General features: G+C 59.9%; 3 protein-coding genes, 1 long non-coding RNA gene and 2 other non-coding genes across 9 annotated transcripts; 3 read left to right on the top strand and 3 right to left on the bottom strand.

Moving 5' to 3' along the window:
- Positions 1-25,850: 25,850 nt before the first annotated feature.
- On the bottom strand, positions 25,851-27,656 carry LOC139705269 (uncharacterized). The gene is made up of 2 exons (XR_011707180.1): positions 27,077-27,656; positions 25,851-26,569 (listed from the first exon to the last, which is right to left on the bottom strand). It is a non-coding gene; the product is annotated as an uncharacterized lncRNA (long non-coding RNA).
- A 144-nt stretch (positions 27,657-27,800) lies between these two features.
- Positions 27,801-46,813, top strand: Pwwp3a (PWWP domain containing 3A, DNA repair factor). 3 transcript variants are annotated; one of them, XM_027952574.2, is made up of 14 exons: positions 27,801-27,847; positions 29,075-29,200; positions 29,748-29,833; positions 30,867-30,937; positions 32,861-33,625; positions 34,521-34,622; positions 37,361-37,431; positions 39,002-39,078; positions 39,651-39,711; positions 41,359-41,434; positions 41,770-41,820; positions 42,652-43,088; positions 44,048-44,136; positions 46,450-46,813. In XM_027952574.2, the coding sequence occupies exons 2-14, from the start codon at positions 29,144-29,146 to the stop codon at positions 46,502-46,504; spliced, it is 1,998 nt and encodes a 665-aa protein (XP_027808375.2). In that variant the 5' UTR covers positions 27,801-27,847; positions 29,075-29,143; the 3' UTR covers positions 46,505-46,813. The 3 variants fall into 3 exon arrangements, with proteins under 3 accessions (XP_027808375.2, XP_071460707.1, XP_071460717.1); XM_071604606.1 differs by lacking the exon at positions 27,801-27,847 and adding an exon at positions 27,863-27,938; XM_071604616.1 differs by lacking the exon at positions 27,801-27,847 and adding an exon at positions 28,123-28,143.
- A 2,618-nt stretch (positions 46,814-49,431) lies between these two features.
- Trnaf-gaa (transfer RNA phenylalanine (anticodon GAA)) lies at positions 49,432-49,504 on the bottom strand. Its single transcript has one exon. It is a non-coding gene; the product is annotated as a tRNA-Phe (tRNA).
- Positions 49,505-49,635: 131 nt separating this feature from the next.
- Positions 49,636-49,709, top strand: Trnan-guu (transfer RNA asparagine (anticodon GUU)). The gene has a single exon. It is a non-coding gene; the product is annotated as a tRNA-Asn (tRNA).
- Positions 49,649-57,875, top strand: Ndufs7 (NADH:ubiquinone oxidoreductase core subunit S7). 2 transcript variants are annotated; one of them, XM_027952499.2, is made up of 8 exons: positions 49,649-50,059; positions 52,967-53,003; positions 53,628-53,696; positions 54,078-54,211; positions 55,294-55,473; positions 55,543-55,589; positions 56,537-56,625; positions 57,712-57,875. In XM_027952499.2, exons 3-8 carry the CDS (start codon positions 53,633-53,635, stop codon positions 57,807-57,809), a joined length of 612 nt encoding a protein of 203 aa, XP_027808300.2. In that variant the 5' UTR covers positions 49,649-50,059; positions 52,967-53,003; positions 53,628-53,632; the 3' UTR covers positions 57,810-57,875. The 2 variants fall into 2 exon arrangements, with proteins under 2 accessions (XP_027808300.2, XP_027808299.2); XM_027952498.2 differs by having other exon boundaries at positions 49,654-50,059; positions 54,094-54,211.
- A 1,403-nt stretch (positions 57,876-59,278) lies between these two features.
- On the bottom strand, positions 59,279-62,339 carry Gamt (guanidinoacetate N-methyltransferase). The gene is made up of 6 exons (XM_027952497.2): positions 62,099-62,339; positions 60,942-61,087; positions 60,694-60,757; positions 60,351-60,418; positions 60,101-60,211; positions 59,279-59,606 (listed from the first exon to the last, which is right to left on the bottom strand). The coding sequence occupies exons 1-6, from the start codon at positions 62,277-62,279 to the stop codon at positions 59,466-59,468; spliced, it is 711 nt and encodes a 236-aa protein (XP_027808298.1). The 5' UTR covers positions 62,280-62,339; the 3' UTR covers positions 59,279-59,465.
- Between the last annotated feature and the right edge of the window lie 2,192 nt (positions 62,340-64,531).

The following is a 64,531-nucleotide window of genomic DNA, read 5'->3' as shown; positions in this document are numbered from 1 at the left end:
TCCTCCTGAGGAGGCCAGGGAGCCCGGGAGGAGTTTAGTCCAGAGTGGCCCTGGCATCTCCCACTGGCCCCAGAGACCTCCCAGAGGGGCCTCCTGCCCAGGCTCCACCTGACCCTAGCTCTAGGGTCTGCTCAGGGCCCCGCCCAGGGCCCTTTCTCCAGCTGTGACCGTCCTGGACGCCGTGCCACCTGCTGTGTGGGAGGGAGGAGAGGCCCCTCCCCCCACACCTGGGTGCTGGGGGCTGCTCCCGGGAGGTGGCAGCTGAAGGGGCAGGGGCCTGCAGACCTGGCAGTGCTGGTGAGGCCTTCCTGGACCCAGGTCAGCACCTGTCCTACCTGCCGCCCAGGGGCTAGGGACTGAGGGGCGGGGAGCAGTGGTTCCCTGACTCCAGGGCCCACAGGCAAGTCGGGCACTAGAGGGCCCTGCAGGTTCAGGGAAGGACAGCCTGGACCAGGCCTTGTGGCTGGCCACGGGACCTCGAGGCACAGCTGTGCTCCAGGTCCCTCTCAGTGACTCAGTTCCTCCTGGTCATCAGGAACAGACTGGTGTGTTCCCACGACGGAGGCAGGAGGCTGGGGGGTGTGGGGGGCCGAGCCTACCCTGCCCCCGCCCAGCTGCCAGCCAGGCCCACGGGCCCCTTCAAGTCGTCACGGCCCAGCAGTGGCCGCGGGAGGGATTATTCCGGCCTGTCCAGGGTGGACTCAAGTGGAACAGATGCGGAGGAGCGGAACGCGCCCCCGCAGGCCCAGCCTGCCGGCCTTTGTCCACTGCCAGCCCCCGCCCGCCTGCCGTCACGGCCACCGCCTCCTGTGCCTGGCCCTTCTCCTGGGGCCAGGCTGGGCTGTGGGACTCCCCAGGCAGGGCAGAGTGGCTTCCTGGCCCCGCCGCCCTTGGGCAGCCTGCCCTGGCCTCAGCGCCTCTGACTGCAGCCTGGGGGGCCACTGCAGTCCTCTCCCCGGGAGGGTGCCAGGTGGGCACAGGAAGCTGGCGGGGAGGGGGCAGGAGCTGGCCCCCAGCAGCCTCCGCCTTCCCGGCCCTTGGCCCAGCCTCTGCAGGGTTCCTCCACTGAGCCTTTGTCCCGGAAATCCGAGGTGGCAGGGAGAACGGCCCACCCCTCTCCTGAAGGGGGCCGTGGCCAATGCGCTTGACCCCTGACCCAGCCCCTAATCTCAGGGTCGAGGCTCTCACCAGAGAGGGGTCCCGAAAGACGAGCTGGGGCATGACCCCCACCCCAGGCACCGAGGGGGGCTTCCGGGTCAGGGTTGCAGGGCCTTCGGGGAGCAGGCGGCCTGGCCACATGCCTGGTTGCCCCCCGCCCCGCCCCCCAGGCTGCGCCGGAAGCAGCCCTGGAAGCCCACGTCCTGGGGCTCAACATGGCCTCCCACCTCCAGCACGGCCCAACGGCTGCCCCTTTCTGAGATACAACTTGTGGAAGTCCAGCTGGTCCTTCCGTCCACCTGGCAGGGCCTGCTGGGGGTGAATGAGGACAGTAATGTCCAGGCTGGCAGGCACTGCCCCATGACTCAGGGAGGAAAGGTGCAGTGACTGGACCCACAGTGGGGGCCATGTCCTCCTCAACAGTGGCGGCCAGCAGCTCTGGACCTCTGGTCCTAGAAGCCCCAGCTGGACGCTCCAGCTGCAGGTTAAGATTCTCCTCCGTGCGGAGCATTCGCATGCTTCGATGCCCCTGCGCTCCCCGGCGACCCCATGTCTGTTCCACCCTGCCGAGCTGTTCCCCACGATCAATTTTAATTTGGCCTGGTCTCTGCCTCTGCAGTCTGAACCTCCTGGGGGCTGCGGCTGGGCGGGTGTCTGTGGCTTCCTGAGCCTCGTGTCCAGTGATGGAAAACTCCTGCTGCTCTTTCCTGGGCCTGGGCTTCCGGGCATTGGATGGACCAGCCGGCGGGGCAGCCCGGGGCCAGCTCTTCCCACTTGAGGCCCAGTGGGGGTCCAGGCGTCAGTCAGGGCCAGCAGTGTAGGCAGGGGCGAGAGTGGGCCTGTGGGGTAATGGGGTGAAGAACAGGTAATGCAGGGGGTCACGGGGAGGCTGGAGGAGCCTGGTGACAACATTTCTCTGCTAGCAAAATGGTACAGTGGCCACACAGTCATGCCCGCAACTCAGGAGGCTGAGGCAGGAGGACGGCAAGGTCAAGTCCAGCCTGGGCAATTTAGGGAGACCCTGTCTCAAAATAAAAAATAAAAAGGACCGGGCGCCGTGGCACACGCCTGTAACCCCAGCAGCTGGGGGGGGCTGAGGCAGGGGGATCGCAAGTTCAAGGCCAGCCTCGGCAGTGGCCAGGCGCTAAGCGACTCAGTGACCCTGTCTCTAAATACAGAATAGGGCTGGGGTTGAGTGCCCCTGGGTTCAATCCCTGGTACCAAATAAATAATAAATAAAAGGGCTGGGGTGTGGCTGTGGGTGGGGCGCTCATCCGTCCCTAGTGCCTTCCCCCAGACGGACAGCCGTCATTGTGCTGGCTCTGTGCCAGCCCCTGTGGGCTCCACCAGTCCTGTGCCCTGGAGCCAAGGCTACCCCTCATCACACTTCACACAGGAGGTCACCACCGAGGTCACCAACTTGGCTATGGCCCTCGTGGGCTTGGTCCCAGAGCAGGCCTGCCATCGGACCCCCAGCAGGACAGTACCGCCCTGCTTGTCCCCTTCTCCCCATTTCTGGGGTCAGGAGGGGAGGTCCGTATGGACTCTCCTGCTCCTGCCTGTGACCTTGCCTGTGACCTTGACAGCATGCCTGACCCTTTGTGCCCTGCAGGAGCCTGCAGAGGCCATTGTCTCAGACCAGGAGGGCTGGGCAGGAGGAAGCCCCTGCCCTGGCCGGCACAGCGCCCTCAGCCCGCGGCTGGGGCCCAGGCGGCCACTAGGTGGAGCGAGGGGCCCGGTGGAGACCAGGCCTGGCCGCCCCGGAGCCGCGAAGGTTGGCGCGTGGGCCCTGCTGGCTCCTCCTCAGACTCAGCCCCTCCACAGCCTGCAAGGGGTGGCCCGGGACGCCCCACCTGGATTCCTGAGCCCTGTCCAGAAGTCCAGGTCAGCACCACCCACTCCAGGGCAGCTGGGCCAGGAGGCGGCTGGGGAAACAGGCTGGGCACCCACAGGGTGGGCGAGAGTCTGCCCTGCGAGGCAGCCGCTGCGGCTGGGTGGAGTGATGGGGTCCTCAGGAGCCCTCCCCACAGGCAGGGCCTTGCTCACCTCCGGAGCGGGGGGGTAGGACCAGGGGGAGGCCCTTGGGGAGGCCAGCCTCTGCACACCCTCTTTCCTTTCTTCTTGTGTGGATGGTTGAGCCCAGAGCCACATCCCCAGATCTTTTCATATGTTATTTACAGGCAGGGCCTCACTAAGTTGCTGAGGCTGAACTCGAATTTGTGATCCTCCCTCCTCAGCCTCTGAGCTGCTGGGGACATAGGTGTGCGTCGCTGTGCCCAGCCCTCTGGACATTTGTCCGTTCATTCAGGGAACACCTTGCCTGCTTGCCCATCTCAGAACCAGGGTGACAGAGCAGGCCTGTCCCCGCCGTGAGGATGGAGGCAAACAGGAAGGTCCTGTCAAAGCACATCCCATCCAGGACCCACAGGAAGTGACCTCTCCAGGCATCCGCACCCCTGGGCCCCTGTCTGTACTTGGACATCTGAGCTTTGTTTCTGTGTTCTGGCTGCAAAACGGCCATTCTCCCCCGACCTGGTCTTGTCCTCCTTGGCCTGCGAGGGCCTCAGTCCCTTCGCCTGCCCCCAGGCCTGCCTTGGAGCAGTGACCAGGTGGCCTTTGCGGGTGGGCAGCCTGTGGTCCTCGCCCTGCATCTCTGCGCACACAGCCTCCATGCCGAGCCTGGCGCCGGGTCTCCCCTGAGCTCTCACCCGGGCACTGAGAGGGTGTGCCGCGGCCATGTCTGGGCTTGGGCAGTTCTGGGGGCAGAACCTTCCATCCCTCACCATCCTCCAGAACGTGGGCCTCTGAGAGACACAGGAACAGAGCAGGCATGGGGCCTGGCCAGCGGTCAGACGCTCTGAGGTGCTGGGAGGCCAGGGCAGTGTGGCTCTGGGCCAGCGTCCCCGAGCCTTCTGGTCGTCCACGGCCCGTGTTCCCAGGTGGGCTCAAGGAACCAGGAGTCAAGGCCCAGCCCTCCCCCTGCTCCCGCTACCCTGATCACCGGGTTCCCACTCTTTGAAAGAGACCACAGTTGTCCCCACCCCAGGGCCCTGCCCGGGCGGCTCCCTGCCCGCGTCGCCCTGGAGCCGCCCGGCCACAGTGGCCCCCGGCTGCCCAGCTGTGCCAGGCACTGGCCTCGTCACTCATCTTCAGTCGGGGGTGTCTGTTACAGTTGTCGGGCATCACGTGGGGAAGGGAAGGGTGCAGCTGCCCACGTCCCCCGGAGAGCCCTGGCCAAGGGCAGAAGACAGGACATGGCCAGTGGGAGGGAGGGCTCAGTCCCTGTCATTGAGAGGCAGGCAACGTGCCAGGAAGCCCACCTGTTGGCCCTGGTTCCAGAACATGGTGTCCCCCAGGCAGCCCCCGGCCCCCCAGCCCCTGGCATGTTGTCTCTGGACCCTGCTGTCCCGGGGGCACACCTGTGGCCTGTGTGTCTGGCTCTCCCTGAGCGCCAGGTCCTCGGGTCCCTCACTGCAGCTGTCACTGAGCTCCTGCGCTGGCCGAGGACACTGCAGGGTGAGCCCGTCACTGGCCTGGTCCTTTTCTCTGGACGGGTCCTCCTGGGCTCACAGACGGACTCTCCTGGGGAGCCCCTGGATCTGTGGTTCCCCTCTCTGGGGGCCAGCAGCTCTGAGCTGGCCGTGACTGGACAGGAGCCTCGCCGTGACGGGTGTGTTCCTCCCCAGCGTCCCCACGAGCACGGTCACCTGCCCTGCCTGGCCTCCCCAGCCCCCACCCCAACAGCCCTATGTCACCTCCTTCCTGCTGCAACCAGAGCCAACCGTCTTCCTTTTTTAAGTTTTTGGGGTGCTGGGCATTGAACCTGGGGCGCTCCGCCGCTGAGCCAAACCCCAGCCCTTTGTCTTATTTTGAACCAGGGTCTCACTAAGTGGCCCAGGCTGGCCTGGACCTTGCCGTCCTCCTGACTCTGCCTCCTGAGCAGCTGGGATGACAGGCGTGAACCTCAAAACTGAAAATGAGACTGTGACCCTGTCCTGCCCAGTGTCCCCACGGCTCTCCACTGTCCTCAGGGTCGATTCACACTCTAGGGCGTGAGGGCCCATCTCTGCTGGCTGCGGGGTGAGACTGGAGGTTCCTAAGTGGAACCAGCAAGGAGGCTGAGCTCCTTGGCTCTTCCAGGAAAGCTGGCAGTGCCACTGGGGAGGAGGCCGCCGGGGAGGAGGCCACCGGAGCTCAGACATGGGAGGTGGGCCACCCCCATTTTCCCAGCAACGGAACCAAGGCTCAGGGAGATTCAGAGGTGGTTGGGCTCCAGGTCCTGCTGCCGTGGTCGCCAGGTCCTGCTGCCGTGGACGCCAGGTCCTGCTGCCGTGGACGCCAGTGGTCTGGCTCTCGGCGCCCTGATATGGCGTCTGCAGGGGAAGGGTCCTGGGCTGTCTCAGGGGCCCACGGCTGTCCCCACGCCCTGGTTGAGGTGGGAGCGCCATTATCAGAGACCAGCTGAGGCCCCCCAGTGCAGGTCCCCAGGCCCCTGGCCTGCCCGGCCTGGGAATAAAGGCCTTCTCTTCCATTCGGCTGTTTCTCCGCCCCCCGCCCTAATAGGATTGAGACTTTTGAAGTTAATAGGAGACAGGGAGAATCCCACGCGGAGAATGCAGAGGCAGAGCTTAGAGCGCCTTTGTGACGCTGGGTGCCTCCCGGCGGCGGCCAGCCGTGATGAAAGACCATGAAATGCACGGTGTCAGGCTGCCCTGCACTGACAGGCCTGCCTGGGGACGGGGGCCTGAACGCGGGCACAGGAGCACGTGAACCCGGGGGCCTGCAGCGCTCCGGCTGTCCGGGTGCCGCGGCGGCCAGCTCCTGGCCAAGGCCCTGCGTGCGGACCAAGACAGTGCGTGACCTGGCAGCCGGGGTGGGGGCTTGGGGCTTTGCTGTTGTGCTGCGGATGGAACCCAGGGTCCACGACTGAGCCCTTTTGTTCTGTTACAAGACAGGGTCTCACCCAATTGCCCAGGCGGCCTGGACCTTGCCGTCCTCCTGCCTCAGCCTCCCAAGTAGCCGGGATGGCAGGCGTGGCCACTGCACATGGCCTCAAAGTTGGAGACCAAGAGCAGGGGGCACTGCCCAAGCCCCGTCCCCAGCTCCCACGCCCCTCAGCGGGACTCTGGACCTTTCAATGTCATGGAGAAAGAGTGACAAGGGGCAGGAGGGGGCGATGTTTCCAGACCGCTCTGTCCAGATGACCACTTACCACGCAGCCCATTCATCTATCCAGTACATTCTCAAACTCCTGTGTCCTCAACCCAATTCCAGAACATTCCATCATCCCACAGGGAAGCCTGTCCCCTCGAGCAGTCCCCCTCCCTCCATCCCTGCACCTGTGGGTCCACATCCCGTCTCTGGACTCCCCTGTCTGGAGGGCACACCTGTGGCCTGTGTGTCTGGCTCTCCCTGAGCGCCAGGTCCTCAGGTCCCTCACTACAGCTGCCGCCTGGCCCCTGCGCGGGCCACGGACCCCCTTTGATTTCTCCTTTTCTGGTCGTCCAGTCGTCACGCGAGGCCATGATCCTGGAGGCCAAAATGAAAGGGCAGGTCCCCTGGGCAGCAGAGCTGCTGGGCGTTGGAGATGTGGACGTCCCTCTGCGGGCTGGCCTTCCCACCGCACTGCTGGAGTTGGGGGTCAGGTGCAGAGAGAGGCCGGCGCTGCGTCCACAGCTCCAGACCTGCTCCTGTGGTCCCCTTTGCCCTTCCCCACTGAGGGGGCTGCAGGATGGGTGGGCAGAGGGCAGGGGTGGACCTGATATCTGAAGCCCACCTGGCAGGGGAAGCCTCCCTGAGGCTGCCCGTGCTGCCCTGTCCCTCTGAGGCCAGTGGCCAGCATGCCCAGTTCCTCTGCTGCAGCAGGACGATACAGAGGGTGGCAGTTCTCCTCCTCACAGACCCCCAGGGAGACCCCTAGGACAGCCAGGCTCTGGCCCTTCAGAGACAGGACCGGTGAGAGCCACTGCAGGCTGACCTTGCTGGACTCAGATTTCAAGGAGAGCAGAGTCCGAGAGGTGCAGGACAGAGGCCAGGGAGGACCCAGGGTGCTGAGGTCACATGGCCAGTGCGGATAGAGAGACAGAAGGGGACAGAGGTGCCATGGGGTCCCCTACACAGGGGCAGGGGCGCCGCCCTCCCCTGGGCGCTCCTGGCCCCTGGACCTCTGTCCCTGAGCCTTACTCCTGAGCCCTGCTATGGCCCTGACCGTCTCTCCAACTGCTCTGGATCTGGGAGAGAGGCAGGCAGCTCTCAGCCGGGTTAGGGCCCAAGGCCCAGCGGCCACCCTGTCCCTTTCCCAGGGTCTCCGTACCTGTGAGCTCCTGCCATGCACCCTGCCTCCTTCATGGTCTGCTGCTCCAGGGTCCCAGGACCCCAGCAAAGAGCTGCCCCACCTGACCATGAGCTCGGTGCTCAGAGAGGGGACCCTCTTCATGTCAGGTCCCAGCGTGGCTGAGGCCCTGAGCCCAGACTGGGGGACCCCTGCGCAGCCCTCAGGGTGCTGATGGCGCTTCTGCGGGGGAAGGTCCTGATCCCGTGCTGTGCCGCCGGGGAGAGATGGTCCTTGTCCCCACCTCAGGACCCGTGACGGTGGCCTTGCCTGGAATCTCTGCAGAGGTGGTCAGGCTGAGAGGAGCTCACTCAGGTGAGCCCTTATGCAGCACCACTGCCTGCCTGGCCCTGCACCTTCACCGAGTGCCGGCTGTGTGCTCGGGTGCTGCAGCAGAGAGAGCCTGTCCCTTTCCCTGGAAGGTTCCAGGGCACAGGCGGGGGCTGCGTGGAGGAGGTGCTGTCTGGGTGCAATCAGAGGGAAAGCAGGAGCCACACCTGGGGGGGGGTCCGACAGCAGGACCCAGGCACGAAGGCGGGGGCAGGCCCAGGCACCAGGGTCGGGGCCGCACAGGCCTCGGGGGCCACAGCGGAGAGCTCCGTGTTCATCCCCAGGGGGAGGCCAGCCAGTGGGCCATGTGTCCACCCAGGATCAGGCAGGCAGGGCTCGGGGGACTGCTGCTCTGCAGCAATTCTGCCGAAGCTAAGCTTCGGGGGGAAATCTCTCTCTTTCTCTCTGGTCTGGGGAGTGAGCGCGGGGGCCTTACCCCCTGGACACTTCCCCAGACCTTTCTTATATTTTACCTGGAGACAGGGTCTCGCTGAGGGCTTAGGGCCTCGCTGAGGTGCCCAGACTGGCCTCAAAGTGGCAATCCTCCTGCCTCAGCCTCTGAGCCGCAGGGATCACGGCCCTGGGCCTCCACGCCCCACTGACACCCTCCTTCTCCTCCCTCCTCCTCTCCGTCCCTGAGCCCTGGAGAGTGGGTGTGCAATGCCAATCCCTGTGTGTGGATGTCCAGGGCCATGGGACAGGACACCGCTCGCTGGGGACCAGCCTGGCTGAGCCACCTCCTCGCACACAGAGCCCTCATGTGACCCAGGGGGGACCTCAGGCCAGGAGCACCAGCCCAGGGTGGAGGCCCCCAGGTGGCCCTTGCTGCCCTGTCTGCAGCTGGGGGACAGTGGCCAGACCCAGAAAGGGGCTCCAACTGGCCCTTCCACAAGGCAGGGGAAGCTCTGGGCACTGCCCTTTCCCGCCCGCCCAGCCCGGCCCGCTCTCGGCCCACTAACAGGCGGCAGAGCTGGGCCTGGTCTCCGGCTTTCCTGGGTCTGAGTGGAGGGTGGGGGTCGAGGTTCCCGCTGAACCCCAGGCCCCAAGCCCTGGAAACGTGTGTGCGATGTCCACTCCCTGGAGCTGCCAGGACGGAGAGCCCTGCCCCTGGTGGCCCAGGGAGAGAGGGTGAGGGGGTGGGGAGGCAGCAGTGGAACTGCTTTGGAAGGTCACCCTTTTTTCCTACACAAAGGTCAGTCACAGACTGTTGCCAAGACAACGGTCAGCTTAAACCTGGCGGCTTAAAGAGAACAGTCAGGGCCCTCGGGAAGATGCTGGGTGGGGGGTGGGGGTGGGGGGGCAGGGACAGGACTGGGGCAGAGCGAGGCAGGTACGTGGCCCCTGGATTGCCTGGGGGGCCTGCAAGGGAGCGTGCAGCCCAGAGGCTGTGAAATGGAAGGCCGCCCGCTCCACGGTGGGACCCAGGCAGGACCCAGGCTGGCGCGGGAACCACAGGTGTCGCAGGGAGACCTCTGGGCCCTCTGGGCCTACCACCGTGGACAAGCAGGGCCTGGGCTCGGCTTCTCCAGCCCCTCCCCGTAGGCTCCAGACTAGAACTCAGACTTGGAGACTGAGGATGGAGAAGACCCCTGGGCCGGAAGGGAGGGACTGGGGCCCCAGGTCAGTAGTGACCACTCATCCTAGCAGAAATCGGGACTCTCGTGGCTGGCTGAGGCTGGACCCAGGCTCTCTGTGGATCTGGGGACCCGAGGCTCTTGCTGTGGGGACTGGCCATCTGTCACCACCTGGGGCAGCATGTCAACGTGAGGAAGGCAGCTGCGGACGGGAGAGAACTCGCAGGCCGGGACCTCAGTGTGCAGTGCGACGGGGGCACTAGCCCAGTCGGGCAGGCAGCTGTGCACGTCCGCCTGCAGAACATTCCGTCACCCAGGCCTGCTCCCACCAGTCCACTTCCTGTCCTGGAGTCACACGGGGTGGCCTGGTGTGTCTGGCTCTCACTGAACATGAGGTCCTCGGGTCCGTCACCCCGCTCCCGCCCACAGCTCCAGGTGGACGTAGGAAGGCGTGTTGATGAGAACCTGTGCTGGACAGGCCTCCTCATCACACTGGCCCCTGGGTGAATGGGGGCTCCCGGGGGCGGGAGGCCCCGGCTGCTGTCCTGGCCCTGCGTGTCTGGGTCCCACCCGGGGGTCAGGAGCCTCTCCGGCAGGCAGGCCCTGCCAGGGCCGGGGCTGTGGTGGGTGAATCCGAACCACGGCTGTTCCCAAGGTGGCTGAGCATCTCCAGGAGCTGGTCTTCAGCCGGGCCCGGAAGGCCAGGGCAGGAGGGCTGTCCCCTCCAAGGCTCCAGGGCCCTGCCCCTGTGCCAGCCCGGGGCTTGTGGCCCCTTGGCCTCGGCCTCTGCCCTGCTCCACAGTTCTTCCTGCTGTGTGCCTGACCTCCCTCCGGAGAGGATGCAGAGCACTGGACTTAGGCCCCCACTCCAGCATGACCTCGTCTGGACACGTCGCCCGGCAGCACCTGTCCCCAAGCAGGCTTGAGCTCTGGCTCAGGGATTCGGGACATGGACAGGTCTTTCGGGGGACCATCAACCCAGGATAAGAAAACCCACACTCCCGAGAAGAGAACCAAGTGTCAGTGTAGTGGGGGGTTCTAGACCCGGACAGGAAGCTCTGGCTGTCCGACCCGGGGAGGGCGCCCCGTGCCTCCTGGGCTGATGGCTTTCCTACGGCTACGTCCGGCACGCGTCACCGGGGAGGTGCCAGTGGCCAGCACTCAGGGAGCTGCGTGTTGGGGAACCTCCCGCTGTGTCGGCAACTCCCTGTGACTTCAGAACACGTCCAGAATGAAGCACTCATCAAGAGATTCTTGGGTGTTAACAGAATCACGAAATCCACAGAGGGATTTCAGCCGTGTGTTTAGAGACATGGTCTCACTGAGCTGCTTAGGGTCTCACAAACTTGTGGAGGCTGTTTTTTTTTTTTTTTTTTTAAATCTTTTTTTAGTTGTTGAAGGACCTTTTTATTTATTTGTTGATTTGAGATGCTGAGAATTGAACCCGGTGTGTCACACACACTAGGCAAGCGCTCCACCACTGAGCCACACCCCAGCCCCTGGAGGCTGGTTTTGAACTCAGGATCCTCCCGCCTCACCCTCCCGGGTGGCTGGGACCCAGGCGTGTGCCACCGCACCAGCTGCCCAGGCCTTTGTAACAGGCCCCAGGGGCAGCTCAGAGACTGGACCACTGGAGTTTGCGGCCAGTGAAGCGTGTGTGATTCTTGGGATGCACAATTAATATTCTCAAAAGCGACCCTCACGCATTGAGGACAAGCAGCTGCCCAGGGCAGGACGGGTGCGGGGCCTGCAGACACTCCCACCTCAACGTGGGGTGTCCAGGACCCCGAGGGAGCTCCATGCCCACTCCTGCCCACTGCCCTCTCTGCTGTGAGGCTGACATCTCTGAGTGCTTTTGCAGTCAGTGCCAGGCTGGAGCCCAGGGCCTCTCCCAGGCCAGGCAGGTCCAGCCCTGGGCCTCAGCAGCCCTGATGGATGCGGGCCCCCACTGCCTGAGTGGACCTTCTGTACCAACTGCGTGTCGCGCCAAGGCCCCTGTGGTGTGCTGGAGTGTGGGGCGCCGGAGGTGCGTGGTCCCCCACAGCCACGTGGCTGTGTGGGTGGCCCAGCTGGCGAGTCCCCCCCAGGTTCGCAGACAGGCCTGCACCAGAACCCCCACTGTGGGGGTCTGGCAGAGCGCTCCATGGGCAGGCGTCCAGCAGCCCCCGTCACAGTCCTGAGGGTCCACTTCTGGTGACAGGGCACACGCCCCTGGACAAGTCCAGGGGAACAGCTGGCCACACAGCCTCAACACTCCTGGGGCACAGCCCAGACACTGCCTTTCTCCCCAGGAAGTGACATGGGTGCGTCCAGGTGAGGCCTGCGCAGATCCGATCATGGCAGACACGCACTGGACACTACCGGAGTGTCTCTCAGTCCATCAGGGGTGAGGCAACCCGAAGGAGCTGGATGTGGCCTCGGGCACCAGTGGGACGTCCATATGAACGTTGCTGGGAGCTCAGAGCGGCCCTGCAGGGCAGCCATGGTAGGCGCAGCTAAGGGGTGCCATGGACGCTCCGCAGAGGCCTATGCTGTGTCCAGCACCTGGATTTGAGGCTGTGCCCAGCTATGGCCAAGGCAGCCCCAGGGAAATTCAGCGATGGCCTGTGTCTGCATGTCCTGCGGATCCTGGTTGGGACGGGTGAGTTTTCTAAATGAAACCAGCACAGGGGCTGGGGCTGGGGCCGGGGCTCAGGGGCAGACACTTGCCTGGCTCATGCGAGGCCCTGGGTTCGATCCTCAGCACGGCATATAAGTAAGAAGATCCGAGGCCGTTCCCAGGACCCAGACGTGGGAAGAGCTCACTACGGGCTGGGCAGGGCCAGTGCGGCTCTCCCAAGTCAGATGACGCGGCGCAGCAGCGGGGCCTCTCCCGTGGCAAGGCGTGGGCGCACAATGCGGCTGTCGGCCCGCGTTTTCTGCTGTTCCTGCCTCTGCCGCCCACCGCCCCGGGCAGCTGCAGAGGCTGGGGGTGAGGCTCTCGAGGGCAGCCTGCCTTTGTGGGCAACAGCAGGGGACGCTTTCTTTGCACCCTCTGAACAAGGCCAGGGTGACAGCGCGTATCTGAGGGCTGTCACATCAGACCCGCCCGCATCCAGAGGCCGAGGAAGCTGGGCAGGAGGGCCCTGTGCCTGGTCCTGGGTCCCCCGAAGCTCCCACTGCAGGCCGCGGCACAGCCGTTCTCCTGCCCAGGAGACAGGTCAGCTGGCTGCGTCCTGAGCTGTGACCTGGCGTTCATTTCCCCCAAGCAAACGGAGCATGGTGTGCCCAGTGCCCGGGGGGCTGTGTGGTGCTGGCAGCCCCAGGTGGGGGCAGATCACTGCTCGACAGCACGAGGCTCTGCTTGGACCCAGGTGCAGCACGACGCGGCCGGACGGTGAGTACGGGAAGGCTGTGTCCAGCCCCCCGAGTGGTGCTGAGAGGAGCTGGCAGGACCTCCAGCCTCCTGCCCAGCAGCGGCGACTTCCGAGGATGCTGTCGGAGGTGCTTGTGGCCTTCCCAGTGGGCCTGTGGGGGTGACAGCGCCCTGGACCTCAGGCCACAGGAGGCATCTCCTCCCCAGGTGACCGCTGGCCGCATCCACCTGGCGTTGGCCTGGCCTCCCTGCTAATACCTGCTGGTGGCCGGAGCGGAGGCCTGGGAGTGAAGCCCGAGGCCTGGGGTCAGCCCTCCTGCCCTGCTGCGAGCGCATAGTCAGGCCACACTGCAGGGACGGACGAGGCGCCACCGGGGCACAGGCCGCGCCCAGCACTGATCAATGATTCGTACCGATCTGCTAAGTGCCCTGATGCGTCTGAGAGTCTGAGGTGGGCGTTAGGTGCCCTCTGCTCTGCACCACCAGAGGCTGAGGCTGCTGCCCTCCTTCGGGGTGACCCTCGCTCGCTCCTTCCAGCGGGGGCCAGGGCAGGGTGCTGGATGCAAGCTGCACACAGGGTCGACTCTGGGCCTCGAGGCGGCAGGCAGGCGGGGGCTTCTTCCCACCACAGGGGTCCCCGTTGGCCGCCTCTGCTGGCTGTACATCGGGGGTAGGTGGCACAGCACACACCTGTTCCTGTTGGCTGCGAGGCCACCACGGTTTCCCTGACGCCACGTGGAGACGAGGCAGGCCGGGGGAGGTGGCTGTGGCCCTGACGGGCTGCACATCCCCAGGCCCCCGTCCTGGTGGGGCTCCCAGCTCCTCCCTCCAGTGTCTCCTCCAAAGTAGACTCCCAGGTGTCCTGGGGACCGAGGTGACAGTCACACTCATGAGACTCACCATTTTAAAGTGAGCATTTCAGTGGCACTTGAGACACTCAGAGACATGCAGCCACCACCTCGTCTAGGTCCAGAACACGGGTCATCCCGTAGGGAAGTCTCATCCCAAGAGCCGTCCCTGTCTTTCCCAGCCCTGCACCCACAGGTCCATGTCCGTCTCTGGTCTCTCCTGTCCTGGACTCTCCTGTCACTGGGTCACACGCTGTGGCCTTGGGAGTCTTGCTCTCACTGAGCACCAGGTCCCCAGGTCCATTCCCACTGCAGCGGTGGCCTCCATGTTGCCTGGCTGCGGGCGCCCTGGGTGGGTGGGTGAGCACATCCCGTGCAGATGAAGACCTGTGCTTCCTTTGGCCTCTGCTGATGGGTGGGAGCGCCCGGCCGTGTGCTGATTCCTGTCTCCCCGCGCCCAGCTCTAGGGACTGAACCCAGCCCTTTTGATTGTGTTTTGGGACAGAGCCGCGTGGGGTGGCCCAGGATGGCCTGGGACGGGCGGCCCTCTAGCCTCCGCCCTCGGAGGGGCTGGGCTCACAGGCCTGGCCTCGTCCCTCCTGAGGAGCTGTCCCCACTGTCCCCCATTTTCTCCATTTCTCTGTGATCTGCTCCTTGCTTCTCTGCAGAACTGGGGTCCTGGAGGAATCTCTGGTGGGTTGGGCCAAAGTTGCCCCCACCTCTGTCCCCTGTTGCTGCGATCGTGTCCCGAGACGCCTCCACCAGGGAGCTGCGCCTGCAGGAGCCTGCAGCCGCCTGCTCTGTGTGGCATCCTGGTGGCTCCGTCTGCCTCCGGGAGGAGCCTCGCTGTCCTCTGCCTGCAGAACACTCTCTGTCTCCTCCCTGCAAAGTCCCCTCTGGCCCCTGTTGGGTGGGGAGGGTGGTCACCTCTGTTCCATCTATACCTCAGCCCTCCCAGGGCTCCCAGTGCCACCTTATCCCCGACGCCTGATTTCTACCTCTGGCATAGTTCTGCAGTCAGAGGAGAGAAACTGCAAACCCCAGAGCCCCAGGGCCACCGGGCCTGCAGCAGCCCCTCGCCTCCAGCCTCAGTTTCCTCCCTGGTGACAGCAGGATGTTGGTAGAGCTTGCTAACTAGGGAGTCTGTGGGGAGAAGTTGACCCGGGGTCCACCATGCGGCCTGCGCAATGGTTTCATTAATGAGGTTCTTGGCATAAAGTTAGTTAGAAGAGATCGAAATAAAACACACAGACTCAGTTACCTTATTTCTATTGCCAGGTCCGAGACGGCTCCCCTCTCTGGCTCTGACCTCTAACCGCCCAGCAGGGCAGCAAGGATTACTCAGGGCTAGCAGGAGAGAGAGAGAGTGAACACGCCAGGGAGTAGCCTTTTATTGGGGAACAAGAAATTCAGGGGGGGCTGGGGATGTGGCTCAAGCGGTAGCGCGCTTGCCTGGCATGCGTGCGGCCCGGGTTCGATCCTCAGCACCACGTACAAACAAAGATGTTGTGTCCACCGATAATTAAAAAAAAAATAAATATTTAAAAAAAAAAAAAAAAAAAAAGAAATTCAGGGGATAATTCCATCCAATGAAGGTTGAGGGGGGACTGCACTCCAAGGTCAGGGTCAGTGATTGGGCCCCCAGGGTCAGTGGTCAGTTACACCCCCACACGGACGGGTTCTCTCATCAGGAAAGGGCCAGGAAAATTCCGACACAGCCAGAAGCCTCAGACCCTTAACGGGAGCCGCCCAGTCACGTGTCAGCATGGCTTCCCACACCGGGGCCTCGAAGGCCCTGCAGAGCATCGCCGTTCCTGCCCGTGGTCTGCAACGGCGGACTGGCACACCAGCCAGGGCCAGGGTCCCCTGCCTGCTCCTGTGCAGCCCTGGATTGAGGAAGAGCTTTTAGGTTAAGTGACCGGGGGTGTGGCACCAGGGTGGAGCACTAGTGTGTGCCAGGGCATGAAGAAGGAGGAGGGGGAGGAGGAGGAAGGGCGGGAGACCCACTTGTGACAGGGAGATCACATGATATGAAATGCAAGTTCCTGGGTCCTTCAATGAAGATTTTATGGGACTGCAGCCATGCCCACGGGCTCATGTGGTGACAGAGGCCATCTGGAGTGGCTGAAATATGGATTATCTGGCCCTTTGCAGAGACGGTGTCAGCAGCCACTGCTGCCTGGAGGCCACAGATGCCCACTGACTCTGAACTCCAGGCAGGAGGCTCCTGGTTCCCTCTTCCCTCCCCGTCCCAAGTGGCTGCCTTGACTCGTGTCGGAGCAGCACCCCCCTCACCCCGTAAGCCTCCGACTCACGGCTTGCAGGGCATTCATGGATCTGCGCAGCCACTCATTCCAGAATGTTCTGCCTGCTGTGAGCACGGCACCCGTCTGCACCCACAGATGCTCACCCTGCCTGTGGGGGCCGGTCGGGCCCGGGCTCCCTGTCTGGGGGTGAGGCGGGTCCGAGGGCCACCCGCTTGGTGCAGACACCATTTCTGTGTGTTCTTTTTTTATTCCAAACATCTCCCATCCGTAGGTTGACTGCTCAGCTGGGGACCCGGTGGCCCGGCCGCTGTGGCCGAGTCCTGCAGCATGGGGCTCTGGAGTGGTTTCTCAGGAGAGGCAGTTTCCGCAGGGACAAGCGCCCATGGCGTGTGGTATCAGCTGATGTGAAATTCAGTGTCCTGCTCGCGCGGCGCTCCCCTCGGCCCTGCTGGTGGCCTGTCCGCGCCTGGGGTGCAGGCCTCTCTGTGCTGGTTTGGGGCTTGTCCTGGCAAGTCGCCCTGGGTGAGCGAGTGGGGCCACCCGTGTCTGCGGCACCATGCTGGGCTGCTGGGGATGTCCTCTGTGCACTGACCACAAGGGGCTGGTGGCACCTGACGTCCCTGCCGTGGGGAGCCGACCGCCCGGTGTCAGGGCCCCTCGAGGAGCTGCAGACTCGTGAGCCTTGGGATTCATACAGTGTGACATTGGCAATGCCTGTGCGCTGGCCCAGAGGGGAAAATGGGGCTCCCCCCCACCAGGAGCTCCGCAGGTTCTCAGATAGCTCCGGAGAAACCTGCTTCCCAAAACCAATGCTGAGCAGAACCCATCATTTGCTTGGAGGTGAAAATGTAAATAGTTTCAAAATAGATGTGGGGTCAGCCTCGGGACAGACACACACGGCAGCGGCTGCAGGCTGGGGTGCAACACTGTTGCCATGGTTACAGAGGGTCCTGGACTCAGGCCTGCCGGTCACTGCAGGGGAAGGGAAGGGAAGCCCAGAGCAGGGCTTTCAGAGGCCTCCCCTGCCGGGTCACCTCTCTGGGCTGGCAGGCCGGGACCTTGCCTGGGTAAGGCTTCCCTTGGAGAGGCTCCTCCCTTTGTGTTTGGTACCAGGGGACTGGACCCAGGGCCCTTAACTGCTGAGCCACGTCCCCAGACTTTTTTAAATTTCTATTTCAGAGACAGGGCCTCACTAAGTTGCTGAGGTGGGCTTCCATCTGTGATCCTCCTACCCCGGCCTCCCAAGTGGCTGGGAGGACAGGCGTGGTGGCCGCACCCAGCACCTTTTCTTTTTGTTGTCAAGTGACTGATTGTTAAAAAGGGTTTCAGGTCACAGGAGAGCTGCTGCCATGGTCCGTCCGAGTGCTCGCTGCACCCTGTGCCTGTCACACTAGTGACCCCCACAGATGCACTGTGTGGTTGATGACTAGAGCCACTCCTAACTCAGGCTCCTCTGCTTCCCCTGAGCCTTTACGTGCCCTGGACCCATCAGGACCCCGAGTGATGGTGGTCATCACACCCCCCAGGGCTCCCCGGACGGTGTGAGAGGCCTGGACGGGCTCCCAGGACGGAGGCCACTCTCCCTTCCCTAGGCGTGGAGGGTCCATAAGGCTTCTAATTGTGACAATGGTTCGCTGCCGGGCCTGGGCCTGGGGCACTCCTCGCGCCTCTGTGGGCTGAGGGGCTGGGGTCCCGCGTGCTCCGATGTGATAATCAACTTGGAGACATAAAGCATGTATCTAGAAATCACATAAAACAAAATGTGCATCTCAACCAGTCCTGGGCACTCAAGGCCACCCTGGTATCAGCCCTGCAGAATCCCACCTGAACCTGCTTCTCACTTGCTTCCGTGGCCTCCTCCTGGCCTCTGCCGCACGTCCTTTCTGGAAAGACTCAGTCCTCCGGACCCAGTCACCAGGCCCCTCCTGGCAAGGGCTGCGGATGCCCCACAGAGGACCTGACCCTCTGCCACTCTCCCTCAGAGCGGCTGGGGCTTGACCCAAGGCTTCCAGGGACACTTGCAGCCCAGGGACGGGTCAGTACCTTAGACCAGCAGCCTTGCTCGCTGCATGAGGCCTCAGGATAGAGGGGACAGCTCAGCCGCTGCTCTGACCCCACCTGTGCTGCTGGGGAGCCTGGGGGCCTTGAGGGGCCGCAGTCCCCGTGACGGCTCCCTCTAGGAGCGGGGCTGCCTGCGTGCCTCGCTGCAGGTCCCCAGCTGGGTCGCGGGGCTGGTTTCCTGCAGCTGCAGTGAAAAAATTACCACCAGCTCGTGGCTTGAGCGCCACAGATTTATCATCCTTATTTTTTTTTAAACTCTTTTTTTTTTTTTTTGAGAGAGAGAGAACAGAGAGAGATTTTTTTAATATTTATTTTTCAGTTTTCGGTGGACACAACATCTTTATTTCGTGTGGTGCTGAGGATCTAACCCAGCGCCCCGCGTACGCCAGGCGAGCGCAGTACCGCTTGAGCCACCTCCCCAGCCCTGCCATCCTTATGATTTAGTTCTGGAGTCCAGAGTCCTAAAGTCCAGGTGCGGCAGGGTCAGGGGGGTCCGCGGCCCCTTCCTCCAGCTCAGGGCCCGCAGCGCAGCGTCTTCCCGGCTCTCTGACTCTGGCCCTCCCATCTCCTCTCAGGAGGACCCGGTGGTGACCCTGGGCCCCCATGACCAAAGTGACCCACGCAGGGTCCTTTACTGATCCCACCAGCAGAGTCCCTCCTGCCACAGCAGGTACCATGTCCACAGGCCCAGGGTTAGGACAGGGCCATCTCTGGGGACCACCTGTCACAGGGTGCCTGCTAAGTGTGATGGGGAACATGTTCTTCTCCCTTTCTCTTTCGTGGTGCCTGTCTCGCTGGGGTAGGGGACAGGAACACATGGCCCAGGACAGACCATGTAACCAGGCGTTTACAGGCCGCATGGCCAGGGGGCCTGGTGGATGCTGGCTCTGGGCACAAAGCAAACACAGGGCTGCAATTGGTTCCTCACCCTCCTTCAGGGACGCCCCCAGCCTGGACAGGGCCCTGGGCCCCTCAAAGAGGAGATCCTGTTTCCTGTGGGTGCTGTTGGACAGGCCCACAGTGAGGGTAGACGGGCATAGGAAGCCACTCCTGGGCCTCCGTCCACACCACCACCTGCGCTAGAAACCCGTTTATAAGGAAGCAGTTTCCACTGCGCAGAGGAGAACTGAGGAGAGGCCGGGCCTCCTCAGGAGAAGGAGGCCCTGGGCTGCTGGGCTCCGGGTGGCCATCAGGGCTGAGCGGGGGCTTGGATCCTTATCAGTCTGCACAGAAACAGGTGGGGACACCAGGAGGAAGGAGTAGAACCCCACAGCAGCCTGGAATCCTGTAGTGGAAGACAGTCCTGTGCACAAACCCGCAGGTCAGGGAGCAGCGAGCAGCAGACGCGGCCAGGCCAAGGGCGGGAGGTCCGAGAGGGATGCTGAGGAGTACCCTGAGAAGCCACGTGGCCACGTGGAGCTGGGTGGCCGTGGGAGCTGGGCTGGAGAAGGGAGGAGCCCAGGCGCTGTGGCAGCTGCACCGGTCCCAGCGTGTGTGCAGATGTGACCTCAGAGCCTGTGTTTCTAGGTGGGGGCAGCACTTCCAGATGGCCCCTGAGGGTGGACCTTTCCTCGAGGACCTTTTCTTTTTTTGGTGGTGGTACTGGAGACTGGGCCAGGGGGCTTCATCACTGAGCTGCACCCCTAGTCCTTTTTTATTTTGAGACAGGGTCTCACTGAATTGCCAGGCTGGCCTTGAACTTGTGACTCTCCTGCCTCAGCCTCCCAAGTCACTGGGATGACAGGCGTGCCCCCGCCACCCGCGTTGGCTGAGACCACTTTTAGAGATTCTGCATGTGCTGTAGTTTTGCAGGCTGGGCGGAAGCGGAGGCCTTACCCATGCTGGGCATGCTCTACCACACTCGTCCCCAAACACACTTTGAACAGAAGGGAAGAGGTGAAATGTGGCACGGTTGGGCTGGGGATGTGGCTCAAGCAGTAGCGCGCTCGCCTGGCAGGCGTGTGGCCCGGGTTCGATCCTCAGCACCACATACGAACAAAGATGTTGTGTCCGCCGAAAACTAAAAACTAAAAAAAAAAAAAAAGAAATGTGGCATGGTCACCCAAACAAGGCCCCCACCCAGCCGCTCATTTTCGTTATTTACGGTTCCCGCAGTCCCCCCTGTTCTGTGCACGGTGCTACTGAAAGCAAGCATCAGTTTAGGATTTTCATACAACAGAGGAAGAGAACAGCGCGTCCACTGCGACGCTGGAGCCCTGCGTATCAGCAGAAGCCCAGCCACCCAGGAGGGACTTGCGCTGAAGAGCACGCTGCTTGCGGCTGGGGCAGGCGCTGTGGCCAGGGCCAGCTCCAGGATGGGGCAGCTCCCAGATGGGGCCAGCTCAGGGACAGGGCAGCTCAGGGACAGGCCAGCTTAGGGACAGGGCAGCTCCCGAGGGGCAGCTGTGCGCCGAGATGCCTGCTGCCCGCGGCTTCCCGTGCCCGAGCCCAGCCTGCTTCTCTGGCGCTTGGGCTTTGACGCGGAAGCACCTTCTCCATCTGTTCAGACTCACAGCATAAAATTCTGGATAGCCGGAGAAGGCGCCTCCTTAGGTGATGTCCGTGGCTCCTGCAGGACAGCCCCGCGGACTCACTGGGCCTGAGGAGCAGGCTGGGGAGCAGGACCCTGCGGTCCCAGGCATGGCCGTGCCCTCCTGGTGGCTGCAGGTCTCACCCTCAGCAGGTCTGCAGGGAGCTGACCGGGCAGCCCAGAGGACAGGACAGGTGCCGCCGGGTCCTAGGAGCTGTGAGGCCCAGGTTTGAAACTGCCCCAAGTCGGAGGGCGTGGAGGCTGAGACAGCAGGAGGCAGAGCCCGGAAGGGAGCTGCACAGGGGTGAGTCCTGTATCTGAGTCTCTATTCAGTCGTGTGCGGAAGGTGGCCAAAGGGGACATCTGTGGTGGGGACTTGACCACATTTTTAGAAAGTCTGATATCCAGACCTGATCTCCTTCAGCAGTAAGATGAACTGTGTCGTCAGGCCAAGGAAAGACAGTGGAAGAGGGAGTGCGGGAGTACGAATGCAAGGTGGACCGGCCGTCTCAGAGCCTGTGTGCTGGACGGCCACCAGCAGCCACCATCCTGGAGGAGGCCAGACCCAGGAGCCAGGGAGGATCTGTCACTGGGGTTTGGGTAGGGCCCCATGGCCAGGCAAAGCACAGGCCATTCCAGGGTGTCTGACCCACAGGAGGAGGCCTGAGGCCGGTGTGGCCTGGAGGTGTTGGGGGCTGTGGGGGTGGGGATAAAGGGCACGGGGATCACCATCCCTTCCTCTCCACTGGGCTTGGCCCACTGAGGCCCGGCTTCCTCACCGAAGTCCTCATTTGCGCTCTTTGTCTTGCGTTGGAAATGGAGTGGGCTTAGGGTGACCCTGAGAATTTTGGGTTCTGCAGTGATCCTTGGGCCGTTGGGGGAGACGCAGGAGTGGGCAGCCCTTCTGGCAGGGAGTTCCAGACCAACCAGAAAGTTATTCCTGAAACAATGAGAGAGGACCTTGAAGAAAACCAACAGTGTCTGGGGAAGAAGAGGATCAGGGAAACAGAGAGAGGAAGAAAACAAATCCAGGCCCAGAGCTGTTTTGAAATGCAGATGCACCGAGAAGCAGCCCTGAAATGCCTGATAGTTAAAATGAAAGGCTTTTAAAAAATCAAAGGCAAACAGGCTGGAAACTCAACGGGGCCTAATCCTTGACTCTTTGTTGCAGAGAGACAGTGGAGCACCGCTGCCCAGGGGCCTGGGGACAGAGACTGGCTCTCCAGGACTGAGGCCATGGTGGGGACACTCAAAGGGGGACACACCAGCCGGGTCACTTTCTGAGCCAGAGCCTCATCCCAAACCCCGTGCCCTCTGCTCTCCCAGTGAGCTGGCAGCGGTGAGGACTCCTGGCTGACGGCCATGTGGTTTGACTGTGTTCGTACAGAACTGCTCAGTGTTTTCTGTATTTAATAAACAAGGATCAGAGATGCACACAACAGGGACCATTAGAAAGCTGGGTATTTGTCTTCTGATTCCGTCGTCCACATGGATAATTACTTCATTTATTTTTGCGCTGCTGGGGATGGAACCCAAGGCCTGCCAGTACGAGGAGGCCAGTGCTCTGCCACTGGGCTGCACCCACGGCCTCGTGTGATCATTTTTTAGTGGTTTCAGACCACAGGCCTTGGGGATCTGACATGGCCTCCTGGGCTCGTCCAGGCAGAGTCTGCCCATTGCTTTTCACGTTCCCCAGATCCCTGCTGCGGATCCCCGAGTCTGCAGGGTCAGTGCTGATGGGCCTGGACACAGTTTTGTTTCTGTTTTCTCCTTTGAGATGGGATCTTGCTGTCGGTCAGGTTGGTCTCAAGCTCTTGCTGAGGCCATCCTCCTGCCTCAGCCTCCGGCTGGCTGGGACGGCAGGCTGTCGGCACCACTGTGCCCATCCCGCAGTACAGCCCTGCGGACAGCTGTGCTGACTGGGTGGACTCCTGTCACGTCACAGCCATGGTGCTCACGCCCTCCCAGGATGCCCTGGGGGTGCGCAGCCCCCTGACCCGCCACCCCGCATCTGTTCCTGCTCTGGAGCCTCCTCCCCTCTGCTGCAGTCACCTGGCCATGCAGCCGCCTGTGGACCAGTTTGCTCTTTCCCTCCTGCCCCTGGTGGCCTCTGACCTCTCACAGGGCAGGAACAGGCAGGATCCAGTGGAGGGTGGAGGGGTTCAGGGCCAAGTGACAGAGGCAGGTCACACTGTCCCTGCTCCTCCGGTCCTCCCCGACACGGGCAGAAATGACCTTGAAGGGGGCCTGCAAGCACCTGCAAGGACACAGCAGGGCTTTCAGGTGGCCCCCTGGACTGGAGGGTGGTCCCAGAAAACAGGGCTGCATCCTTGGGAGGATTTGGGCTGGGCAACTTGGCAGGGGAAGGAGGTCCACTGGCTGCTATTTGCCTGCTAGGGCCACCATCCCAAGGCAGCACACTGGGGGTCCATGCCACAGAGATGTACTGCCCCACAGCCCTGGGGGCCAACACCCCGAGTCCAGGAGTCCCAGGCTGCCTCGCCCGAGGCCTCTCCTTGGCGTGCAGAGTGCATCTTCTCCCTAGGTCCGCACGTGGCCACCCTCTGGTCTGTGTCCTGATCGTCCTCCAGATGGGAGCCCACCCATGACCTTGTTGTACCTGAATCGCCACCGGCCACCGTCTCCAAGCACAGCCACACGCTCAGGCATCAGGGCTGGGACTCAGCGTGGGAGCTTCAGGGGACCCTGATTCACCCCATAATAGTGGCCGCAGCCAGGTGCCACAAACGGGGTGGCTGAAGCAACAGAAGGTCATTCTTTCACAGTTCTGAAGCCACATCCCCAGCCCTTTCATTTGATTTCGAGACCAGGCCTCACTAAGTCGCGGAGGCTGCCTTTGAACTTGTGACCCGCGGCCTCGGCCTCGGGAGCAGCCCCTGGCTCCTTTCTCACAGCACCAGCCACATGGGCCCAGGCCGTCAGGGGAAGGCGGGTGCTGTCCCCCGGGCCGGCCGCGCGCTCTAGGTGCTGTGTCAGGATCTGGTCGTTTCAGTTGTGAGCTGGGTGCTCCTGGAGCCTCTGGTGAACGCCCGGGGCCTTCCCTAGTCACATCAGTGTCTTCTTGGGGACAGGCGTGTGGTGCACACCCACGGTGCTGCCTGGGGTTTGCCTGGTGTCACAGGCTTTGGTGGCTGGGCTGTGGGGTCGGCAAGCTCCCTGCCCCTGTCCATGCTCCTTCGGCTGAGTGGTACAGCTCAGGTCCTGCTGTCCCTGCAGAGCAGGTGATGTGGAGGTCGCAAGGCCACCGAGCTCTCTGCCTGTCCCCAGGGTGCCTTGGTCTTAACCTCCACAGGTCGCCACTCCTCAGCGCTGGCTGGCTCTTCCCTGGGCAGAAGAGGCTGCTGTCTCTGCCAGCCCTTTTAACCCCAGGTCCTGGGGCACCCCTCGCCACCCCCAGGATTGATCAAGGTGTTCTCCTGAACAGGCCCAGTGCACCTCTAAGGCGAGTCCTGACGCAGCTGGTAAAGTCAACACATCCCCAGGACTGCTCCGCGGGAGTCCTGGGGAGGATGCGTCTGGGCCCCTGGCTGCCTCACAGTGCGGTTCTGTGGGTGACAGCAGTGACGCAGATCAGGGGTCACCTCTTACTCACAACATGTCCCCCTTCATGTCACTTAGCACCTCAGAATGCCACCTTATTTGGCAACAAAGTCTTTGCAGACAGGTAGATGAGGTGGCCTAAGTGAGGGGTGGGCCTAACCCAGTGACCGTGTCCTTCTAAAAGGCCTCCAGAAGGCAGCCCCCAGCAGCTCCACCCCAGACGTCAGGCTCTAAGGCTGCAGGAGAGCGTGTGTGCCTCAAGCCCCCAGGTTGAGACCCAGGAAAGGCCTCTGCCCACCACACCTGCTAGGAGCAAGTGGCCACTTGCTGGCTCTGGAACCCAGGCAATGGGGCCGCCACCCGCAGAAGCAGAATTGGGTCCCTTGCAGGAGGGCTGGGGGGGAGCCGTGGGTGGCCATGGACTTTGCTCACACCTTGCTGGCCAGAGCAAGTGCTCAGCCATGCTAAGCACAGTGGGACAGGGACTGCCCCCACGTGCCCGAGAAGAGACGACACAGAGGGGAATGGCCCAAGGGTCACCAACCATAGGTGTGAGCCAGGTGGGGGTTCAGAGGGATACCACAGCACCCAGAGCTGCACTCTCAGGGAAGGTCCCCTGAGTTGTGACTTGTGCTGGGCCACCAGAGGGGTGAGGTGTCCTAGAGAGAGAATGTGAAGGACAGAAGCTCTTCTTGGCAGGTCCAATCTGATTGGGTCAGGCCCACCCAAATTAGTCTCCCTAATTAAAGGTCAACTGAAAGGAACCAAAGTCACATCTGGAAAGTTCCTTTGCAACCAGGGCAGGGATGTTCACAGGGTCACCCCATATTGCAGGGCAGAGGGAACACAAGGCTGTGGGCACTGTGGACCTCGGTAGAGTTCTGCCTGCCACAGCCTCCAGAGGCACTGAGGAGGAAGGAGACGGCAGCAGGGGCGGCTGGTGCTTGCTGACAGCGCAGCCTTGCAGGCCTTGGCCGAGCAACTCAGGAACAGGGGCCTTCCTCCCCAGGCCTGTCCCTGCCTCCTGCGTCAGGGCACCAGACTTCCCCATTTCACAGGACCATCGACGCACCCAGGAATGGCAGCCTGGCTCTGGCTCTCCGGCAGGATCCTCAGAGCAGCCAGGCAGGGAGGCACCAGTGCCCAGTGGCCTACTGACTCCTGTGCACAGGGCCCTGGTGGGGAGGGCTACTATCCGCCATGGCCACAGCACCAGCCTGCCCACTGTCCCTGACATCAAGAGTGGCTCTGGGAGCAGATTCAGCGACTGCCACAGCTTGATGTCCTGGGCTGTCATCCCCAACTGATGGGTAACAAGAGATTCAGGCGAGAAGTCCAAGGAGTGGGCAGTCACTGGCTGGGACCACTGGAGGCCCGAGATGTGACATACTTGCAGGGCAAGGTACAGACGGGTCTGGCTGTGACACGGTTGCTACTGTCCTCTGATATTCCTTCTCCTCTTCTCCGGAGCAAGACAGTCCTATTCACATGTGGCCCTACAGATAGACAACCCTCTCAACCACCTGTCTCCAGGAAAAGCTGTGTGGATGTTTGACCCCCAGGTGTGGGGCAGGAGGGACCTTCCCAGATTTCTTTGAAGCCCCAGGCAGTAGGCAGAATGAGTCCAATCCCTGGAGACTGCATACATCCCATTACATGGCAAAAGGGCCTCTGCAGAGGCAGTTAAGGTCAGGGACCTTAAGATGGGAAGGTTGTCCCGGTGTACCCAAACCATGGGAGACTACTCAGTAATGAAAAGGAACCAACAGGCTAGGACTGCGAGGGATGTTATCTCAATCTGCTTGTGTTACTGAAACAAAACACCTAAGACTGGGTAATTTACAGAAGAAAAAATTATTTTCTCACAGTTCTGGAGGCTGGGAAGTCCAAACAATGGGATAATTATATGCCAACATTTCAGGGGTTAACACTGCATTAAACAAGTTAATACTCATGTTGAGCCAGCATGAAGCACTTAAATGTCAGTATTTTATGAGATGTCTTCTCCACCAGGCTGTGAACTCCCCAAGTACTGTCTTCCTCACTACTGCATGTCTAGCCCCCGTCACCAGGCACCACCGTTCGGAATGCTGTTTAAAGACTTGCGGCTGCACTGAAGGGTCTTGTAAAGCATCACCGGTGACGGGCAGCACTGCTGAGAATACACTTTCATGGGCTCCGTCCTGCCTGCCAGTCAGACACAGCCTAAATTAAAACTCTACTCTTCCCTGGAAACAGCCAAGACACACTGCTCCCGTTGCTTCCGTTGTCCTGCAAAGAGCTCTACAGCACATTCAGGTAGCTGATCCTCTGTTGTTGGAAATCTTTTCCGGGATGTAAGCAATGCTGCAGGAAGTGTCCCTGCAGGAACATCTCGGGGTGCAACTGACCGTGTGCTCAAGGTAAACCCCTGGAGTGGGGACTTCAGGGTCCCAGGGTCTGCATTTAGTGAAGGCATTTGACAGATGTCCAGGTGCAGAGACTCCCATGCCCAGCTGCCCGCACTCCACAGCCCGTCTCACTGCACAAGGCCACTCCTCTCATCTTTGTTAACCTGATGAGGGGTGAAAAATGTATTAAGTGTGTACTGAACCATGAACGAAATCAAAGATTAAAACCTACGTGCAAACCCACTCCTAGCAAGATGGTCTGAGCCAGAAGTGCAAGTGTATTTTCAAAAACGATTGAGGTGGAACATCAAAATGACCTCTGAGCTGAGACTCGACCCCTGCTCTGATTCACCCAAGCCCCTAATTAGGCCGGAAAGGGTTGGCTGTCCCGCCACCTTGTTAACACTGATCTACATCGCCAGCTTTCACGGCCTGTGTGTCCCCACTTGAGCCTTACAGTTAGATGTCCAATTACAGGTCCTCCTTTGTCGCCAGCCCTGTGAGAAACTCAGAAAACGGGAGGGAGGATGGCCATTTGGTGTCACTTTGCATTTCTGGAACCCAGAGAGACCCAAACCGAAATAGTGCCAGGGACCTGGCCAGCAAGAAGCTGCGGTGAACTAGCTCTCACCACTTCAGTGTGTGCCAAGTACCGGGTGATGGTTACTCACCCTCACCAGCACACGGGGGCTGTGAGTTGCCTGGGGCCCCAGCTGGGTCAGACCGCCTGGAAAGGAGATCCAGGGAGACCTGCAGCAACGCCTTGACCTCTCCATCCCTCGTCTCTCTTTAGACCCTAGTGACCTGGGCACAACCTGGGAGCCAGGCACACCTGGAGCACTGGGCCACACTAGCAGACCAAAGGCCGGGGGCAGGACCTGGCCAGGGCTCCCCAGAGGGTCAGCGCCTGGACCCTGGTCCCTGTGGCACAGGCCCAGGTGGAGCGCCTGGGCCTGCAGGACCCTCTGCGTGGCCAGATGGCCCTGTCGCCAGCAGTGGACGTCACTCAACTTCCCCCACGGCTGGCTGGGGGCCCAGTCGTGGGCACAGGCGGGTGTGCTGGCTTTGGGGTGTGGACCGGATTGGCTGGGCAGCACTCCGAACTGGAAGGTTCTGTCGGGATCATCGCGAGCGCGGCGGTGACCCGTCCGTCTTCTCGCAGGGCCCTGGGGTCGGCGACCGCGGCCTGACCGAACACAAAGGCACGCGACGCGGGAAGGCGGGCGCCGGGCGCAGCGACCCGAGGGGCGCCCGAAGACGACCTACGCATGCGCGACGGCGTGGGCGTGGCCTGCGCCGGGCCGCGGGGGCTGGTGCGGGGGCGGGTTGGGGAGGCGGTGTCGGCGTCCCATTGGACAGCGGCGGACCTGGGGCGGGGCTTGGCTCAGCCGCGAGGCAGGCTCCGCCTCCAGCCCGCGGGGAGCTGCGCGGCGGCGGAGGCGGTGAGCGCGGGGGCGCGGGCGGCGGAGGTTGGCGGGCGGGCCTTCCGCCGTTGGGGCCGCCGTGGCCTCCTCGCCTGGGCTGGGGCGCCCGGTGAGCGCGGCCCGCTGCGCCTCTCGGGTCGGCCGGGCGGGGCTGAGGCGGCGCGGCCCAGGCGGGCCTGGGGTAGGGGCGGCCGGGCCCGGAGGCTCGTCCGCGGCGTGCGCCCGGCGCTTGCGGCCCGAGGCCCCTCCGGTGCCGGGGCCGGGTCTCTGCTGCCTGCACCCCACCTTTCCCTGAGCCTTGGCCTCTCCTGCCGGTACCGCCTCCTCTCTGCCTGCGCCCCACCCTCCCTCTCCTTCCCGAGCCGGTCACTGCTGCCTACGCCCCCGCCGGCCTGCAGGCCGTGCGCGCAGCGAGCCCCCTTCCTGCTGCCCCTAGACCCTGCTGCCCGAACCGCCATCCCTCCCCCTGAGCCCTGCTCCTGCTGCTTCCTGAGTCTCCCCTCTGCCACGAAACCCCTTCCTCTGAGTCTGTGACCCCCTGCTGCCTGAGCCTTCTTCTCTGCTGGGTCCCCTCCTTTCCTCACTGATACGAACCCCCTCTTCTGCTTCCTGAAACCCCTTTCTGTCCTGCTTGAACATCTGCTGTGAACTCCCTTCCTGCTTGGACCCCCTCCCCTAGTGACCCCTTTTTTCTGCCAGAGGCCCCCCCCTGTAAAATAGCACCCCCAAAAAAAACCAAAACAAAACAACTTTGCATTTCTTGTCAACAGCCAAGGCATCTCATCTCTTCCATGGGTGGAGGGAACGGTCTGCAGCTGTCCCCGTCCTTTTGGGGATACAGCAGCTGAAAGAACATTCATTCTCTCTGGATTTTGTGTGCTGTGGTCAACTGTTAGCTCCCATACCCAGGCAGGGCCTTACGCATTTATTGCCTAAACCGTCCCTTGTGTGGAGGTCACAGGCTGGCCTTCAGTGTAGAGATGATTTATTGAGAAGTTTTTTCAAAATGTATGGGAAGAACTGCTGGGAGGGAATCTGCTGTATTTTATTTATGAAAAAAAAAAACAAAAATACAGGCACCTGCCTGTTGACTGAGGCCAGTTTGTCGGTTTGCTCGTTGCCTGGTTAGGGAACCGAGTGGTCTAGTGGAAGATAAGCTGAGCTAACCTGTGCCCTTGAGGATGGTGTCTGCATGAAAATTGCCAGCAAATGCCTTTATAAACCACCCTGCAAATTCTGTTGCAGGGCACGTGGGCATCAGACCTTGAAGCACTTTGTGCCAAATCGTTACCACTAACCACATGAGCCTAAATCATGACGGATGCCAAGTACGTCCTCTGCAGATGGGAAAGGCGATTGTGGCCTGCAAAGGTGACAGCAGTTACTCTATAATTGCAGGAATTGGAAATGACTTTCAGGTGACAAGTAAAATCTTCATCAGGCACCAATACCTAGGAGTGCTTCCGTGAAATAATTGAACCTGAACAGTTGGCGCCTGGGTCTGTTGGCACGGATTCTCGTTCCCCATATAATGGGGTTTTGGTCTAATGCTTACAAGGTTCTACTTCCAGAAGTGTCATTTATTCACACACACACAAAGGAAAGAAAAAGGAAAATAACAGCTTTAAAAATGCATATAGGGCTCCGACTCGGAATTCCTGGCAAGAGGCTCGTGGTGGTAATGTGCGGGGTGGTGTTTGGGGTGCCTTCCTGCCGCAGCATGAAAGGCACTGTGGATGGGAGCCTGAATCTTGGGCTGGGAAGCCCACTGGTCTCCTTGTCTGAATTAGAGGAAATTGGACTGGCATTTGAAATCTTTGGTTGCATATGTGAGAAGTACTTGGTTTCTTTGTAACCCTGTTACCTCTGTGTCTCATTTTGTCTTAATAACCAGGATTGTTATTTTTTTCAAACATAGGTTTTGGCCAGAACTGAGACTTCAACAAAAAATAAGAGAAAAAAGGAATTCTTTCTAGATGTTCAAATACTCTCTCTAGAGGAAAAGTTAAGTGTTGTATGTTTTAAGTCTTTTCTGTGTGGGCTTTCTGATCCCCTACCTGACAGTGAAGTCCGCTCTTGAGAGCTCATGAACTCCTCCCTCAGTCAGTATTAACCTCGTGAAGGAGTGTTCCTAATAACCTTGGAGGACAACTGGTTTTATTATATGCCTGTTTGGAAGCTTAAGTCTAAATGAGACCATGTGTGCCATTTAGAAAGAGATGGCACAAAACTTGCGAGAACGTGAGCAATGTGCAGGGTCAGCTCTCCTGGGGGGGTCCACACGGGTATTTCTTTCCCACAGATCAGTGGGTCTTGTTGCAGACTCCAGAATTTTGAAATGTTTGGGTTTTGAACTTGTCACACCAATAGGAAACTTATTTTTCTGCATTGGAAAAAGCAAATAAACGGTTGTGGGGCAGTGTGTTGCTTGTTCTGCTCTTGGTTACCTGCGGGTAAAGCAGTGTGGACCACCTTCAGGGCGATGGCAGAGTCCGAGAGTCCTCTTCCTCTTCTCTGGGGAGGCCTCCCTGCCCTCTCCTTCCTGTGTCTGCAGAGCTGCCTCCTGAGCCTGCCTGGCCCCCAGCTCGCTCTCCCTTCTGCTGGGCAGTAATTGAATACTCTGACTTACAAGGAAAGCACATCCTTTTAAACTGAAGCGCGCCTGCTGGGCTGTAAACAGCTGTCAGTGACATAACCTACTCTGAAAACCTAACAAAGGAGTTATTTGTGCAGTTGAAAGTAGGATTTGCCTCATAAAAGTCACAATTTGAATTCATTTTTACTCTTAACTCCAGCCAACCTTTCTATCTTAAAAGAGGGGGGGGGGGAGCAAAAAAAAAAAAAACCCATCCACCAGGGTCCTCGCTGCCTCTAACCTCAGGCAGAGGAATTCCTAGTTGGCTGTTACTATTGGTGTAAGTGGGAGGTTGAGGAGGAAAATGAATTTAATTCTTTTTGTCATCTGAAGAGAAGCATGTTTGAAAATGTCTTTGTGGCCTTGGCTGGTAGCGTGTAGCCGTCCCTTCTGTCTCTGCAGAATTCAGGTGAAGAGCACGGAAGTGGAAGCCCTAGAGAAGTCTCAGATTGAGAACATTGCCTCTTTCTTAGGTAAGCGCACATTTCAAGGGATGGTCAGCCTTAGTAAATGAGAGCATTTGGAGGACGCGGAGACCACTTGGAGTAAAAGCTCACCCGGGCCCTGTTCTCACAAGGCGGAGTGTGAATGAAGGAGGGGAAACGTGGATCTGCTTTCTTAAACCTTTTCAGAATTTAACCCTAGGATCAGTTCTGTTCTTTCTTGTGTGTGATTTTTTTTTTTTTTTTTTTTTAAACAAGTTGTGGTGCTGGGTTGGAACCAGAGCTTGGCACAAGCCAGGTGAATGCACTGCTTCTGAGCCTCACCTGGCCTGGAGTCCTGTTCTTGACCCAGCTCAAGGCCCTCTCCATACAATGAGGTCTCCAGAGCTCAAGGACATAGTGGGCTTACTCCCACGAGGGGAGGGTCTTTTTCTTTGCCCATCTCATGACTGTGAGATGACTAAGTTACCACCTTGTCTGGTTTCAGCCTGGGTCTTGAAAAGTGGTCATTTGTGTGCTTAGAAATCTAGGACAGAGTCCAGGGGAGGAAGCATGGGCTGGCCTTCTCTACAGAGCCTCTGCAGCGTGGTGAGGCAGGCCGAGGCAGGAGTGGACGGGGGCTCTGCCCCTGCTCTTTCAGCATGAGCCTTTCGTGGCTGGGAAAGACTGCCTGAGCCTGGTGGAGCTGGGACCTGTCGGCACATAGCTCGGGAGCATTGGCCTCTGTGCTCACCGAGTCACAGATCCACAAAAAATTTTTTCTCTACCTAGAAATGCCAGTGTTTAACCCAGTGGCAAAAGGTTGTTTTGTGAAAAGATTGACCAGAATCCTTCCCATGGTGTTTGTGAAATAAGGCCTGGTTTCCTGGACAGCTGCTGTCACTGGAGCAGGGTGTGTGCCTGCCTGCCCCAAAATGCTGACCATGTCCTTGGGTGGCATCCCGATGGCTGGTTCAAGCTGTGTTGCAGGGCAGGTTACTTGGGGGTGCTTTTAATATTAAACAGGGAGGGCTGGGGATGTGGCTCAAGCGGTAGCGCGCTCGCCTGGCGTGCGTGCTCCCCAGGTTTGATCCTCAGCACCACATACAAACAATGATGTTGTGTCTGCCGAGAACTAAAAAATAAATATTCTCTCTCTCTCTCTAAAAAAAAAATAAAATAAACGGGCAAAATGTGGTTTTGATTGAGGCATTACACCTGCTGAGCTGCGGCATTGCCTCCCTCATCCTGTTCAAATAGCAGCGCTGGGTCTGTATGTTGGAATGAATAAGTAAAACCGTTGCCCGGGAGGATGGGCTAGAGTCGAAGGGCCCTCGGATAGCTTTCCTGGCTTTGAAATGCCCTTGTGAAGAAGTGAGGGAAATTTGGGGCTGGGTTTGGGGCTCAGTGGTAGAGCACTCACTAGCACGGGGAAGGCACTGGGTTAGACCCTCAGCACCACACAAAGGTAAATAAGGTATTGTGTCTATCTACAGCTAAAAAATTTAAAAAAAAAAAAAAAAGTGAGGGACATTTACCAGCCCACAATGAGCTTTCAGAGGGCTTTCTCACTGCCCCTCGCCCCACCCAAGAGTAGCTGCCAGCGATTTCTTTCTTTAGTTGGCATTGGTTTTTTATTGACCCTGATTGAATTTGAAATTGTATGGTTGAGAGGATTTGCAAAACATTTGAATACATTTTGCTCACAGTATTGTTGTGTAACTTGGAAGAATTTATCTTGGTAGCGAATCAGGTTGAGGTCAGTGAATTTTTCTTTTCTTTTTTTTCTTTTTCCTTTTTTAAAGATTGCAGCCCTGAATGAATAGCTGTCTTATAGCTTTGTCCCCTTTTCAGGGAATCGCCTGCTCTTGCCTCATTTAGGGCGAGTGCTAGCGACCACGGTGACTGTGGATGTGTGGCCGTGGCAGCCCCTGGGCACCTGAGCGTGACAGGTGCTCTCTCTTGCCCCTGCAGCCTCACAGGAGGAGGTTCCTGCTGCACCCCTGGAGGAGCTGACCTACAGACGGTCGCTGCGGGTGGCTCTGGATGTTCTGAATGAGAGAGACCGCATCTGTCAAGAAGGCCCTTCCCGGAGAGAGCAGCTGCCCACGGGCGTGGCTTCCCTGCCCCGTGATATTCTCTCTCCATCTTTTCTGCCTGAGAGGAGGTGGGAATATGCACAACATGACTTGTCAGGTTTGTTCACTTGTGAAAAGGCCCCCAACTGCAAAATGGACCACAAGAAGGAGCTCAGGAAAAGTGAAAACCCAAGAGCCCAGTGGGTCAGTCCAGCCCGCGATGGTTGTCAGGATGGTGGTAGGTCAAGGAACCACCGAAGCAGTCGAACGCGGGCAAGTAAAAGAAGAAGGAATTCAGCCCCGAAGTCCACCTGGTGCCGGGGGGTGCCTGCACTTCCAGGAGCAGGGCTGGAAGAGGAAAGCCAGGGAGAGCCTGGCCGCTGGATGGCCCTGTCCTCACCTTCTCGAGCCAGGGAGGAGGATGTGTGTGCCAGGGCTGAAGGACGTGATCCAGGCTTGCCATCAGGCAGCCTCACAGTGCGCCCAGCCCAGGAGGGGGCAGGAGGACGCCTGATGAAGAGGCTGTGCCTAGAGGGAGGCCGGAGGCTGCAGACTGCACAGCTGGAGCCAGCGGCCTCAGGGGCAGCGCTGCCTCCGTCCAGCACTCCTGCAAAGGAAGTGAGACACCCTGGTCTGCAGGCCCACGGCCAGCTGGAGCAAGGTAACCCCCGCTGCTGGCCCTGGGAGGCAGCACTCGGGCTCTGCCAGGACGGAGCCGTTGGCAGGCACTTGGTGTTTCTAACCAGATCTTACTGAGACTGTTACCAAAACAGATTCAGAGCAGTTTCTCTTCCTTTGTGTTTGTCTTCCCACTGAGTTATAATTGCTTTAGGTTCTCCCAGATACCATGTCTGTACTATTGTTGGGGATGGGAGTAAGTGGGACCTGTGGCCCTGGTGGAGTGTGGCTGAGCAGCTGCGCCACGTGTCAGACACACAGGCCGGGAAGCGTGGTGCCCAAGGCTCTTGGCACCTCTTTATTCTTAACCTTGCAGAGCCAGTTGCCCTCCCATTCGGTGAGACAGGACTCGTCTGGGGAATCGCTGTGTAGACAGCTACATGTAGTTCAGGCCCGTGCTGGGATCCCCATCCCAGCCTCCAGTACCTCACTTGCTTTTGAAATGTCGATTCAGGAACCCTCACTACCACAGGGTCCAGTGTCAGGAGTGAGCTCCCTGCAGACGGCTGCATGGCTCTGGGTCTCCATTCTTACAGCCCACCTCTCACCCTGTAAAGGCTCAGGAGCCAGTTTGTGCCTCGGCACCATTTCCTGAAGTGACCATGCCTGCACCCTGCCTTGTCTCAAGTCAGTTCTCAGGCTGGCAGGGGATAGTGCAGCAGGACAAAAGAAGCAAGTCCCTCTGAGTCCGCTCGGTGCCTGGCAACTTAGCCTGCTGCTGCCTGGAAAGGCATCTCCCTCCCCCTCGTGTTTACTTTTCTTTGAAATGAACCTGAGCTGGGTGTTGTTGGGCGAGGAGCTGCCTAGCTCACAGGGGCCCTGCGCTGACCCCTGTGCCGAGAGGACTCGTCATGACAGTTTAACCTCACTATTGGCAGACCCTCCATCTTCTGAAGAGTCCATGGAGTGTGGTTCCATCAATTCCATCCTGGATGCAGATGAGGAGGACGAGGAGCCACCGAGGATCCTTCTGTATCACGGTAAGAAACAAGCACAGAGCTTGCTTTTGGGTGTAACAGGACACTCGGAAGAAACTGGGCCATGTTCCGAGACCGCTTCTGACATCTCCCCGAAAGGTCTCTTGCCATTGGATTTTTCTTCTACTAAACCAAGACCTGAGAGGGACCCTGAGAATTGCCTTTTTCTATGTTCTTAAGAGTAACCAAATGGAGGGGGGGGTCTGACAAAGAGACCTTCGGCCCTCCCTGTCAGCATGGCTTCTGTCTGCTTGAAGCTCTTGTCCTGTTCCTTGTGGGAACCAGTGGCTGAGTGAGTGGATGGGTCATATTGCCCTCCTTTGGGTGTAGCCGCATACTGCCTCCTGGGGGCACACCTCTGGCTGTGGTGTGGGGATGTTGGTCCTGGCGGGCAGTGTGTCCAACCCGAGGGAGCAGTGTGCACCCCAACCTGTTTGCACTGAGGCGATGTATGTTCTGGTGCCTCTGCACGTGGGGACAGAGGAGATTAGCAAGAAAAGGGTTTGATTTGAACCAGCAACAGGTGCTTTGCTTCCGGAACCAGCTGGAGCCTGCTGCATCTTAGATTCCCTGCTGCCCTGCACCTTTGCTCAGGCTTGTCCGTTATTGCTGGTCTGCAGACATGCTCAGGATGGTTCAGACACGGTGCAGGAGGTCTGTGGGGCCTGCCACGGGACCCTGCAGGCCAGGGCCCGGAGGTCCTGCAGGCGCCCGCTTACTGATTGTGCAAGCATGTGTGCACTCATGTGTTCAGGCACTCTTGGTGTGTCACTCTTTTGATATTTATTTATTTATTTTTTTAGTTATTGGCAGACACGACATCTTTCTTTGTATGTGGTGCTGAGGATCGAACCTGTGCCGCATGCATGCCAGGCGAGCGCGCTATCGCTTGAGCCACATCCCCAGCCCCTGTCACTCTTTTTTGGAAGGGGTCCAAGAGTAGAGTCCAGGGTGCTTTAGCACTGGGGCACACCCCAGCCCTTTTATTTTTTGAAACAGGGTCTTACTAAGTGGCTCAGGCTAGCCTTGAACTTGTAGTCCTTCTGCCTTGGCCTTCTGGGTTGCTGGGCTCACTGGTGTGCACCACCATGTCCAGCTGTGCAGCTCTTTTTTTGCCCAAACTGCTTAGAGCTTTTTGTCATTAAGTAAGCATAATTGCAACCTTGAATTTTCTGCTTTCCCCCACATGATGCCAACTCAGACTTTCACATCTCCATGTGATCTTCTGAGTGTTGGTGGCAACTAGCTATCATTTCCTAGGGGTGATGAGAGGTGGATATGGTGCCAAGGCAGAGTGCTTGCCTGACATGCGTAAGGCCCTGGGTTCCAGACCCATTTCTGCAAAATGAAGGAAGGAAGGCAGCCCATGTGTGGAGTGGTGACTCATGTCACCTGAACTGCCAGAGTGCCTGGTGGCCTCCAGCTCCCACAAGCAGGTTTGCTGGCTGGGAGGAGAGAGCTGTGCCTTCCTGGAGGGCCCGTCCCTGCACCTCCGCCAGCCAGAGCCGGGCTGGCCCTGGCCACACAACTCCTGGGGTGCTCCTTTCTCTCAGGAGCTAGCACAGGTCTGTTTTGTTTTGCCTTTTTAAACCTTGTTACTTATTTGTTTATTGGCGGTGCTGAGGATGGATCCCGTTCCTCAGCTGTGTGAGGCCAGCCCATCACAGCCCAACCACTGGGTCTCACCCAGCCCTTGAGTGGGCTTTTGTCCCCCGTTGGTTTGGGTTTTCATGCGTCAGACTCTTGGCAGGGCGTGGTGTGCGTCCCTGACCCCAAAGTCTCTGGGAAGCTGATGAGTGCCTCGTTTGGGTGGGGAGCTGTCGCCTCCTGACCTCTTACCCCCAGCCTGGTTTCTGCCAAGCGGGCCCTGGTGTGTGCCGTGAGCTGCGGCAGCAGCCTTCTGGCCGTTGCCAGTCTGTGTGCCACGGTGGTGCTCCTGGCCCTGGTACTCTCACGTTTCTAATTGTTCACTCATTTTGGGAATTTCTTGGGATGGGGTAGCCAATGTAGTTGGGTTTTGTTCATAAACAGCGTTTTAGTTATCTCATGATTTAAAGATCTTCTCCCCATTTTAAGACCTTGGTTTCTCAGGTAGGCGCCTTGAAAATAACGTTCTCCCGTGTACCTCCCTGTGGGCCGTTGGCCCCATTCCTGCTTTGTGCCACGGGCTGTATTTTGTGGTCCTGGGGCTGGGATGGAGCTGCACCCAGCCTGAACCACTGCTTTAGGGAAAAGTTCTCTTTTTGTTGTTGTTACCGGGGATTGAACTCGGGGACACTCAACCGCCGAGCCACATCCCCAGCCCGTTTTTGTTTTTTATTTAGAGACAGAGTCTCACTGAGTTGCTTAGGGCCTTGCTAAGTTGCTGAGGCTGGCTTTGACCTCACAATCTCCTGCCTTAGCCTCCTGAAGCACTGGGATTACAGGCATGTGCCACCATGCCTGGAGGGAAAAAGGTCTCAGTGTAGGAGACCTTAGGTTTACAGAAATTGCAAACACAGGACAGAACCCCCACTTGCCCCTGCTGCTGGTGCCTTCCCTGACCACAGTGTCTCTCCACTCTGAAGCATGGGCGTGTGTTGCATGGTTCGTGGTGGTTCCTTGTGCCTGCGTTCACCTTGCCGGGCCCCTGGCACAGTTGGGTGGCATTGAGATGGCGGGTGCACGCTGGCGGCTGGGTCTCTGGAGTTGCTGCTCTGGCCGCTCCATCTGCCTGACTCTCTGTTTTTTCTTTTTTCTAGAACCAAGTTCATTTGAAGTAGGAATGCTTGTCTGGCTTAAATACCAAAAATACCCCTTCTGGCCAGCGGTGGTAAGCACGACCCTGCCCCTTGTTGGCAGCCAGGCCTGCGTCCTGGGCGTGCAGCCCTTGACCTGGTTCTGCTGCTGGGGAACACCAGTGGGTTTTGAGAAGCTGGAGGTGCCTTTGCCTAATGGAAGGGACTAGTTATTTTGGCACAATTTAGTGTGGTTCATGGGTCAAAGTTGTATCAAGCAGAATTAGAAAAACCTTCTCAAAGAAAGCGCTAGTAGAGCTGGGGTGGTGGCTCCGTGGTAGAGTGCCCGCCTAGCATGTGTGAGATACTGCATTCGATCCTCAGCACCACAAACGTAAGATATTGTGTTCACCTACGACTAAAAAACAGATGTTAAAAAAAAAAATGGAGCGCTAGTGCTGGCCCTAGTGTGTCACTTTGAGCCTGTCCCCATTAAAGTGCGGGGGTCAGGTTTCAGCTGGGGCCTTCGCAGTGTGGGGGGTGTTTGCAGTAATGTGACTCCAAGTGGCCTGGGCGCCGCCCCTGCCTTCTCCCGCCTCGGGCTTGGTGCTCATGGGCCCTATGAGTTCTGACTATGTAGCTGTAGTTGTTCAATTTTGTTTTTTTTTTTTTTTTGTTTTCAAATACTTGTGTGGTCCTGGGGATGAAAACCAGGGCCTTGGGTGCGCTAGGCAAGCACTCTGCCACCCAGCCACACCCCAGCCCTGGCTGTTTCTTATCAAGAGACAGCAGTGTTTGAACTCACAAGGTGTTTGCTCTGCTGTTTTTTTTTTTTTTTTTTCTTTTATTTATTTATTTATTTAGTTAGTTCTCAGCGGACACAACATCTTTGTTGGTATGTGGTGCTGAGGATCGAACCCGGGCCGCACGCATGCCAGGCGAGCACGCTACCGCTTGAGCCGTATCCCCAGCCCTGCTCTGCTGTTTTAATGGCTCTGAGCTCACCCTTGCCAGCAAGACCGCCCTGCGCACGGCTGACTGTGGTCACAGGAAAACAGTCGCAGTCTGAGCAGTGTTTGCTAGGTGAAATAGGGCCTGAGTGAAGGCAGAGACTCGGGGGTGGGGGGCCTCAACCCCTTGCCCTGCTGTGCAGGGCATGTGGGGGTCCTCCTCCCTCCAGGCCCTGCCCCCACACCTCCTGGCACCTCCTGGGCCCTACTGGGTTGACTGGTCGCTGGCAGGAGAGCTTCTGGGCACAAGGGCAGGCAGCCATGGCCTTGTTTTCGGGTCTCCTGGAGATCCTAGGGTGGTTTGGGTCAGGTCCACATGGCGGTTCCTCTGCTGTCCTGGGCTGGCTCCTAGCCTCTCTGAGCTGCCTTTGCTTGTCCCGAGAGTGAGGACGGGAACCCGTGAGCTAGTGGGAGAGCCACCCAATGCTCCTCTGGGGGGCTGCAGTGGTGGGTGCAGGTGCTCTCAGAATCCCAAGCGGAAGACCACCCAGCCTGCCTCAGAGGGGACACGGTGGAGAGCAGTGGTGTGGCTGCCTTCTTGGCCTCTGTCTGGGCCTGTGCTGGCTCTCCCCACCTGGTGGCACCGCTCACAGGCAGTGTTGGAGCCACCACTTCTTGTCTGTTCCTGACGCTGTCTCCTTGGCTTTGCCCACAGGTCAAAAGCATCAGGCGGAGAGATAAGAAGGCGAGCGTGCTCTTCATCGAAGGGGACATGAACCCGAAAGGCAGAGGGTAAGGCTGCTGTTCTTGGCTGTCTGAGTGGTCAGGAGGTGTGCTGGCGGCCCTCAGGGGGAAGGATGGCCAGGGCCCAGGCAGGATGCAAGAAGGAGCATGGAGGCTGTAATGGAAGAAATGGTTTTCAGAACTTCCCCTGCCAGCTGTGAAAGGCGGCTTGAGTGACAGGGCCCACCTGCCCAGACCGGTCAGAGCTTGCCTTGTGCAGACAGCGTCTTGCCTCCACCCAGACCTTGCTGGCTGCCTGAGGCGGGTCCCTTGGCCTTTCCCTCCCTGCCGGATCCTCAGTTGTCAGCCAACAGCACAAGAGCATGGGATCTGCCCTCCACTGGTGCTCAGAAGCCTCACGCTCCTCCGGTGGCACTCTGGGGCTCCTGGGTCCTCCAAGTCCCTTTTGGGGTCTGCTCTGGCGCACAGGGCATCAGTGGTGTCCCGTCCCTTGGGCCTAGCTCTGCGCTATCATGGGCAGCTGGAAGAGCAGTCACTGGTGGGGCTGAGGCCTGAGGAAGCTGGGGGCGGTAGTTCCTGAGGTGCTGGCTGCCCTGCTGACCGTCCCTCTCCCCGTCCAGCATCACCGTGCCCCTTAGGAGACTGAAGCACTTCGACTGTGAGGAGAAGCAGGCACTGCTGGTGAGGGGCGTGTCGCCTGCTTGCTTCCTGAGGGTGGTTCTGTGGCTGATCAGCGTGGCCTTTGTGGCTTTGGGGTCCCTGGCTCCTGTGTGTGTGTCTGCCACCTGGGTTGGGAGCAGGGCTTAGAGCCCTGGGTTCCTGGGACCCCATGCCTTGCCCCTCCCTGAGCTTTGCTGTCACGGCTGGGCCACCTGGGAACCTCACCCTGCATGTCCTGTGCACTGTGCCTTGGCTGTGAGGGGTTGAGGGCCTGGGCTGTGTCCTGGTCACCTGCCTGGGCGCTTCTTCTTTTCCCTTTTTCTATTCATGCTGGGACTGGAACCCAGGGCCTCCTGTGTGCTAGGCATGCGCTAGCCACCGAGTCCCCATTTCCTTTTCCTGATTTCCAATCCTTTAGAAGGTGGGCACTGCACCCCCTGCCCGAGCCTGGCTTTCTTGGGAGTCGGCAGCCCCAGGTGGTGAGCTCGCCTCCCTGCAGTGTGGAAACCACGCCCTGTCCAGCACCTGGAATGCTGGTGGGCAGGTGCTCTTGGCAGAGGGTGGGCTGGCACCAGGGGCCACGTTGAGCCCTCTGGCCTCCCAAGAGAGAAACCCAGGCCCAGCAGGTCAGGGCCTGGGCCGCCTGCATTCAGAAGTGTCGGTTCCGCTCTTGGGAGTCAGAGCGGCCTCCCTGGAGGAGTGCAGGGCACTCAGGAGGGCGGTGGGGGATCTTCTTACCTTCATCCCTGGAGCACACAGGAATTGTTTCTCCAACTGGAGTCCTGGTCATGGGTCAGTGGAGGCCTGGGCCCTTGGTGAGCAGCGCCACCTACGTCCTTTGCTCTGAGGAGAGTGGGTTTGGTGCCCCGTGTGGGTGGGTGGCAGGGAATGCTCATGGGCCATTTAAGTGGGTGGGGCTGGTGTGACCCTGAGTAGAGGCCGAGAAGTGTCAAGAGGCATGGCTCCTGAAGAGCAGTTTGGGGCAGCGCTTTGTGAGGCAGGTATTGGGGCTCCCCAGGGGCCAGAGACTGCAGGTCTTCCACCTCCAACCTTAGGACATGCGGGTGGTACTCCTCCGTGGCTCTGGAGTCTTCTGTGGGCTGTCATGTGACCACCTGGCTTTGTGGGGCCTGTGGAGCTGCAGCTGCCTGCTCTCTATGACCCCTGCTGCTTGGCTGTCACCAGGAGTGTCTCCTGCTGCCCTGGAGGTGGCATGCAGGGCAGGCAGATCACGGGCTGGTCCAGGGCACCCATCCTCCTGGGTGTGTTGGGGCCACTCTCACAGAGGGCATTGGTCTTGCATCCCACGAGGACCCTGAGGCCTGGTGAGACCTGGCACTGGTGGCTGACATCCCTCCCTCCTGGGGGGCAGCACGTCCTCCAGCAGTCCTGCTGGTTCTGAGCAGTGTGTGGGCGGGCACACACAGACGTCCGACGACATTGGTGGGCACTGCAGGTGGCTGTCCACCTCCACTCCTGAGCACTGGCCCAAGACCTGGGCCCCTTAGTGAATGAGGAGACAGGCTCCAAGGGACTATGGGCTGCCCAGGGCTGCCCAGGGCTGCTGGGCAGGTGCAAGGCTCTGCGGCATGTCCTCTGGACAGAGGGGATGTGTGAGGTGGTCCTGTTGCCCTGCTAACATAACACCCTGCCGTCCGGGTCTCGCAGGACAAAGCCAAAGAGGACTTCGACCGGGATATTGGCTCCTGCGTCTCCCTCATCACCGACTACCGGGTACGGTTAGGTATGTGGGGCCACAGCCTGGAAGTGCCCACTGTGGGCAGAGCAGAGGGCAGGGCTGGCACTGGAACTTAAAACCCTGAGGGCTGGCTTTAGGTCTGGAGGCAGACACGCACTGCTCCTGGTCTGTCCCCCAGCCTGGCTGGGTGCGCCATGTAAGCAGAAGGCAAGGTCTCTAGGGGGAGAAGCGGTCTTGGGGCTCCTGCCTGGGGCAGGTCGAGCTGTGGGCTGTTCTGCAGCACCCTCTTGGGTAGGCTGGGGAGGCCCCAGAGGAGGCATGCAGGATGGGATGCCGAAGGTGCTGGGAGGACCCACTCTCACCTTCCCTCTCCCCTGCAGGCTGCGGCTCTTTTGCGGGCTCCTTCCTGGAGTACTATGCTGCTGATATAAGTGAGTCCTGTGGCAGTGTCGAAGTGCCAGCTGGCTGGGAGGGCGTGGCTCAGTTGGTGGAGCGCTTGCCCCGCACGTGAGAGCCCTGGGTGCACCCTGGCACCACATGTCACGCACATAAGCTCACACGTGCTCCCATACTCACACACACATGTGCTTACACACAGGTGCACACACTCACATGTGTACACAGTGAAATGGAAACATGGAAGTGGGATATGCTTTTAGCCCAAGGCAAGCTGTGAGAGACCCCCCACCAGATGCACCCATGCTGCCCCTGTCTGCCATGGGGCCTGCGTGGCTATTGGGTTCAGCTCGTCTGTCCTGGTGCCCGTCATCCCACAGACTGCGTCCACACTCTTCCATGGGGGCGGGTACTATGTGTGGCAGGGACTTGGGGAGTGCAGCCCGGGCACTGGAAGGCTGGACAGTGCTTTGCAGACTGTCCTGCATTTCCTTTAGGACAGGAGCAGGGTTTCCATTCTTAATGGTTGCAAAAGGAGTGGAAAGAAGCTGGTTCTCTTTTAGCAGAGCTGCTGGGGGGTGGGGATCTCTTCTTTGCTTGGGTTAAACATGGCTGAAGGGCCCAGTTAAGAGAGGATAACCAGGATCCCGTCAAATGAGGAACCTTAAAACAAAACCGCCGTTCAGCCGCTTCCTGGGATCTGGAGGCGCCTGGTCTGCCTCCCAGTCCTGGCCACGGCTCCAGTTTGGCAAGGCCCGTGCTCCCTGGGCTGGGCGCACGGCAGTGTGGTCCACCTGTGGCCCTGAAGGAGGCAGAGATCCTGCCCAGGCCCAGGAGGGGCCCCATGACATGTGCTTCTGTTGCAGGCTATCCCGTCCGGAAATCCATCCAGCAGGATATTTTGGGGACCAGGTTCCCTCAGCTGAACAGGGGAGACCTTGAGGAGCCCGTGGAGGGCAGCACTGTGGGGCGCAGGCAGCCCTGCAGGAAGGTGCTGCCTGACCGCTCTCGGGCTGCGCGGGACCGTGCCAACCAGAGGCTGGTGGAGTACATCGTGAAGAGCAGGGGTGCAGAGAGCCACCTGCAGGCCATCCTGAGGAGCAGGCGGCCTTCGAGGTGGCTGAAGACGTTCCTGAGCTCCAGCCAGTACGTGACCTGCGTGGAGACCTACCTGGAGGACGAGGAGCAGCTGGACCTCGTGGTGAAGTACCTGCAGGGCCTCTACCAGCAGATGGACGGTGAGGTGCTGGCGGGAGTCAATGGTGACAGCATCAGGTTCATCCTGGACGTGCTGTTGCCCGAGGTGAGCCCTGGGGGCAGGCCGCATCTGGGATGGGGTGGGAGCAGCCGCTCCTCGGAGGCCCCTGCTAGGCAGGCGTGTGCACTGACTGCGGAGTCCTGACACGCTCCGGTAGCGTGGTGAGGCTGTGTGCCTATACCCGCGGGAGGTGGGAAGACTGTGTTCACTTGACCCGTAGATACTCAGTTGTGTCCTCTGGAACTGGGTGAGGTCTGGGATGTTTGTGTTTGTCATGACAGGGAACGCTCCTGGGACACCCGTCCCAGGGGACGATTCATCCCCACACACTGGGGATTGAATCCAAGGGCGCTGAGGGCTGAGCTGTGTCTTGAGCTCAGCAGGGTCTCGCTGGCCTTTAAGCCTGCAGTCCTGTGGCCTCACTCTGCCTCCCAAATGGCTGGGGTGTCAGGCGTGCATGACCGTGCCCTGCCCGTAGGACTTTTAGATGCTATTGTTCTACTTAGAGGAATTAACACTGTGGTCAAGGTCAGACACCCACCGCAGACCTCAGTGGCTCTCCTAGACGTCAGCTCTTTTTTTTTTTAAGTTGTCAACGGACACAATGTCTTCTTTTATTTATGTTTGTGTGATGCTGAGGATGGAACCTAGGGCCTCGCACGTCCAAGCCCAGCTCTCTCCAGCCCCAGCCCCAGCCCCAGCCCTTGTTTTGATGGTTGACTTAACAAATCTCCCGGGGGCACGTGTGGTCTGGGCCTGCCTTTTACTTTTACCGTGTGTGGTGACCTGGCCTCTTGTCTCTGGGCTAGAAGATGCTGTTGCTGACTGGGCTCAGTGCCTCCTGCAGAGACGGCTCGACTTGGGGCTTGCTGGAAGCATGGGCAGTCTGGAGGGGAGGGGTGGGGCAGGTGCCAGGGCTCTCTGCAGCTTTCCCAGCCTGGTGTGGCTTCCGTGGCTGCCCCAGCACTTGCTGCCCGAGTCCAGCTTACTCTGCCCTCTCACAGGCCATCATCTGTGCCATCTCTGCGGTAGACGCGGTGGATTACAAGACGGCTGAAGAAAAGTACATAAAGGGACCTTCACTCAGCTACCGGTAGGCGCCAGGTCCCGCTCCTTGTGCTACACCGCTCCTGGGCCACCTCTTCCTCACAGGCAGCCTGGCAGGGGCACCCAGCCTGTCACTAGATGGAAGACAATCAGCAGGTGGCCCTGGAGTCCCCACCTGAGCCAGACTGCCCAGGGACCTGGGTGCTGCAGGAGGCTCCGGGCTGAGCGAGCGTTGTGGTTGCGCTCCTCCCTGACCTCCTTGGGCAGAGCCTGTGTGCGCACGTGCCCCCCCCCACACACACACTACACACTGCACTCTCCCCACCTGCTCCCACCCCCTGGCTCTTTGAGAAAAGAGATGAAGATGAAGCAGCAGCATGGCCCTGATCAAGATGTCTCCCTCTGGTTGCGATGTCTGGCCACCCTGGGACTTTTGGCTCCCAGAGCCCCTAATCCTCCTCTGGGCGATCTGCCAGGCCTTGCTGGGAGCCAGGCGGGCTGCAGGGCAGTGACAAGCTGAAGGCTCAGTGGGGTCACAGGCAGGGTCTCGGTGCGGGTCTCGCAGGTCTGCCTCCCAGGCCCACTGTCCTGCTCCCTGGAGGCCGCTGGAGCTGCAGCTGCTGGGGAGTCGAGGGAAGGGGCCTGGGCTGGGCTGTCGCGAAGGCCCAGAAGCCTCCTAGAGGGGGTTAGGTTGGGTTCTGTTGGCGGGAATTGTGACCCTGGGCAGACAGAATGTGGTTGTCACTGGCTCCTAGCGCCTGGCCCGTTTCAGTCAAAGCAAGTAGAAGTGACAGTCTGGGAGTGAGGCAGGAGCCACAGCGACTCCGCGCCAGCCCAGCTCCTCCTTTGTCCTGCCTGCTTTCTTAGAGCCTTCGTGGTGGTCCAGGCAGGTAGGGCCTCCCTCACTCCCACGGCTCCCTTCTGAGGAGCTTCTGCCCTGCTGTGCCAGTATCAGAAATGCTACAAGCCGCACAGTGGGCACACCTCTCCTCCCAGCAACCTGAAAGGCAGAGGCAGGAGGATGCAAGTCCAGGCCAGCCTCAGCACAGCCCTGTCTCAAAATAAAATGGTCTGAGGGTGTGGCTCAGCAGTAGAGCACCCCTAGATCGGCTCCCAGTGCCTCAGGGGGAGAAAAGTGTTAAGAGTCCACAGCTGGACTGACCGGGAGCCCCTCAGCCGAGCTGCGTAGAAAGGGACGCCAGTGCCGTGCGGGGGCATCTCGGGTGTCCGGCGAGCAGGGTCCAGGTTTTCCTTTGGCCTCCAGGGTGTTTTCTGCTGAGCGCCCCATCCCAGCACCATCTGCCCCGTGTCTGCATGTCAGTGCTCCTGTCCCATGGCTGTCCTCTGTAGTCCTGTGGTTGAACCCGGGTGCTCCACTGAGCTGCCACCGCCCCTTCTATTCTGCTCTGAGGCGGGTCTTGCAGAGTTGCCAGGCTGGCCTGGACCTCACAGCCTCTCGCCTCAGCCTCCTGCGTCGCTGCACAAGGGTGCCCTCACTTGGCTTCAGGGCCCTCTGGGGCTCGCGGTCACCTTCGCGCAGCGGTGTCTCAAGAAGTGCCTGCCATGGCAGCAGTACCCTCTTCCCACCGGAGGTTCTCTCCCGTGCTCCACCGTGCGCTGCAGAAACGTGAAGACCGTGTGGCCCGTTAACCCCGCGTTTGCGTTCTGTCCGAGATGCCCTTACTCTTGGCCTGTGAGGGTTGTTGCCTCAGAGGTGTGACTGAGGACACTTGCCACAATGTGTCACCTCGAAGTGTAGTTTATAGCCTGGAATGGTGCCACAGCTGGGTCCCAGCTCCTCAGGAGGCTAAGGCAGGAGGATGGCAAGTTCCAGGCCTAGGCAGCATAGCAAGACCCTGTGTCAAAAAAAGAACTGCAATTTGGTATTTCACAGTTGTTTTTTTTTTTTAAGATGATTATTTTAAAAAATTATGCTGGGCTGGGACTGTAGCTCAGTGGCAGAGCACCCGCCTTGCACGTGTGAAGCACTGGGTTCCATCCTCAGCACCACATAAAAAGTCAGGCTGTCCACCCACAACTACAAAAAAATGTCTTTTAAAAAATTGTGCAGAAAATGTCCCTGGGCTGGGTGTGTAGCTCCGTGGTGGAGTGCAAAGCCCTGGGTTTAATCCCCAGCACTGCCAGAATCGTCCGGCTGCAGCAGGGTGCAGCGGCTCATGCCTACGATCCCCCTGTGATCCCAGAGCCTGGGAGGCCGAGGCCAGGGGACAGCAAGTCCCAGCCTCTGCAGCCTGGCCCCATGTCCAGCTCTTTGAGTGTGTGTGTGTGTGCGTGCACGCAGGCGCACGCACACACAGTGACTGGTTGCCGAAATGATGGACCCTTTTGTTTTCTGAAGGGAAAAAGAAATATTCGATAACCAGCTCCTAGAAGAACGGAACCGGCGCCGCTGAGGATAGTGCCACTGCCAGGGCACTGTGGTCTGCGCGGCCTGGCACGGGGTGGCACGTCTCCCTGCGGTGCACGCCAGTGTTCTGGAGGGTCAGGACCCCGAGTGGGGCGCAGGGCGGGTCCCCCTCGCTGAGGCAGCTCCTTCCCTGGTGTCTGGGGAGGGTGTGTCTCCCCACGGGTGCTGCGAGCAGGCGCGCCCTGTGCTGGGCTGCTCCCGTGCTGTGCTGCTCCCGTGCTGTGCTGTGCTGTGCTGGTGCGAGTTTGTCGTTTATGTGACATTGCATCCAGTATTAAATGTGTTTTTAAAAGAGGCTTGTGTGATATGGCTCGAGAAGCACCGCGTGTTGGGTCTGGTTCTATTCTGTTCCTCTCTCTGGTCTCCTCCCCTCCCAGCTCTGGCATTTGCTGGGCGGCCCTGGGTGTTGTGCTGGAGAAGCCAGCACCAGAGAGGAGCTGTTCCCACGTGCCACAGCCTGTGTGGGAGGAGGGGCACGCCCTGGCAGTGGCCGCCCCTGAGGCCCTCTGCTTGTGTGCACCCCACAGCAACCTCGAAGAGCTGGGAATGGCTGTCCCCGGGGTCCAGCATGGCCACCACCCCACCTGGTGGCCACTGCAGGAGCGTGCAGAACAACCAGCTCTGTCCTGGGCGGGCCCTGAGAGGCTGGCTTCTGCAGAGTCCTTCCCGCGTGTGCCCAACAGCCCTGACACACCACACTTCCCCATGCTCAGGTTGACCCTCTGCTGATTCGGGGGTCAGGTGTTTCTCTGGGCTGCTGAGCAGCATCCCGGGCCTCCAGCTCCTCCAGGCCAGATGTGACAGCTCATGTGTCCCCAGACAGCCTGGGGTTCCTTGGGACATAGCCTTGGACAAACCTTTGGGCTTTAATGACTTCCCATCCACCAGGTCCGCCTCTTCCTCCTCAACCCTGTTGCCAGCCCCTGCACTGTGGCCACAGGCCTGCTCCCTGGGCCGGCCACCTGAGGAGCCTTCCCTCAGGCACAGGTGTCAGAGCCAGCCCCGTCCACCTGAGCCCATTCACAGGTTGGCTGCACGTGCAGACCCCACTTGAGTGTCTTGCACGGTGCAAAACAGGTGGCAGCACACTGTGGTGGGGATAACTTCTTCAGGGACCACCTCGTGGGTGGTTCCGGGGCCACTTTTAGGGCTCTGTCATCTGAAGGGGCTCTGAGGTACCCCTTCCACACTCTGGCCCTCTCAGATGCTCCCTTCCTTCCAGCATGGCTGCCTGCTCCCTGCAAGACGACCTGGTGGGGAGGGCAGCACCCGTCCTGGCCGTGGCGGTCACACACCCTGGGTCCCAGCAGATAGTCTGGGAGACAGTGACATCCTACAGAGGCAGAGCATGGGTGGTGGACAGTGAGCCTCCCAGAGAGCCCTCAAACCCATGTCTGTGTCCCTGCCCCTGCCCCTGCAGCCTCAGCCTCACAGGGCATCCCATGATGATCATAAAGGTGGCAGTGGGTGCCACAACGCCCGTTCCTGAGCCTCGGTGACCTGCACACTGAGGACCCTTCCTGGTGGGCCTGCCTGGAGGGTGGCCCTGGGGAGTCAGGGAGGCTCTTCTTCCTTTACTTCTGTGGTCCTGGGGAGCAGCCAGCCTTGCTCCTGCACCTGTCCCCCTGGGCTGCACCCAGGCCCCCATTTTTAACTTTTGGTACTGGGGTGGAAACTCGGGGTGCTTTATGACTGAGTTCAACCCCAGTCTTTTTTGAAGACAGGATCTTGTGAGTCGCTGAGGCTGGTCTCAACCTTGTAATCCTGCCTCAACCTCTGGTCTCTGGGATAACAGGTGTCATCCAGAGGGGAGCATCCAGCTCTCCTCCTCTTACGAATCCATCAAATGCCATCCAGGGCTTCTGTGACCAGCCCTGGTCATGGTCAAAGTTTGCCTCCAAACTTACCGGGGAGTAAGTTTCTCTTTGGTGACACGCCAACCTAGTAGGGGCTTGGGAACAAAGGAGCAAGTCCAGTAGTACACTCTTCAGAAATGAACATGTCCCCGTTGGTTCATCAATTATGACAAACTGCTGCATTAACACAAACCAGAATTAAAGAGCTGGGTGTGGCCTTCAGAGGATCTCTGAATTATCACCATAACTTGTATGACTCTGAAATTATTCTAAAAGTTTCAGACACAACTTTTATAACAGCACTGCCTGTGTACAAGAGAGGAAAAGGCTTTTGTTCCAGCCAGTGTTGCAGATTCTGGTCAAGCCTACCTGTCCTTTTCCCCCACCTCAGCCTGGATGCCAGGCCTGGGTGGCAGCCCCTGCCCTGCCAATGCACCTGCCCTTGCCTCTCATCCCCAGGGACCAGGAGGATCTGCTTAGCACTGGGGCCCCAGCACCTCAGAACTCAATCAGTTCCTGCCTGGTCCTCAGTCGGCGGCCGGCCTGCTGGAGCCCCAGTCTCCCATTAGGGAAAGGGGCGGAAAAGGTGGAGCAGGGATCCAGCAGGATTTGTGTGCAGCAAATGATGTGCAGTGGGAGGCGTTTTGCAAACTCGAGTCTGGTTATCTGTTTTATAATCTGTACTGACTGTAGCCCTACAAGAGTGGAAAGTGTTGGGTGGATTTACAGCACTGCCAATTTTTTTAAAAAGTGTTTTTTGGTTGTAGTCGGACACAACACCTTTGTTTGTTTGTGGTGCTGAGGGTGAACCCAGGCCTCATGCCAGCGCTCTACCGCTGAGCCACAGTCCCGTCCCAGCACTGCCAATTTTTAAAAAAAATCTAAAATACTGAAGAAGGTAGATAAAGGAAAGTTTGGGGAGCAATAGAAGTAGGGGGTAGTGGGAGAACTGGTGGTCGCTGGTGGAGTCAGCGCCAACTTCCTGGATCCCGGGCTGCACAACGGGGTGCCGTGCCGGGGAGCAAACCGAGAGTCCGGGGTTGGGTGCCAAAACTTCTGCCGAAACCCGGGATCGAACCAGGGACCTTTAGATCTTCAGTCTAACGCTCTCCCAACTGAGCTATTTCGGCAGAGCGCGAGGCGCCTCTCCTTGCCGGAACTCCGCCCCGCGCCGCTGCCGCTGCCGCCGCTGCTGCCGCTGTCGCCGTGCGCAGAGCGCGCATGCCTCGTAGGACGCCACTGGGCGCCAGGCTACAGCGCTGTCTCTGTGGCGCAATCGGTTAGCGCGTTCGGCTGTTAACCGAAAGGTTGGTGGTTCGAGCCCACCCAGGGACGCGCAGGATGACTTTTTGTTTCCAAGGGTACAAAGGCGTCGCATTTCCTTTTGTCACCCTCGCCCCGAAGGCCCCTGACCCGGCGCCATCCTCCTGAAGCCCCCGGTGTTGGCACGAGCAAGCAGGGAAAGCGCAGCGCCCCGAAGGGCCCGAACCCGGCGCCATCCTCCTGAAGCGCGCGGTGCTGGCACGAGCAAGCCGGAGGAGGCGCAGCGGAACGACCCGGACGGGGTTCCGGTTTCCGCCCGCACGCGGAGGCTTTTTGTTCATGGCCCAGGGGACCCGGAACGCTGAGGAGGACGAACCGCAAAGGTTGTCTGAAGGCCGAGGCCAAGATGGCGGCGCCAGCGGGTGAGCGCGCGGTGGGCGCCGGGCTGGGCCGGGTGGGGGCGCCGGGCCGGCCGGGGGCGCCGGGCCGGGTGGGGCGCGGCCAGCCTGCGGTCGGCGAGGCCGAGGCCCGGGCAGAGGGCGAGGGTCGCCCTGTTCAGGCCGCAGTGCGGGCCGGCGCGCCGCGCTCTGCTGCCGGGGCGCGGAATAGGATGGCAGGCCAATTCCCAGGGAGACCCTGCGACCGCCCAGCGGCGACTGGCCGAGTGTCCGCGCGCGTTCGCGGTTCGCTTGAGTGCTCACCCTTGGTTACGAGTCCGGCCCTGCCCGGTGTGGTGGGAGGAGGCCGAGGCGGGAGGATTCCCCGAGCCCGGGGTGGGAGGCCAGTCCGGGAAACGTGGAGAGACTCCGTCGCCAGAAAGTAGTAACAGGGACAGAGAGAGTAACAGGGGCAGTAACAGGGGCAGAGAGAGTAACAATGACAGTAACAGGGGCAGAGAGAGTAACAGGGGCAGTAACAGGGACAGAGAGTGTAACAATGACAGTAACAGGGCCAGAGAAAGTAACAGGGACAGTAACAGGGCCAGAGAGAGTAACAGGGACAGAGAGAGTAACAATGACAGTAACAGGGACAGAGAGAGTAACAATGACAGTAACAGGGACAGTAACAGGGCCAGAGAGAGTAACAGGGACAGTAACAGGGGCAGAGAGAGTAACAGGGACAGGGACAGAGAGAGTAACAGGGGCAGAGAGAGTAACAGGGGCAGAGAGAGTAACAGGGGCAGTAACAGGGGCAGAGAGAGTAACAGGAACAGTAACAGGGACAGAGAGAGTAACAGGGACAGTAACAGGGCCAGAGAGAGTAACAGGGACAGTAACAGGGACAGTGAGAGCAGTAAGTGGCAATGGTAATAGTAACAGTGATTATTAGTCGCGGAGTGAGCCTGGGCCAGAGGCACCCCAGGGCACGCACTTGGCTGTGAGTTTACCCAAGTCCCTGACTTCTCAGACGGGAAACTGAGGCCTGGGGACCGACCTTCATGCCCGGCCTCAGCCTGCCAAGGTTACAGTGACGTCCTTAAGAGACTTTTGAAGCTGCCGCCGCCTCAGAAGGCAGCCACCTGGACAGGCCGGAGCGAGGAGGGAGAACCTGTGGGGATTGCAGGGGTTGGGGCTGCGGACTCCGGCCCTAGACCTTGGATGCAGGAAGCTGCCCACAGCCTGGACAGCAGCCTCTCCCTTAGGCCGTCCCTCCCCACCATTCCCTGAATTAATTTGCTCTTTCTGCCACAGTTGGTGTGGTTAAACCACAGAAATTCATCCTCCGCGTCCCGGGGCCTGGGAGTCTGAGATCAAGGTGTTGCGGGCTGGTTCCTCTGAGGTCTCTCCTTGGCTTGTGTGTGGTAGCTTCTCCTTGTGTCCTCACATGGTTGTTTGTCCCTGTTTGCATATCTGTGTCCTGATCATCTCCTCTTTGTGTGTGTGGGTGGGGGCGGGGTTTCAGTTGTAGATGGACACAATATCTATATTTTATTTATTTATTTTTATGTGGTGCTGAGGATCAAACCCAGTGCCTCATGCATGTGAGACAAGCACTCTGCCACTGAGTCCCAGCCCCCAAGGCCCCCGGCTTTAAATCAGTACTGCAGATAGAACCCTTTTTAATTGATTTGAGACAGGGTTTAACTAAGTTGATGAGGCTGGTCTTGAACTTGCAATCTTTCTTCTTCAGCCTCAATCATCTGCTCCTCTCTTTTTTTTATTTTGATACTAGGGCTTGAACCCAGGGGTACTTTACCACGGAGCTACATCCTAGTCATTTTTATTTTTTGAGACAGGATCTTGCTAAATTGCTTAGGGCCTCCATAAATTGCTGAGGCTGGCCTTGAATTTGCAATCCTCCTGCCTCAGCTTCCTGACCTGCTAGGATCACAGGCATATGCCATGGTGCCGTCTGGCCTCTCTGTTCTTAAGAACACCAGTCCTGTGGATTAGGGCCCACTCCAGTGACCTCACTGTAAATTCTCTGTGTAGAGAACCTCTCTTCAAACACAGTTGAATTTCACCACATGCATTTTTTCATCAGGATCTCTCGTGTGTCCAGCTACCTTCCCCACCCTGTGCGTCTCCCGTCTGACAACAGCCTGTTGGAACTTCAGGTTTCTCCCTCTGGGTGGTTTCCAAGGAGGCCTCCGTTTGGAGCAGTCCCCCCTCTGTTCTTTGTGTGGGCTTCTGGGCTGCGAGGGTCGATGTGGGTGGTGCCTTTGCTGCCCGCCGGACTACAGGTTTCTGAAAGGTGGTGGGTTTCCGTAGGTTGGGTGGTGGTCGGCAGCCTCTGAAGCCCTCAGCACAGCCCAGGGGCTGGGGCCTCAGACACACTTGCTGAGCACCACCTGTATGCCTATGCCCAACATAGCCAAGGCCAGGTTAGGTGCTAGGGAATCCAGGGAGGTCCCTGTGTCTCAAGGGAGGCAGACCCTACGTGAGTACTGGGCAGAGATGGGATGGGTTCCAGGGTCCAGAGGGCCTGGGGCTGTTGTAGACCTGATGCCCTGATGGTGTCAGCTCAGACCTGCACCATGAGAAGGGGCCAGCTCTGTGCAAGTGTGGGGCTGGGTGTCCAGGCCCAGGGAGTGGCGAGTGCAGAGGACGAGGCAGGGGTTGGCAGGGAGGAGGCGGGTCACAGGGAGGTGGCCTTGGTGTGGAGTCCAGGCTTCCTGCTGGGGCAGTGGGGTCTTCAGAAGGGATGAAGCTGCCTGTGTGTTGAGCGACCGTCCTCACCAACGTTTGTGGAGTGGCATTTAGGACAGCAAAGGCGGTGGGGGAGTGCCTGGGGGAGACGCCTGAGGCTGGACCCTGTTACTGAGCCCCTGGCACCTGAGCTAGTGGCCCTGGGTACTCACTGTCTGTGACCTGTGGCTCTCTCCACAGCCCTCAGCCCGCTCTGTGTCCGGATGCTCGGCCTGCGGTGAGTGCCTGACCACCCTGACTGACTGGACAGAGTTGTTGCAGGGCCTCAGAGTGGGAAGGGGCCTTCAGCATCAACAAGGGAGCCCCTTGGTGAAGGTCACCCACCAGGTCGGGGCAGGACAGGACCTGCTTCCTGTCCTTGGCATGTGGAGTGTGGGGCCCTGTGTGGACCAGACCTTCCCTCACCCTCGTCTGCCTGTGTGGCACCCTCAGCACTCCTTGCTGCCTGCCGCAGGTGTTCTGTGGCAACTCAGGCAGGGCTAGGGGCTGTCCATCCCTTGGTCAGGGACACAGGACCTGTCCTCAGAGCGTGCTTCTGCAGATGACACAATACTGTCCTTGCTTCAACATTTGGGCCTGTTGATCAGCTGGGTGCATCCTTGAAGAAGCCCTCCAAAAGTCTGGGTCATCGTCAGGCTGCTGGGTGGTGGCCACAGGACCCCAGAGGCTCATTCAGGGCTCTGAGTGAGAGGGTGGGAAGCCACTGGGTAGACGAGCGGGAGGTCCCTGGTAGGGAGGGAAGGGCAGGTCCACAGGGACAGGAAGTTGGCTCTTGCCCAGGCCCTGGGTTCACCCAGTAGGGCCTCAGGTGATCACTGACCCTCGCTCCTCTCCTGGGCAGCTCCAATGTGGGTTCAGCCATGCAGGCACGAGGCGTCCATCGGAGCCTGGCCAGAGAGGGCCCCAGCAGGTGAGGCTGGCTTCTGGAAGAGGTCGTGTACCCCACATTCCTTGTCCTGCCTGCCCCCCACTGCCTGCACTGCTGCTGCCTGGTGGTGTCTGCTGGCTTCATTCTGTGTCCCTGCCCTGAGAGCTCTTCCAGGACCTGGCCTGTGGGTCCCAGCCCCACCTCCATGTCCCCACTGCCCTCCAGGGTAGCCTTCTTGTGTTCCTCTGCTTATTAGATTCTGTGGCCTCAGGCTTCAACCAGTGTGATCCCAGGACTGTGCCTGTGACTGTCTTTGTCCTTCCCTCCAAGAGACTGCTCTGGGCCAGGTCCTCCAGGCAGGGGTGCAGGGTGGCCACACCTGCCTCCCGGGGGCTCTGCCAGGCTGATGCCTTCTCATGCCAGTGTGTCCTGTGCTCAGCACCCAGCCTGCTGTGTCCAAGGCCAGAGCCATGGTTCCTAAACCCACCGAGCTTCCCAGGAGCCGCGGCGAGTTTGTGGTGACCAAGCTGGACGACCTTATCAACTGGGCCCGCCGAGTGAGTCCCCATTGCACTCCAACCCCCCCCCCCCCAGCTGCACACTCACACAGCACTGCACACGGTGGACACGAGTGCACGCCTGTGTCCCAGCTGTCCTTGAACCCACCCTCCTCACTTCCACCCCGCCCTTCCCTGTTCCCTGGGCCTCTGCCTTCCTGGGGTCTCTTGACAGAGCTGTGTGGGTGGTGCTGGGGGTTGAACCGGCCTGGTGCCTGCGGGGCAGCCCTCGACCAGCTGGGCTACATCTCAGCCCCCAGAGGAGTTTTGCAAATGAGAAAAGGCACACATACTGAGAGCAGTAGGTCCTTTTCCCCTGCTGTGTGCAGGTCACGACCAGGAAGTCTACTCAGTGTCCGGATCAGCCCTGATCCACCCCAAGGCTGACTGTCGCCCACTGGCGTGTGCCTGTGAGCATCCTGCCAGGGCTGCAGCTTCCAGGATGCAGGTGCCCTCTGCAGGGTCTCACAGTAGCACAGAAATCTGGGGGCTCAGGATCTGTGCAGCCACAGAGGCCAGCCAGGTGGACATGGCCATCCATGCTCTGTAGTTTGGACCTGGCCACCTTTGTTAACACATCTGCTGGGCATGGGGACACTTTGAGGTCTCCTACCCAGGTGGGGGGCCAGCAAGAGCCACAGCGGAACAAAGCCAACAGTTTGAGGAAATGGCCAGGCCAAGGGCTCAAGGATGGCTCCTGGGGGGTCAGCCAGGCTGTGCAGGAGCTGCTGGGCTGCAGATCCTGGGGACGTGTGGGACAGGCTCAGAACTTGAGCAGGCCTGGAGATTCAGACCTGTGTTCTCACAGGCTGCTAGGACCACTAGGCCCATGGCTGGTGCCTGCAGGATGTCCTGGGCTGGATGGGCTGACCCATGGGCAGTTCCTCTGATGTGTCTGGCAGCAAGTGCGCTCTGAGAGGGCCCCGGCCCGGAGCTCACTTGGTGTGAGGGGCAGCCCTTCCTCCTGGCCACTGCTCTTGGGATGGGAACCAGGGTAGTCTCTCAAGTGGGGCTAGCAACCGAGACATTTCCTCTGTGGACTCCATGATGGGCTGCGTGTGACCCTGCCCCCCGCCCCCCAGAGCTCTCTGTGGCCCATGACCTTCGGCCTAGCCTGCTGCGCCGTGGAGATGATGCACATGGCTGCCCCCCGCTACGACATGGACCGCTTTGGTGTTGTCTTCCGCGCCAGCCCCCGCCAGGCTGACGTGATGATCGTGGCTGGCACGCTCACCAACAAGATGGCCCCAGCACTCCGCAAGGTATGCCTTGTCCCCTGCCCGGCCAGCCAGGGGCCTGCCAGGGGCCACACAGACCTACGTCTCTTTCAGGTGTATGACCAGATGCCAGAGCCCCGCTACGTGGTGTCCATGGGGAGGTGAGTGCCGATGGCTGCAGCCCCCTCCCTGCCCCTCTGGTCTCATTTCTGGGGGCGGGGGAGCATAGGCAGGCCACACCTCCCCAGCGGCCCAGCCTACAGCAAGCACCCCCCTAGCACTCTGCTTCTTGAACTTGGGAGCAGTGGGACAGTAGCCTGGCACTCACACTCCTGGGCATCGCCCGCGGTCCTCCCTACCAGGGCTGTCTAGTCACTTTTAATTTTTTCTAGATAGAATTTGCATACCATGAAGTTGACCATTTAAAGTGGGCAGCTCAGTAGCTTGTAGTTACACAGAGGCATGAGAATCTGTAGTTCCAGAACATCCTGTCACCCCAAAAGGAGACCCCATCACCATGAGTAGCCCCCGTCCCCCCAGCCCTGCACCCACGAGTCCACATCCCGTCCCTGGACTCCCCTGTCCTGGACTCTCCTGTCACTGGTCATATGCTGTGGCCTTGTGTGTCTTGATCTCATTAAGCATCAGGCGCTCAGGTCTGTCCACACTGCAGCTGTGTCAGCTCGCTCCTGCTGGTGGCCAAGGACGCCCCAGCATGTGGACAGCCCAGTAACCTCATTCGGAGCAGTTGAGATACACCCCAGAGCTCACTTAGCCAGTCACCGTCGCCAGGCGTGGCTGTTCCTGTTCCCACAGCCCTGGGGCCAGTGGCCCAGAGTCAGGGGGCGTTCCTGGCTTTTCCTGGGGTGGAGGCAGCAGGTTGTGGGTTTTGGCATGGCCTTGGCGACCTGTGCTCCTCCAGGGACTTCTTGCCAGTCTTCTGACCCCACGCTGGCCGCCCTCGGGAATTGGCCGTCAGCAGCCCTGGGCTGTTGCACACCTGCCCCTGTGCTGCAGAGGGCCCCTGGAGGCTGCCATCAGCTGGTGGGGGGAGGTGGGGGGAGGTGGGTGCTGCCCGCAGCCCTGTGCAGAGTTGCCCCTCCCCCAGCTGTGCCAACGGAGGCGGCTACTACCACTACTCCTACTCCGTGGTGAGAGGCTGTGACCGCATCGTGCCCGTGGACATTTATGTGCCAGGTGAGGACATGCTCCAGAGACAGACTGGTCCAAGGTAGCCCAGCCCCTGGTCAGCAAAGGGACTCCTGCAGGGAAGGTCCAGACACTGGACTGGCCCATGCTGGGACCACATGGAGCCATGTATAGTTACAGAAATGGGAAAATGTTCCTGGAGGCCAAGGAACATTCCTGGTCCTCACAGGAAGGCCTGTAAGACCCCCTCAGATCCAGGGGTGGCCAGGTGGCCATACTTAGCAAATAAAGCGTGCAGGGCAGGCTGGTGTGGCCCAGTGGTGCTGCGCTTGTTTGGCACTCGTGAGGCCTGAGTTCTGTCCCAGCACCAAGGAACCAGAAAGCGCAGAGCCCTCAGTTCACTCCGAATGCCAGGAGCGACACCAGTGCTTCCTCGGTGTGTGTGTCCCCTGAGGGCTCAGGGCCTACTGAGCGCTGGCTGGCTGACATCATGCCGACCTGGACGTCCTGTTTCACATGCAGGCCCACGGTGTCCCTTTCCTTGGGCAGTCCCAGTGAGTGGCAGATGGGCACTGTGTGGTGGCTTCCTGGGCATTTGTTCTGATGACAACCAGTAGTCATCAAGGTCTGGAAGCAAAGCTCCCTCTGGACATGAGTGACAACCATGCCCAGCTCTAGGCTGTCTCACACTGTAGCCTGGGCCTCCAGCGAGCAAGGGATGTCCCTGGTCAGGAATGCTGGAGGCTGGTGCCAGGGGACTATCCCCCTGTTCTTCTTGGCTCAAGCTGTCTGCCCTGGGCTCCCTGGCCCCAGGTCCCATGCCTGTTTGTGAATGTGTGCCCCCGTACCCGGAGGGCAGTGGCTTCTCCCGTCTTGGGAGTGCCTGAGGGCCAGACTAGACAGTGCAGGCACTGCCCGGGTCCTGTCTCAGGCCTGCAGAGTCCAGGAAGGAGTAGCAGGAGGGGAAGATGAGTCAGCCCGGCCCACTGTGCTCAGGGCTTCTCCCTGGCCTGCCCACCTGCCTGGGCCCAGCAGGGTGCATTTGGTAGACCTTTGTGGGGCTGCACTGCAGAGGGAAGGGCAGGCTGGAGTGGCCTTACTGCTCGGAGGGAGCTGAGCTCGTGTGCCCCACAGGCTGCCCGCCCACGGCAGAGGCCTTGCTGTACGGCATCCTGCAGCTTCAGAGGAAGATCAAACGGGAGAAGAGACTCAAGATCTGGTACCGCAGGTAGCACCTCTGCAGCCACGGCAGCCCTGTGCACCCTGCCCCAAGACGGAATAAACCTCAGTCCTCGTGCTGTGTGGAGTGTGGGGTGCGAGGCGCCCTGGGGTGAGGGATAGCAGCCCCCAGACAGATGGACAGTGTGGGACAGAGCTGAGGAGTGGGTCAGCCTGGTATCCTGTGCCTGCTCAGTAGGGCCTCTGCCAGGCAGGCTCTCTTACTACCCTGTGGATGAAGGTGCCAGGGGGTGAACTGCCTGGCCCATCACCCAGATGACCCCTGCTGGGAGGCTCTGGCCTGGGGCCCCTGACCCTCTCCCTCAGGCCCCCTTGGTTTAAACAGCTGCTGGCCTTTTGGGTGGCTCAAGTGGCCACTGTCTCCTGAGCCCATGTCTGAGTAGTTTGGACCTGTAAGGACACTGAGAGGCTGAAGAGAAAGAGCCACATCCCCACCAGCTGACCCTTACCCTGGAGACACCAGGCACAGGCATCCCCTTTGGGGACCATCCCTGGAGCACCCCTGGGTGCGCAGTCTCCAGCCAGGTGTCCTCAGGAAGGCCTTCACCAGAGGCTGCCTTCCTCAGAGGTGTGTGTTCTCAACCATATTTAGATGTCCCATGTTCTGCTGACCCCAGCTCTGCAAGTCCAGAGTGCCACCACGGGCCAGGGATGGTTTTGGGATGGCAGTTCCCACCAATCAGGGATAGGATGGGGGTTCCCAGATCACTAGGGTGGAGGCAGTGGGTGCCTGGCCCAGTCAAAGGATGGCTTTTTTTTTTTTTTTTTTGGTACTGGGGACTGAACCCAAGTGTGCTTTACCTCTGAGCCACATCCCCACCCCTTTCATTTTGAGACAGGGTCTTGCTAAATTGGTCCCTAAATTGCAGACGCTGACTTTGACCCTGCAGTCCTCCTGCTTCACAGCCTGTCACTGGGATTGCAGTGTTGGCCATGTGCCCAGCCCAAGAACAGCTTTTGGGACAAGACCATGCTAAAGTGGCAGCTGTTCCAGTCAAAGGGAGTGTCCTGCACTGAGCCCTCGGCCTGGCCTTTGTGCTCAGCGTGTGGAGGGAGCTGGCAGGAGGGTCCCTGCAGAGGGCACAGCAGTACTGAGGGCCTGCATGTGAATGGACAGGCCCAAGAGCTGCGTGGGTAAGGCCAACAGCTGGGGTGACCAGTTGGGCCCAGAACAAGCTGAGCCAGTCTGTTCCCTAGGTGGTGGGGTCCTGGTCAAGACCCTGGACAATGGGAGCTCTGCAATGGTGGAGCAGTTCTCAGGATGACACTGCTCACTGGGCTGGGCAGGGCAGGGGCCATCCCCCCACCCTGTGAGGCCCTAACTAGCCCCTCAAGACCTTCTGCTGCCATCAGAGTCGTGGTCTCGCCTCCTGCCACCTTGGACAGGGGACATCCACCATGGGCAGGCTTCTGGCCTGGGGCTGCTGGGAAGCTGGGCTGCACACACCACTGCACACATGCCCACTGGCCAGGCCCAGTGGCCGCCTTTATTTCACTCTCAGCCCAGCAGGTTACCTGGCAGTGGTCAGGAAAGCTGTGACCACTGCTGAATCAGGCCCAGCAGAGGCACCAGGTGGGGCACAGAGGCCTAGTAGGTGGGCCGTGGCCCACAAAGGCACTGAGTGTGTGCAGATCTGGAGGCGGGTGGCTCAGTGCTTGGTGACCAGGGGTATGATCATCTGCGGGAAGGTGTAGTAGCGGCAGTCGGCTGGCGGGACCAGAGCCATCACCTCCGTGCGGATGTCCTCCCTGCGGAAGCCCGCCTCCTGCAGCGCAGGCACCTGTGTCTCCTGGGGGGGGGTTGGTCACAGCCCTGGCACTGCCCCTCAGGCCCCAGGTGTGTGCCCAGGTGAGTGTAGTCCAGCTGTCCACATGCCCTGGGTGTCCTCCCAGCAGTCCCCCAGCCAGCATCCCAGGGCCAGCAAGGCACAAAGGCCCTCTGTGCCCCTGCCTGGGGTGGTTCTCCATGTTCTTATGAGTGCACCCCAGAGCAGAAGGACGGACGTGTCATGAGGAGACCTGCCTTTTGGCCCTGTGGTGGGCAGAGGCTCTGATAGGAACGGCTGGACAGGCAACAGAGGGGGGCACAGGGCCCGGGCTGTATCCTCAGGGCACTGGGGAGCCATGGCAGACGGCTGGCCCAGTGAGGGGTCTGGATGGGCAGCCAGTACAGTCTAGCCCATCCAGGACCTCAGCCCTGAGGCCTGCAGGAGGGGAGCCCTCCCAGAGGTCCCCAGGGCCACTGCCTGGTAGAGTCGCCACCCGTGCCCTCCCGTGGCCCCACCTGGAACATGGTGGTGATGTCTGAGTACTGGGCCTTCATCAGCTCCCCCCAGGAGGTGAGGTTGCAGTAGGTGAGCACTCCTCCAGGCTTCAGCAGGCGGAAGGCGTGGTTCTGGGGAGGAGGTGGGTTTGGACAGGGGCTCCCCACAGGCCTGCTGCACCCCAGCAGTCAGCACCCCAGCAGTCAGGAATGGGAGGAAAGCCAGGCGCCCTGCCCAGCCCGCAGAGTACCCAGCGCCGCCACTTCCTACCCTGATGAAGGTGAACTGGTGCGTGTGCCAAGTCTCCTCTGACAGCGGGTACGTGTCATACAGGATCCCTGCATGGCAACATGGCTCTGTCAGGGCTGGACTGCAGGTGGGCATCATGTCCACTGGACACCACCTCTGCACACCTTCAGGTATCTTGTCACACACCAGGCTCTCCAGTAGGCTCATGTCCTTGCCCACCCAGGCTGTCCCCAGGTGTGTGCCACACATGGTGTACTTAGAAGACCCCTCCATGAGCAGAGGCCTGGCAGGAGCCACCAGAGAGGAGCTGGAGCTCAGCACACCCCCATGACACCCCCATACCTAGCTCCCGGGGCACCCTCACCGTCAAAGTGACTGTCTGGCAGTGTGGGCGCCACCTCTTCCCACAGGCCTTTCAAGGGGACAACCTTGGGAGAGGGGAGGAAAATGAAGATAGGGAAGGAGTCCCAAAAATCTCCCTACCTGCTGAAAGGGAGGGACTCCCAAGGGAGACCGCCATCTCCCCATCTGTGGCCGCCCCAGGCCCCCAGCCTCCTCTAGGGAGCGCCTTTGATCACAAGTGGGCTGCCAGGGCTGCAGGCAGGGGGGCACCTTGTGTGGCTGCTGCGGGGCCCAGTCCTGGAGTCGCTGGAAGACGCCATCATTGCACTCGATGATCCAGTGCTCATCGATGGGAGCCTCCTGCACCTTTGAGGCTGCGATGGCCATGCCGAAGCCCACCTCCAGGACCCGGCCTCCTGGACAGACAAAAGACACCAGGCATCACGTGTGGTTCCTCTGGGGAGCTGCCTGGAGGAGGGGGTGCAGGGCAAGCACTGGCCGAGAATCGCATTTGCCACAAGGACAGGGGAGGGGTGCTGTGGGTGGACAGAACACAGCAGTCCAGAGAGGCAATAGCGTGGGCCCTGGCCAGTGTCCAGAAAGGGTGGCCCGCCAGAGAGGCCTTGGACAGAAGCTTTTGGCCAGAGCCCCTGGGGGGAGGTTAAGCCTTGGACTTTGAGACCAGGCCCATGCTGTTTGTACTGGTGGCCCTTATCTCTCTAACTGGTTACTTTCCTGTCCCCTTCCCTCCCTCTGCACCACGAAGTTTGCAAGGGCAAAGCTGGGTTGAGGCCTAGGACTTGGAATGCTCTGGGAGGAGAGAGAGGGTACAGTCCTTCTGGACCGCGTGTCAAAGCCCCTCTCCACTGCTGTGCACAGAGACACTGGATGTGCTCATTGGCCAGGTGGGAGCATTGAGGCTCAGCATCCAAAGGCCACGTTTGACCTCTGAAGGGCTCCATTTGGGTCTTGGGAGTCTGGGGCACACGGCCTTCCACCAGGCAGTGCAGGGCCACAAGGGGCAGCTGTCTCCTAAACTCAGCTTTCCGGAGCTATTCTTGGCCATTGCCAAGCGCGAGGCTTCCCCCGTCCTGAGAAGGCACCTGCTCCGCGTCCCACAGCTCCTATCACAGACAAGCTCCACCCCGGGTAGCGGTCCGAGGACCCATCCCCTGACCTGCCCCAGGGAGCAGGGACCTCATTTCCTGTGGAGGGGAAATTCCTGCTACTTAGCGGGCGCCTACTGGGTGCTGGCCTCGTTCCCGCAACATCCCCCCTGCCTGACTCGGTCGTCCCACTAGCAAGCAGCCCCACTCCACCACGAGGAAGCCGAGGCGCGCAGGGGCGCTAGTGCGCCACGGGCCACCCGACCGTGGGCTGGCACGCCCCGGCCTTGGTTTCCCCGCCGGCGCCCGGGCGGGGGCTACCTCTGGAGGTGGCGGCGGCCGCCAGCGCGTGCATGTACGGGGTCTCCCAGCGCTCCATCACCGGCTTGCCCAGGATGCGCAGGTGCGTGTCCGCCGGGTCGTAGGCCGCCGGCGCCGCGCGCCACGCAGCGCCGCAGTCTTCTCCGGGCGTAAAAATCGGGCTGTCTGCGGGGCGGCTCATGCTGCAGCCGTGCGGACTCGGCTCAGTGCGAGGCGGGCGGCGGGCCGCTGGCGGCAGGGCCTCCTGGGCCGGGGCGGGGCCTGCGGGGCGGGGCCGGGCCGAGAACGCCGCCGCGCGCGCCTCCCCCGGGCCTCCTCGGGAAGGCGCCCGCCCGGCGGCCCCGCGCCCCGGGAAGCCAGGCCTACTCGGGTCGCCACCTTGCTTCTCACGGGCTTCAGTTTTCCCCTCTGCCACCGCGCATAAGGACCAGTTCGCTTCTCAGGGCCGTGGGGATTTCCAAATTTCGGGGTGCTATTGGAAAATGCCTGGAGTATTCAACATTATTCAGTCTTCAGAGGTTTCTGCAGGGTATCCCCATGTTATAGAAGCCAGGAGGGTGGAGGCGGGTCGCTCAGGATCACAGCCACCACTGCCACTATGCGGAGCTCCCTCTCCCCTCTGATGAGCTTAGGTCACACCTCGGGGTGCTGGGGCCACATGAGACTCCAGAATCTTGATGGGGGGCTCAGCCCCCAAAGACCTCTAATTCGGGACACCATCGCCCAATCCCAGCTCTGTCCCTCACACTGCGCAGTCAGGCAGGCATCCCTGCAGGATGTGGAGCTCCCTGCAGGCATCTTTTTTTTTTTAGAGAGAAAGAGAGAGAGAGAGAGAATTTTTTTTTAAAAAATATTTATTTTTAGTTCACGGCGGACACAACATCTTTGTTGGTATGTGGTGCTGAGGATCGAACCCGGGCCGCACGCATGCCAGGCGAGCGCGCTACCGCTTGAGCCACATCCCCCTGTAGGCATCTTGCAGCTAGGGAGGCTGAGACCTTGCCCTAGTCCAGGGCAGCCCCTTAGGGTCAGCTCGACCTCTGCCTGCTTCCCTGGACCCCACACCCGGCCGGGTTGGCTTCCTGGCTCTGATACATGATTTCCGGTTTCCCATCCAGACCTAGAGCCACCTCAGGAGTCCCCAGCATTCTGTGGGTGCTCAGTGCTTTGCACAGTCCACAGGCGGGGCTGTTTCATTCCCGAGTAACACACAAGGAAACTGAGGCAAGGAGAGTTGGAGGGCTCGGTGATGCAGAGCTAGCCTCTGCAATGGCTGCATGCCAGGCCTCTGCCCTGCACTTTCCAGGGTGCCTCTCTGCTACAGGCCTGCCTGGGCCCTAGGCCTCCTCCTCAGCAGCCTCAGGAGCATTCTGTCCCTCTGCCTGACCTCTGCACATACTCTTCCCTTTGTACATTTGAAAGGCTATCTGACAGGCCTGGCACACAGAAAGCTTCATGAATACCTAGTATGGGTTAGGTAGAATGAGGTCTGACCATGAGGGCAGGGCAGGACCCCCAGGAGGCAGGGGGCAGGGCCCAAGCTGCATTTCCCTGTGCTGTTCTCCAGTCCTTCATCCTGTCTGGGCTCTTACTCCTGGCTGCCAGCCTATGATGGGCACCTTGGCTGGTGTTGCAGTGGCCCTGGGATGCGTACAGGGCATGGTGGAGCCTGCTCCCCTGTGTGTGTCCTGCACAAACAGATGATACTCACTAAGTGTTGCCCAACCCAAGGGAAGCCCTGGCATGCACAGGAATGAGGAGACCCACCATTCATCAGCTGTTGCTAGACCTCCTGAACAGCAGCAAACAGGCCAGTATCTGTGGTCAGCAATGCAACTGAGTATGTCCTCGGCCTACCATCCCTCCCAAGGCTGCAACTAGTATAGTCAGTGCTGTGGTCCCCACGTGAAGCCCTACCTGGGGCTGGATCTGCTGCCAAGCTCACCCATGGCCACTGGCACAATGCAGTTTCTTTTGGGCTCTTGTACAGGGTCTTGCCAGCATGGCAACTTGCCTCATCAGAGCCAGCAGAGGGCAGGAGGCTTCCATTAAGATGGCGGGGGTGAGGCTGGGGATGTGGCTCAAGCGGGTAACCGGCGCCTGGCATGTGTGGGGGGGTGGGCGCTGGGTTCGATCCTCAGCACCACATAAAAAAATGATAATAAAATAAAGATGTTGTGTTCACTGAAAACTGAAAAATAAATATTAAAAAATTCTCTCTCTCTTAAAAAAAAAAAATTCTCTCTTAAAAAAAAAAAAAAGATGGCGGGTGTGTGAGGGGGAACCTCCCAGTGGTAGCCCAAGAGGCCACCTGGGCTCCACGTCCAGCCGCAGCAAAAGCAGCCACATTCTGCTGGCACTTGGCCAAGTTCAAGCTTCAGCCTTTTCCTGTACTGTGACCACTCCCGCCTTTTCTAACTTGGCAAATGGAGA

The sequence above is a fragment of the Marmota flaviventris genome, chromosome 1 (assembly GCF_047511675.1).
Source record: "Marmota flaviventris isolate mMarFla1 chromosome 1, mMarFla1.hap1, whole genome shotgun sequence".
NCBI lineage: Eukaryota > Metazoa > Chordata > Mammalia > Rodentia > Sciuridae > Marmota > Marmota flaviventris.
The sequence above is the reverse complement of the archived record's forward strand: the minus strand, read 5'-3'. Positions and strand labels throughout refer to the sequence as shown.

Coding starts and splice junctions, on each gene's coding strand:
- Pwwp3a (XM_027952574.2), top strand. CDS start 29,144: ATGACGGATGCCAAGTACGTCCTCTGCAGATGGGAAAGGCGATTGTGG. Junction 33,626..34,520: donor CCACGGCCAGCTGGAGCAAG/GTAACCCCCGCT, acceptor CACTATTGGCAG/ACCCTCCATCTTCTGAAGAG. Junction 39,712..41,358: donor AGGAGAAGCAGGCACTGCTG/GTGAGGGGCGTG, acceptor CGGGTCTCGCAG/GACAAAGCCAAAGAGGACTT.
- Ndufs7 (XM_027952498.2), top strand. Junction 53,004..53,627: donor GTCCGGATGCTCGGCCTGCG/GTGAGTGCCTGA, acceptor TCTCCTGGGCAG/CTCCAATGTGGGTTCAGCCA. Junction 56,626..57,711: donor CGTGGACATTTATGTGCCAG/GTGAGGACATGC, acceptor TGTGCCCCACAG/GCTGCCCGCCCACGGCAGAG.
- Gamt (XM_027952497.2), bottom strand. CDS start 62,279: ATGAGCCGCCCCGCAGACAGCCCGATTTTTACGCCCGGAGAAGACTGC. Junction 60,758..60,941: donor CCCCGCAGCAGCCACACAAG/GTGCCCCCCTGC, acceptor CCCTCTCCCAAG/GTTGTCCCCTTGAAAGGCCT. Junction 59,607..60,100: donor ACATCACCACCATGTTCCAG/GTGGGGCCACGG, acceptor ACCCCCCCCCAG/GAGACACAGGTGCCTGCGCT.